Raw genomic sequence first — 72089 nt, 5'->3', positions numbered from 1 at the left:
AGTTTTCTTTTCGTTACGTTACCAGCCATTAAGTATGCAAAGCCATTTTTAGCATTAAATCAAATTCTGAGGGCCTCGACAGCATCCCGATTTCATTTATCAAACTAATCCTACCAGCTATTCTGCCAGTGATTACGACCATTTTTAATGCAGCATTAACTAAATCTGTATTTCCGAAGTCATGGAAGCTGTCTAAGGTCTTGCCGAGGCATAAGAATACGCGTGATAAATAGTTGCGAGACTACCGCCCGATTAGTATACTTCCGGCGTTGTCTAAGGCTTTAGAGAAGCTTATGAAGGGTCAAATGAATGAGTACATAGCTGAATTTGGACTGTTACATAGATTTCAGTCTGGGTTTCGCTCACACCATGGTACTGCTACGGCCTTACTGAAGATTATGGATGATATAAGGTTGGATCTTGACGGTGGATTAGCCACGGTCCTCTTGTTACTCGACTTTTCTAAGGCCTTCGATCTCGCACGGTCTTTTGCTTAATAAACTTGACCAAAATTTAACGTTCTCCTCTTCTGCACTTAATTTCATTAGGTAATAGGCAGCTAAAGGTAATGATTAATGGATGCAGCTCCAGCTTCTCGGACATACTGGTCGGGCTCCCGCAAGGCTCGGTTCTCGGTCCGTTACTTTTTTCAGTGTTTATAAATGATCTTCCAGCGACTGTTAAGTTTTCCCGTGTGCACCTTTTCACCGATGATGTACACCTCTACTTGTCTGTGCGTAAGGAAAATGTCAGGGTAGACGTGAATAATCTCAACGCTGATCTTAGGGATATTTCGTTCTGGGCGGGAGCGAACGGTCTGGTACTTAATGCTAGTAAAACGCAGGCAATCAGGATCTGCACTGGGAATTGGTCGTCAACTATCCCTCAGGTGGAGCTGAATGGGACTCTCATCGGCTATAGTGACACGGTCAAGGATCTAGCGATTCTGATTGATAATCTGATGAACTGGCGAGCTCATGCCCTTTCGGTCTCGTCGAAAGTCTTTGCTGGACTCCGATGCTTATGGCCTCATGCTGGCTACCTCCCTGGATCCGTCAAGGTGATTCTAGTCAAGTCTGTTCTGATGCCTCATTTCACGTACTGCTCGCAAGTCATGAAAAGGTTGCAGCCTTCGACGAAGAAGGTTCTAGAGAAGGCATTTAAGGGTTGCATTAGGTTCGTTTGTGACTTGGGCCGTTATGACTCCACCGCAGCAGCCAGCAATGTGCTTCGTGGCTGCGAATTGTTCTCATATTTCGATTTCTTGTCATGCGTGCTAATGCATAAGACATTACTCCTTAAGAGCCCTGTTACCTGTATGAACGCATAACCCCCACCTCAAATACGCGAACTTTTAATATGGTTATGCCGAGAGTGAGAGAAGACTGCGAAGAAGAAGAAGAATGTCAACGTTTTGTTTTTTTGCTACTGAGAAAATCGAATTTAACTAATGTTTTCGTCAAAATTGATTTTCTGAACTGCCTTAGTAGTGTTAATAAGCCTCTGTTGTGGTATAATTTGTTGAAGTGCATATCATTAAGTTTCGAACTGCATTTAAATTGCAGTTTTTGAATATAAATCTTAACATAACCTCAAAGTGATTCATCTGCACTTTTTTCAATGGTCGGTCATACATCGTTGGCTGTTCAGTTGTTGATTGTAAGTTTCGTATTTAGAATTATTTAATTCGAATTTACTTCTTTTATTCTAGGCTTAAAGAAATACCGAGAAACAAAATACTAAGCGTAAGGATCAAAAATTTGTATTTAATAGCAAGATCAATCTGTAAGACCAATCTGTAACCGAATATTTCAATTTGTGAAGGTAAATGCATTTTCTGTAAGACCAAAACGTAAGATCGCCAAATAATTGCATTTACTGAATCATTCAGAATTGATACAGTCAAGACCAGTATTTTTAATCGATTATTTCAGATCGTGAAGGTAAATGCATTTTCTGTAAGACCAAAACGTAAGTCCTCTAATCAATTGCATTTACTGAATCGTTCAGAAGTTTCATGATCGTATGCGAAATGAATTCGACAAAGAATTCGGAATTGAAGCTTTACTATCAGAATTTACGTGGAATGAGAACAAAAAGTAAAGCATTCTTCGATGAGCTCATTGCCAATTCTTATGATGTGATCCTGTTATGTGAGACTTGGCTAAACGAGGACTTTTATGACTCAGAGTTTTTCGACAATCGCTATGTAGTGTTTAGGGCTGATCGTAGCGCTGAGCGAACCGGTTTATCTAGAGGTGGTGGTTGTCTTGTTGCGATTAAGAGCGAACTGTCTTCAATGAGAATGCGGGAATGGGAACTGGAAAAAGAAGACGTCTGGATATCGGTTGCTCACGAGAATGGTTTTAAGACGTATTTCAATGTGCGCTATGTAGAAGATGACAGTAAGTTACCTGATTATGATGTCCATTTCACGAGGATCTGCGACATTGTCACGTCGTCAAACAGCAACGACCGCTTCGTGCTTTTGGGTGACTATAATCTGAGCGATGGTGTTGAATGGTATACGGAAGGTGGAGTATACGACCCGAGAGTGAATTTAAAAAGCAAATTCGACAAGCGAGTTTCTCATGAACTGTTCAATTTGAATGCTTTGTGTAACTTAAACCAGCTGAGCCGTGTGACAAACGAACTGAAAAGGACGTTGGACCTAGTGCTAACTGATATCGAATCGAATAGGGTTGAAATCAGCAGGTGTGTCAAGCCGCTGGTTCGTGAAGATCCTCATCATCCGGCGTTAGAAATTAGGTTAGATTTGAGTGTAGTTAAGTATCTGCCTGAGAGGCGTCAGCCGAAACCGAATTTTTATAGAGCTGACTATCCAGCCCTGAATGAACAGTTGTCAAACATTGAGTGGGATATTGAGTTGGATGGTCTGGATGCTAATAGTGCAGTGAACAGGTTTTATGAAATTCTGGATCCTTTTATTGATAGTATGCCAAAAGTTTATTACTCGAAAAGGGACTATCCTGTATATTTTACGCCAAAGTTGATAAAGCTCATAAAGAGGAAGGCGAATGCTAAGGTAAGACTAAATAGAGATGACAGTGAGACTAATTGTAATTTGTTCGTGAGGTTACGGAAGCAAGTCAAAAAAGAGGTAAAGATCTGCTTTGTGAACTATGTCGAAGATTGTGAGTCTAAGCTGAAGTCGAACACCAAGTGTTTTTTCTCGTTTACTAAATCGTTGAGGAAGACTAATTCTATGATGAACAGCATGAGATACGGTAATCGAGTCGGTAACGATAGAACGTCAATTTGTGACCTTTTTGCTAATTTCTTCACCACAGTGTACCAAGCCGATGTGGATACGAACGACTCGAATGAAACCGATCTGGATTACGGATCCTCAGCTGATATGGATAGTGGTGTTGACATTGCTTTTTCGGTTGATGATGTTCAGAAAGTGCTTAAGAGGTTTGATGTAAACAAAGCTACAAGCCCAGATGGAATTCCTATCATGTTCTACAAGTACTTAGCTGATTCACTTGCTCTGCCGTTGTCTATCTTGTTCAACAAGTCGCTTAATGAACGAATATTTCCAAATCGTTGGAAATTGAGTTTTATATCTCCTATATTTAAAGATGGCGACAAGCAGGATGTAACCAATTACAGAGCAGTATCTATACTGTGTGCGGTATCTAAAGTTTTTGAGAGGCTGGTTTTTGATGTGTTATTTGAAAGGCTTAAAAGTAAGATCCACAGCTCTCAGCACGGATTTTTCTCACGACGGTCAACGCAATCAAACTTGTTGGAATTTGTCACTTCAGTATCGCAATCAATGGCAAACGGAGGTCAAGTCGACGTACTGTATACCGATTTCTCGAAGGCATTTGACCGCATATTACACGGTCGTCTTCTCAATAAATTGATGAGATTTGGATTGAGCAAGTCATTGACTCAATGGTTCGAATCTTATTTATCGGATCGATCGCAGTTTGTGGCAATTGGTGGTGGAAGATCTCGACGAATTACCCCGACATCAGGAGTACCTCAGGGTTCTATTTTAGGACCGTTTTTATTCTTGCTATACGTAAATGATCTACTTTCAGTTCTTAGCAACACTTTTGCATTCGCTGATGACTTGAAATTGCTTAGGAAAATTGTGTCTAGTGGTGACTGCTATGTGTTTCAATTGGAGATGGATCGTCTGCAAGCTTGGTGTACGGAAAATAAGTTGGGCCTCAACGTTAAGAAATGCGCTGTAATGTCAATCACTCGTAAAGCCGATAAGAACAAACTTGAATACCAGTATAGGATTGGTAATGATACTGTTCCCAGAGTCAACTCAAAACGCGATCTAGGGGTCATCATTGATAGCAAACTTTCATTCGCTGAACACATCAACGTGACGACAAGGAAGGCGTACCAAATGCTTGGATTCATCTTCAGGTGTGGTAAGTTTTTCAAAAAGCCTGAAAGTGTCATTACGTTGTACAATTCCTTGGTGAGAAGCCGGCTTGATTATTGCAATGTGGTATGGAATCCTATGTATAAGAAGTATATCGATGTGGTTGAACGGGTGCAGCGAAAGTACACTAGAATGTTTTTCTATAAATTCAATTTGCCTAAACCTGATTATACTAGACGCCTAGAACATTTGAAAATGATGTCACTGAAGGGAAGACGATTGATAAATGATGAAATCGTTCTTTATAAAATCATTCACCGCCACATGGACACGACCTTGAACCAGTTGATTACGTATCACGATCATGGCAGACTGACGAGAAGGAATCTTGGGATGAATAGACCGATTTTTTACACAACAACATATTCAAGTAATGCCGAACAGAATGAGCCGCTAAATAGAATGCAAGATCATCACGACAAGTACTTTTCCGGTTGTGACATTTTTGATGATTCATTTCGGTCGTTCAAGAATTCGGTCATGAGCATTGGAATGAATATGGTATTGGATCAGTAGTGACTGGAATTGAAAATGGTTATGAGATTTGAATTTTCTTTAAAGATTTCTGTTTAAGATTTGTAAATGATTGATATATTATTGGGTCGAAAGGCCTGTTTATTGATCAATAAACGAATAAATAAATAATGTCGCGGTCTTTTTTCGCGGGTGGGGTCTCGACTTATAACTCATTGCCACCGAATATTAAAAAAATTAAATCGTTAACTGGCTTTAAGGTTGGATGCAGGGACCATTTTTGTGTCTAAGATTCATGTGTTGTACCCATTTCGTTATTTCATCGATTCAGTGACTGAGTTATTTGCCTACGCCCACGGATAATGTGTCGATGCTTGTATGTGATTCTATTGTAGCTCTGTCCCAACTGTTTTTTTATTTGACTTAAGCGGTTTGTTATCGTACTTTGACTAGATTTACTGCTTGTAGTTATGAACTTACAGTCTGAATTTTTCCTTACATTTAATTATTAATCTTGCGTTGATTGACATCCTACTGTAATATGTACTTTAAAAGGCTCGCAATCGCATTCGAATGTTACAATACCCTCGAGGCTCACATATACACCGAGAATTTTTTTAAATATTTTTCGACCAGAGTCATTTAATGGCTTTTATCACATACGCGGTGTGATTCCCCGAAAAAATTATTCACCTATAAACAAACATTATACTTCTGTAAATTGTCAAAGTGTCATTCGCATATCTTGTTGTCTCGTTTTCGCTTATGCGATAAAAAAGAATATGCACGTATGACAAGCCGTCTCGGCAAGCCTCGACCGCTTTGTCATACGTGCATAATATTTATTACATTCGCCTTTCATCGAAAATCACGAAAAACACTAAAAATTATCAATTTAATCCGAAACTAAGCACCAAACAAACACAAAATATGTCGATCACTTCAGGAACACACAAAAATATTGCAACAACACGACAACGATTCTTGACAGCGTTCGTTTTTGAAGAGAAAGAAGTCTCTCAATTTGCTATGGGTAGTACAATATGATCAATTTGTATCATATACACAGCGCTTTTCAGTTGGTTAGCTCTAGGTGAATTTCCAATATTTTAATCCCTTCTTCTCTTCTTCCTTTTTCAGCTTGTTTCTATCCACTGCTAGATGTAGGCCTCTCCAACTTCTTTCCATTTCGTACGATCCATTGCCATTTGCTGCTCGTCTTTTATATGGTCGCCAGTTCATGATCTTTTTGGTCCAACGTTCGTCTGTCCTTCTTGCAATATGTCCCGCCCAGCTCCATTTCAGAGATGCTATTCTTTCCAGGACATCAACGACCCTGGTTTGTTGTCGAATCCATTGATTCGTCATTCTGTCTCTGAGTGTTATTCCAAGCATGGCTCTTTGTGTCACTCTCAATTTATCTTCGGATGCTTTCGTTAAAGTTAACGTTTCCGCTCCATAAGTGAGCACTGGAAGGCCACAAGCGCCGAAACCTTTGCGTTTCAGACTATTATTCATTTTGATTTTGAAAATTAGTCTGAGTTTTCCGAACGCTGCCCATGCAAGACCAATCCTACTTATTTCTGCAGTTTGGTTGTCCAGACCTAACTTCAGTTTATATCCTAGATATACATAGCTGTCGACTCGTTCAATGGCAGTGTCACCAATTTTGATTTCCCTATCGTCCCCGATGTTGGTCATGACTTTTGTTTTCGATAAGTTCATCTTGAGGCCAACTTTGCTTGCCTCTTCACTTAACTGTTGTAGCATAAGCTGAGCCTGACCTAGATTCGCTGCTATCGGTACAATGTCATCAGCGAAGCGGAGATAGCTCAGGTACTCTCCATTTATCTTTGTTCCCATTTTACTCCAGTTTAACTTCTTAAAAATACTCTGCAGAATCGCCGTTTCGGTGAAATGGTGTCACCCTGCCTTACACCTCGGCCAATTCTGAATTTCTCCGTGCTCTTATGAAGTTTTATACATGAAGTACCATTTTTGTACACATATCCCTAGATCCCTAGAGATTACAAATTTGTCTATGTGTTAGCGGGGAACATTTTAGTGGACCTGCTTAGGCTGAAAAAAGGACTTAATCGTGCATCTTACAAAATCGTTATAACGATGATTGTAGGTTGTTCCGTACCGATTCCTGATTCTAAATTGATGTGGGGCCAAGACGGCAACTCAATGGTTCTCTGGTGAGCGGCCGTTGTGTCCCTTTTTTTCTATGATTTTTCATTCGTAAGCGAGAAGAGATATCAATCCACTTCCAAAGGTTAAGTTATAGAGAAAAGTCTTAATTTTTTTTTGTGGGAATTTATTTTTTGACATTGAAATCAAAAATGGCGGAAAAGATTGGTTAAAGTCGAAAAATATTTTTTCCTCAAAGGAAAATCTCTGAAACCCATAGAAAGGCTGTAAATTCGCATAAATTTTCTTCTAAAATTTCTTCTGGAAACCAAGAAAAACTTGACAAATCCTTCAAATTACTCAAATTCTAGAACTGATAGCATGGTATACCATGTAAAGTGGTGGAATTTTAGGAACTAACATAATATAACCTCAATAATCCCTAAAGACCAGAAGGGAACCCAATAAAACCTCAGAAATCCTTCATAATACTTACGTTCTAGAGCTGTGAACATACTGTGCATGTGAAGTGACATAATATTAGGAACTGACCCACTAGCACCTCAACAGTTCAATAAATCCTGAAGAGAATCCAAAAAAAAACTCAGAGATTCTTCAAAATCCTTAAATTCTAGCACAGGGAGCATGTTTCCATGTAAATATGAAACTCGGTTACGCCTTGAGTTACTAAAATTAACAGAAAATACAACTTTAAGTCGATTGTCATGGAAATGCGTGTGATTGCTTACTTTAAATAAATAATAATTTCGATGTATTTTTACATGAAGAACATGTGGTGACTTCACTGTTAATTGTCAGCCCGATTTCAATAAATAAGAAAAAACGAAAACGTAGCTCTGTAAATTCTCTATAAACTTTCCGAAGAAAATATTTGCAAATGGATTGATACCTCTTCTCGCTTACGAATGAAAAATCGTAGAAAAAAAGAACTTAATGGCCGCTCATTAGAGAACCATTGAGCTGCCGTCTTGGCCCCCCAACAATTAAGAATCAGGAATAGATACGGAACAACCTACAATCATCGTTATAACGATTTTGTAAGTTGAACGATTTTTTACCTAAGCAGGTCCACATTTTCTAAATGCGAATTCGAATAAAAGTCGTGTTTTCGATCAAAGGCGAATGTAAATTTAATTTGTGATCAAGTAGCCACAACAAGAGGTGTGCGCCGCCGAGTTTCAGCCGGCTATCCGCTGATTTTTCCAAGGTAAATATACATACTGAAGGTAACGCAAATCCGCAAGACCACACGGATCCAAAGTTTCGGGTGAATATAATCTTTATAATGTTGGACACAAGTCAAATTCACTTTGTTAGGTTGCAACACATGCCAACACTCAATACTAAACAACACAGTTCCAACAACATGGATTTTACAACCTTGGATTTTACGGCTATTTTGCAGCTAGTCACAGCCGAAAAAACTTTTTGCGTACTAGTGATGAAATAAAATTGGTTCATACGATGCTGCACACAGGAAGCGTAAGTAGAGAATTTGCTCACATAATTGCGAAAATGGATTTTGCATCTGAGAAGTTTGCACATTTTTTCAGCCACGAAACAGAAACTCAAATCGATTTTAGGCTTCTAGGTTCGGTACTTATTTATAGCACCTTCGAACGATTGTGCCCATGACTGATAGTAAGGGTCAGAAAATCGCTTGAAATGTAATTCTTTACGGATTTTCATTTTTTATACTTCGGGTTTGATATATAATGAAATTCTTGACGTTGAGTTCGTAGTTCGGCGACAGCTGTAAATATTTTTTAAAGTATATGCGGTGGCTTCAATTAGCTGATCAGATTTTCCCGAAATTCGGAGGCGGCGTACGCCAAAATATTTATGGGCGGCGGCTCAACGGAAGATTGTTTGTAGAGAAAGTTTGTTCTAAAATCTAACGATTATTTTGGTTAAGAGTGTGTTCTTTATAAGCGAGTATAATCATAGCGTAACTTTAGCGTTAGCTGCCTCAAATTGGGAGAGGGTGGCAGCTAACCAAGTAATATATTTCAATTGAATGCGGTGAGAGACATCCATAAGGAGAGCACTCGTTTCCGATATAACCGGGTAATCCGTATAGAATATTGTTATGAGAGAGAACTCTTAATAACGAAGTCTGAGACTACTGTTTCGTCAAACGAAGATTGAAGGATTGTATCTCAGTTGTGCCATGTATGTAGTAGTATGTAATCATACGTTTCGAATAATAGGTTCGCAAGATTTTAGAACAAATTAAGGACACAGGTAAGAAATAGCAAACTAGCATTATCTTATATCACTATGCGAATAAATGGTTGTGTGTAGATTTTCAGAGAAAAACAGAAAATCAACGCACTACAAGCATGAGTGGTACAAGACTGGACAGTGTATCAATCAAATTTTGACACTGTAAAAAAATGTGGAAACATTTTTTAGACAAATAAATAGTACTTTATTTGGCTCTTCTTGGATTTTTTTTTTAAACAAGTCGACGGCGTAGTGTTTTAGCTCTTTAGCTCTTTTTTCGGCTGCGATCGGCGCGGCTGACGCCGGCGCCCACCTCTATTACTTAGTTGTGTCTTCTAAGGTGGACGTACTAATATGAGACTGGCAGTCTCTTGACATGTTACCAGTAATTGTTCTTTCATTGATTAAATTTCGGAACTACTGGGGCTATTAAGAAAAATATTCCGTTTGTATCTCGTGAAATTCGAAGCAGACAGCAGACTCGTCCGAATAACAGACCCAGCACCAGGGGTCGAACAGGTAATATGAGCCTTTCAGGAAACTCTAGCCACGTGAGTGAAGGTCGAGCCAGGCCTCATTTCATTCAGCAGAGTGCAACTGCCACCACAAATACAGATTACCGTTGAGTATCTGAATCAATCTCAGCCCTGTACCGTTCCGAAACTGTAGAGATTGTAGTACTAACATGATAAAGGACTGGGAACCATTGGCGTATCGGGCAGCCTGTACAAAAATTTCCAAGTAGATGCCAATCCATATAAAAATGCAGTCTATCCTTTCAAGGCACGAAATTCGAGCGTCGCCCATTATGGCCAGTTCGGGTCTAATATGATGAGAATACAACTTACAATTAATTATTCGTTCAATCATTGCTGCACTATCGATATCAACGGTTTAAAAGCTGTATTCACGATCCAAGTGTCTCTAGTCTCCTCGCTTTAAATTCGATCGCATCAGATTGGAATGCTGATCCTTATTAGAACCACTAAATGGGGAATAATCCATTTTCTAATACAACAACCAGAACTCATTCGAAAACCATACCACTCCCCTCAAAACCTAAGAATTTCCTATTCAGAAACTAAATCACAATGGAAATGTTTTCGAATAAGAATCAATGAGAATCACATTCACAGCGTCTCCAGCCAATTTGAAAAATTCAAACTCATTTCTCCTCCAATCCAGTTTTTCGTCTATCACCCGTTAGATGGCTGTCGGACAGAATACAAGGAATGTGAAAAACAACGAGCAGCTATCGCAAAAAAAGGAACAAAATTCAGTTTTTGGGGGCGGAGTCAATGCACCTATGATGAAGAACTCATACAAATCGATTGAAATAGATTAGAGAGTAGGGAAATTGTCGGGGTAATAATAACCGAAAAACGGATGCACGCAAGTGCTAAAAGCGTCGAGGCGTACAATAAACATTGAGGGGTGAACATTGGAATCGAAACAGTGCTATGCCATTCAGTTGTCATCGAACTGAAACAGCAACAAAGTCCGTTATTCCCGTTATAATTTCGGCATTGAAAGTCGTCGGGAATTGGAATACAAAATCGCTAAATGGAGGCGGAGTCATGCTACATTTTACAATAAATTTCGGCGGGGGCTTATCCATACAATTGCTATTTTCTCATAGCCAGTTTGTCACTAGTTGTCCTTCCGCACATAAACCGGCGTTTATTATACGTTCCCGAAAAATTGTGTGGTTCAATTGAATAAAAAAATTATACGTGGCCCGTTGTATCTCGGAAGTGTTTTGAACGAGTAGAATTTATTTTAAAAAAATTCTCGAAGAAAATTTCTTTTTTGTTATGCGATTATGCATACGTCGAATCGCATAAACGAGATAAAGGAACGCAAGAAGAAGAATAATAGCGAAAAAAAATATTCATCAAACATTTCGGTGTGATATGTTTGAATGAAAATGTTTGTTGAAAAGCCATATACCGTATGTGCGCTGTGTGGTATACACACATACTATGAACACGAACTCACACATTAAACAAGATGTATAACTTACGATGATTTTTTTCGGTCATTTCGGGTGATAAAAAGAATAACGACTTATAACGGTTTAAGATGTGAGCTGCCTGCTCATGGGGTAGGAGAGAATTTTTTTTGTGTCCTTCGTTCGTTTTTCTTGTTAGATTTGAATTTGTTTTTTTAATTTTTAAATAGAATTAATGAATTGTTAACGAAATTAAATTATTTTTATCGGTGCCAACATAATCGGACGTTTGGAAAATGTAAACAAAATGATACAAAAATTGACTCGGTGGTGGTAAAAATTTGGCTGATTAAATTTTTTTTTTTTTACGGAATCTTAACGATCGTTTTTTGCAAAAGTTTTAAGAAATTTACCGGAATAAGCGCCAGTGATTCAAAACACAGTTAAATAAAAGAACAGACACGCGGAATGGCAGAAAGATTATCATTTCGTGACGGTGCTTTTTTTTAGAAAAATGATATCTTCTTGGAATATATGTTGCCGAATCGTTTGGTCGTGATTTAGGGCCGCTACACAATCAGCAATATTACAAAAAGTAATTTTTTTTTTCTTCTTTGTAAATTATTACTTTACAAATAATATTTTTAGTTTGTTTCTACAAATTGGTTTTGGTAATTATTTATAATTCACAAATTTTTTGTAAAATAAATGCTCTAACTGAATGTTGAATGCCTGGGTAAAGAAATAAAAAAAAACTTTTGTAAAACCTAAAAAGTTTCTCAACAAATTCATGAAAATAACCAAAATAAACGACCAGTGTGAGTGTGCTGAAATAAAAGAAATTTCGTCGAATTGAAAAAAAAAATGCGGAAATGTTCATGATAGCAGTTGATATAAATTGTTATAATTCGCAAGGTGACCGTAATTAGATTAAGATACTTAGCTACAAGGATTCTTTTATTTAAATTTATCGCTTAGTGCCACTGAGTGTTTTTAGGCGGTAATATTATGTGCACTTGATATGCCGCAGGCCGAGTGTAACAATACATGTTGTATGTCGAGAAAAGTTTCTAGTCAGAGACTATTTTGGGAAATCAATTTCTCAAAAAATTCTCAAATTTTCTTAAAATGTCCTAAAATTTGTCAACATTTTGTAAGATTTCTCAAATTTCTTGATTTTTTAATTTCCCAAAAATAGTCTTTCTGCTTTCGTCATCTAGTTGCATACAACGTTTTTCTCGAAAACTTTAATAAATCATTTGTTTTCGAATGCTAGAATACCCTTATGAGGCATGTTTTGTGAATCTAAATTTAGTGCTAATGGTTGTGGTGCACTACGAGATGTACGAGGTGCGTTAGCCCTTTTTATAGCAAGATATATACGTTAGTGCTAGACTCACCATCTCATTGAATATGGACCGATCTTGTTCATCAGGCCTGAAAATTCAGGTTTCGCAAATATTTCTCAAAAAAATGACAAAAATTTCTCAAATTTCCTTATTTTATCAACAATTTCTCAAAATGTTTCACAATATTTAAAATTAGCCACTAATTTGTTGAGGCTTCCTTTCATCATATACGACGATCTTGCCTATTGGGATAAAAATAGCTTTAAACTCATTCCACCAATCGGACAATAATGTCGGTTCAATCAAGTGACAACTTTTATTACAAAAACTGAACTTAAAAAATTTCGATACCAAGACAAAGCTGCAAACACACAATGTATCTGTTGCCCGGCAGCATTATGTTTTGCGAATAAAAATTATTCAATTTATGTCAGTGTTCATTTGAGTTCATTTTCATACAGTGTATTAAGTCCCTTATTTGACATTTTAAAAATGAACCGCTCCTGCTCGGTTTATTAAACTTTGCCGTGATCTGTATCCATAAAAATTGTTATTTGCTTAAAAGACAATTGACAGCTGAAAAATTCAAAATTAATATTTGGCAAGTTCTGAATCACGATATTCTCATATCACAGGGCGTTGAAATTCCTTTCTTCATTTAGTAAATTCATCCAAAATTCAAATTCTGAGGCGCACTTAAATTGAAAATGCCACAAAAAGTTTGGAAGTACGATATTGACGTTCCGAAAACTGTCTATATCGACGGTCGACGTACTACGAAATTTACTCTAATTCGTAAAGTGAATCCACTCATCGATTTTCCTTGCTTTGTTTTTTCTTAGTATTCTTTAAAAATGAATTAGTTTAGAAAATCTGAATTTTTCGGCTATTAAATATAATAATATATAATATAATTAATCTCCGATGCAAAGGTACTGCAATGATGATGGTGATGTGAAAAAATATCATAAACGTGAACGAACGTACACATTCATTTCAAGATACCAATCTGACCTGAAAGTCTAAAAAAAAGATGTAAAAAAATGTTGTTACAATTCTCATGTTTGTTGTCTTGTCAATACAAAAATAAATTTATTAAAATTAATTGATTAAAAAATCGATTCACCAGATATATACCCGACGTAAAGTTCGAAAGCGACTCCACATATAAAATACAAAATCACAATTAATTAAATCACAAAATTAAAAAATAAAATTGAGAAAAAAACTCAAAACTAAAAAAAAATGTATTATTGGACGCATAACCAGTTCTATTAAGTTGATAAATTATTTAGATTAAAAAATTGAAACCCGCGAGGTGTGCTCAAACGATTTACATATTTTTTCTATAAATTTAAAAATAAATTTAAAAGAAAAAAAATTATTTTTTTCTATAAAGTTGATATGTAAAAATAATAAAATAATAAAACGAAACCAGTTAAGAACGTAGCTGATTGCTGCCAAGTTATAGCCCCATGCGTAGTGTAGCTAGGTATGTGTACAGTACACTCCCTGGTTTTTCGTGTGAACTAAGCCACGTACGCTTTAGAATTACGGTCGATTTCCATACATTGGTTAACGTGCACTCTAGGTTTGCGAACGCTACAGGCTTGCGTACGCTTCAGGTTTACATTCATACTTGGTTTACATTCGCACTTGGTTACGATATCATACGATTACCCGATACGATTATGTAAAGAGGGAGAAATAGATCCTCAGAAGATTATTTGTTGTTATTGTTGTCGATCTCAACGCAATCAATTAGTCTGGGAAGACTGTGGTATCAATTTCCAACAGCATGTTAAACCTTACAGGCCCCAGAACGTCGTACGAGACGGAGAACATTTTTGTTGTTTTTTTTTTCTTTGCTTTCAATTTATCCATTTTATGTGTTTGAATGTTGGGATATCTACACACAGAGTAAAACTATTATTTTTCCCTGAGAGTAGAGTGTTATGCTGCTTTTGCATCGGAATAAAAGGTTAATCATAATAAAATTAAAGATTATTCAAATTTCTGAAGATTGGAGGCAGAAATGGATAAAACAAAATTTATTTTTATATTTTTTATGCAAACGATATTCAAATTTTCGAATAAAAAAACCTTTTGTAAGGCATTGTGGCTATGATTTTTTTTTTGATATGCGAACAAACATACGATATTTTCAAAGACTTCGAAAAAAAATATTTAAGAACAAAAAGTTGCGGGAAAGTGGGAACTTTTAAATGTTCTCGATAGATATAAATCACTAAAAGATTAACATAGAAAAACATACAATCAATTTCAGACCAAAAGTATATAAACAGTGAAGGTAATGCAAATGCGCAGTTACGCACACATCACAACTTTCGGGTGAATTTAGTTTCGTTATGTTGCATGCATATTGAATGAGGTTGCGTCAAGGTACAGCTAGTGGTGAAGTGAATTCGATTCCATGCTTGATTTCCACTTACCAAAAAAGTACTCCGTGTGAGAGACAAAATTGAATTTTTGCTTTGTTTACTTGACTTTCACACTGAGTACGTTTTGTTGAGCAGGTGCAACAACATTAGTCACCAGAAAATATGATGATGGCAACAATTTCTCTTATAAATGGGAATAAATAGGATTTGATGATTACAATTTACTGAAGAATTACAGTTCGTTTGATGAATACTGCAGCTACACATAACGGAGCGAAGGAGTCATAATTCAATTTTTTTCCGTTCTACTGTCAAGTGTGACAGCATAACAAAGTAACAGTTTGAATTAGATCTCTTTCGTATCACTGTCTTGATAGTTACAAATAGCTGAAAATTATAATTTGTCGATAATATTATATTAAACGGACTGTTGTATTAAACGGAAATATTCAGACGAATTAAAATTCCATAACAATCCTCAAATCTCCCGCATCGACTCATGGTATTTCTTCGTTTTCTGATGCCAATTCATAAATAAAAAAAAAAATAAAGAAAGCAACGGCCTAAAAATTTACCATAATTAGGCAGATCAACAATAATCTCATCAATAATTTATTTAGCCCGTCGATCTGCTAAAATAAAATGTTTTCGGTTTTTAACAAATAATAACCGAAAATTTATCGTCCATTTCTTATCAAGCCTATCGAATATATTTATTTTTATATAATTTTGAAAAAAAAGAGAAGAAACCGTTCAAAATGTTATAAATTTCAAAATAACCGAAAGACCGGTATAGAAAAAAACAACAACAACCATCTATGGCATGATCGGAATTTTAAATTAAAGCATAAACAGCTTTCGTACAAATCCATAAATTTTTCTACTTTTTTCGTTTTAAATATTTTTATTAGAATGACCCTTCTAAAATAAAAAATAAAAAACCGAACGAACGAACCCATTTCCAAACCATATAATCTAAAAACCTACATAAATAACTATTTTGTCAGCTTAATTCTACCTTTTTCACATCATTTAAAACTCACAAATTAATTTTGTCTATCCCAACCTCTTATGCCTCTCGCATCAATTGTAGACCGTGTTTCTTTCGGAAATATAAAATTTGTTTTCTTTAAAAAAATAATTCAGGTGCAGGTCGTTTTATCCCCTCACAATTTAGTAATGAATGAGACATAAGACGATCTCGTGTCACATATTGTTGGAGTTAGGTCTCTTCTAATCTGGTGCTTTTCTGTGCAACATTGAAGGTCTTGTCACTTCTTTACAACATTTTGCACCCCTAATACAATTGACCAATAATTAGTGAACACAGTCACCCAATTTGTAGTCCAGTGCGGCTATATAAACAAGTGCGGTTTGAGTTTGGCCCAATGAGCGAATATTCTTTTATTAAATTTTTGATGTCGAGTCCAAATCTTCTTAATCACCACTCTCAGTTGATACCGTATTACTCTAGCCGCACATAGTAACGCGAAAGAGACCTAGCTCAATTTATTTTTGTTATACTGCCAAACTTGACCGGAGAACAAAAGAAAATTCAAATTGCACTAGCGGAATTTTGAAAACCAACACATTTTCTGTTTCATGGTTTACTGGTTTTGTGTGAATATTTTTATATGAACCAATCAGAAAATATCGCTAGTGTATCCATTTCGCTTTTCAATGTGAACCTTACCTATACAGTTAAGCTTGTCAGAATTATTTCGACATAGCGAAAATACTGTTGACATCCTAAGTTATGCAATAGAATGAAGGGGTACTACACTCGAATCTACCCTAAATTTAGGTTCCGTGCGTTTTCGCGGTTTTTGATTACCTTCAGTTGTTTATACACTTTTTGCCATAATTAGGACTAAACATTGGGCCTGATTCAGATGCAGCATGCAAAATGGTGAGGGGTATAACGACATGCACTTACCTTCCACCTATCCTTCGTATATCTATATATCCATGAAAGCAATGTTCAAATTAAATAGTTAGGTCCTTTTTAGAGTGAATATATCCATCTATACATATCCACGTTTGCCATCCAAAGCCGAATGTTATACAATATTAGTTTATCTCACAAAACACCTGCCCGGTGAAGAAATATAAGAATGAATAAAGAAAAGACACCTGTATGAAAAGGTACAATCATTATATTATTGTGGATGGGATAACATACAGTAAACAATTTTCTAGAGAGAGAGTATTACATAAACTTTTAAGGCCATCAATGATGTTTATCTTGATGCCCGGTTTAAACTGACATCGTGATTCTGTTATTGTTGGTTGTGTATTTGTACGTGTTTCATTTCTTCTCTCGGTATATTTTTTTCTTTCTTTTTTGAGTTCTCGTTTATTTTCCGAGTGGAAACAAAAATTATTTTTAAGATTAATTGAGTCGTCAATTTTATGTTTCGATTTTTTTTTCGTCACTGAAATAATAATTATTTGAACACGAGACGCTTCTACGGCAATCGATGGTATTTTACGACAATTTTTATGGTAAAGTGTCAATACATCACAGAATATACATAAAATTCTTGTTGAATAAAAATTTAAGTTCTGTTTTTTTTTTCAATATTTCGTGCACATTTTCTAAATTTAGGACAATTTCTCAAAAATGTTTCTGCAAAATCTTAAGACTTTCGGTCAAACCCTTAAAAGTTCAATTTTCAAATATTTCGTGCAAATTGTTTACGTTTCGGACTTAAATTTCCAAATTTCGGACTTTAAAGTCATGTAAGAAAGTAATGGTATCCTGAACATTCTCTAACTTTATTTACATTCATACAAATAAAACTCAGTGTTTATTATATATGTCACCACTCAACGGAATATGCCTATGAATAAATAAAAATAGAAAGAAGAACGTAAATTTTGATTGCTTTTTGAGTTTAAATAGAAAACTACTTGTGGTATAACGAAACAACATATAATTTAGAGTCATATTTCCACTGAAAAAAAACGAACTCAAGTAGCATATTTCAATCAATTGGTTTCGTAATTGCTTTAAAAAATAAATAGAAAAAACCGACACAACACACAACATGGTCTAATGTGTATACTAAACTGTTAAGATCCTCCAAGAAAACGTGACTAATTTAAACACATTTTACCAAGAGATATACAGAGAGGAAAAAATAATGATTTCTTAACCGAAAACGTTTTATTAAATTTAGTTTATTTTTCAATTTTTAATTCATAATTACTCCAATTGTATAATGGAAATTGGTTTGAAATAATAATAATAAAACAAACGAACGTCGGTTCTCTTAACTATTCCGGGCAATATACAATTCCATAATGAAGGCATTTGAAAGTTCAGTTCAAAAGAAAAGTCGTGATATATTAACAATGTGTGATTCTTGAGGAAATAGCGTTATGAAACAGAAAAAAGTTTTTTTTATTTTTCAACAAAAAATCAATTGAAGAAGAAACTTGAAATTGAACTACTATCGGCGAGGACAGTTTCGCTTAAACTAAAAAAAAACGAGCCATCAGAACAGTCGGAGCGTTTTCTGCTACTGAGCCCCATACAAACCCGTATATCTATTGCGTACGTGACCCTCTAGCGTCTGTAACCCTACTTTGACCGTAATAAGCCTATTGCGCCGGTTAATGTAGTTAAAGTAAAATTATTATGTACATCTTAGAAATTGCGCATAGCGCAATTACGAAGCATCGTACGACGTTCCTTTCAAATGAAACAAAAATTTCAAATAGCCCTAAAATTTTAATTTATTCAACAAAATTCTATTCGGCCTTTGATTACCTTCCAAATGAAACAAAAATTAGGAAAAACGGATCAAATTTACTCGACTTATATGCAAAATACACATAGGGCCGAGTAACCTTTCACTTCTAAGGCCCTAACTCACTGTCCACTCACCCGATTTAAAAAAAACTTTTTTCCTGGATTGGTATTGACAATACCTATCATTTGCTGTGACATTTACATTTCCATCGCTACAAACTGACTTTAGCTACAAATAGCGACGCGAAAGAAACCTAAATGATTTTTCTTTTTCTTTTCCTGTCAAGGTGGGCCACTTCAGGCTGTACTGTCAAACTTGATCGGGGAACAAATAAAAATGCAATCTTTCGCGTCGTTAAGTGTAGCTGGGAGACCTTTCCGCCCTTACGAAGTTCAGATCTCTGCCTACTTGAGATCTTGTTGACACGAATGAAGACTCCGGTTTCATAGTTAAAGTGCGTTAGAGCGCGGAGGCCTAAGCTGTAGAGTAGATTCACGTAGTGGTGTGAAGGAGACCAAAATCATGTTTTTTTTTGTTGTATTGTTAAATCTGACAGGAGAACAAAAGAAAAATTGCGCTGCTAAGTGTAGCAACGCAAACTAGACCTAATTTAAAAAAAAATCCTCATGTCAAGTTTGACGGTGCAACAAAAGAAAAGTACGAGTTAGGTCCCTTTGCGTTGCTATTCGTTCCATCAATACCTCTTTGAGATTTCAACTTTTTAGCCCCGTACGAAGTACAAAGGGGCTTATAGGATTACGATGCCGTGTGTAATTGATGGAATTCGAAGCAGACGGTAAGGGCAAAGTGTTTGCCTATGTTCATAGATGACGAATCTGCAATAAAAATTTTGTCTGTCCGTCTGTCCGTCTGTCACGTCGATATCTTGAGTAAATCAAATCCGATTTCAAAATTTTTTTTCCCTGAAAGATAGTCGAAATAGTGAGGCTAAGTTCGAAGATGGGCATATTCGGGTCGGCCCTTCGTGAGTTAGGGCCACCTAAGTGATTTAAGGTCTTTTGGTGATATTTATGGCAAAATAAACGATGGAAATGTAAATGACACGGCAAATGATAGGTATTGTCAATACCAATCCAGGAAAAAAAAGTGAAAAAAAAAGTAAATCGGGTGAGTGGACCGTGAGTTAGGCCTTAGAAGTGAAATGCTACTAGGGCCCTATGTGTATTTTACATAGAACTCGAGTAAATTTCATTCGTTTTTCGTAATTTTTGTTTGATTTGGAAGGTAATCGAATGCCGAATAGAATGTTGTTGAAAAAAAATTAAATTTGGGTCCTTGGCCTAAGGCCGCTACTAGGGCCCTATGTGTATTTCACATATAACTCGAGTAAATTTCATCCGTTTTTCGTAATTTTTGTTTCATTTGGAAGGTAATAAAAGGCCGAATAGAATGTTGTTGAAAAAAAATTAAATTTGGGTCCTCGGACTAAGGCCGCTACTAGGGCCTTATGTGTATTTTACATATAACTCGAGCAAATTTCATCCGTTTTTCGTAATTTTTGTTTCATTTGGAAGGTAATCAAAGGCCGAATAGAATGTAGTTGAAAAAAATTTAAATTTGGGTCCTCGGACTGAGGCCGATACTAGGGCCCTATGTGTATTTTACATATAACTCGAGCAAATTTCATCCTTTTTTCGTAATTTTTGTTCCATTTGGAAGGTAATCAAAGGCCTAATAGGCAAATTTCATCCGTTTTTCGTAATTTTTGTTTCATTTGGGAGGTAATCAAAGGCCGAATAGAATGTAGTTGAAAAAAATTTAAATTTGGGTCCTCGGACTGAGGCCGATACTAGGCCCTTCAAAAAAAATAAAATTTTTGGGCGATTTGAAATTTTTGTTTCATTTGAATGGAACGTCGTACGGGGCTTCGTAATTGCGCTATGCGCAATTTGTAAGATGTACATATTACATAATAATTTTACTTTAGCTACATTAACCGGCGCAATAGGCTTACGGTCAAAGTAGGGTGACAGACGCACTAGGGTCACGTACGCAATAGATATACGGGTTTGTACGGGGCTCAGTCGCAGCAAACGCTCCGACTGTTCTGATGGCTCGTTTAAGATTTATTTAAACGAAAAACTTGAATTAATTTTGTAGGTGGCGCCTTGCGGCCTGATGCCTAGCAAATTACCACACTGTCGTTTCTATGATTATTGAATTACCACACTGTCGTTTCTATGATTATTGTAGGAATAAGCACTGCATATAATATCGATAAAATCTGTTTTCAATTAAAATTGTACATATAGACCATCTGGCTTCTATCGCGAGTTGTCGAAAATTTTAGTTCAGAAAAATTATGATTTTTCTTGCGTGAGGAAATACAGAATTTTGCCTCCGCTTCTGTTTGTCTTAGTTTTTATTGACATGAATATACTTCAGTTAATTGGACAGACTAAATACTTATTTTCTTAACAAATTTCTTTGATTATAGCGATAGAGTAAATTCAGTTTATGGACTTCGTTGAACAATTTACGGTTTTCATTAGCGACCACCCATAAATATTGCTCAGAATCAGGGTCAAATTGTCGTGATTCAAAGCCCCCAGGTCGCCCGAGACTTGATTTGACATGGAGCCTGATTTCATATAAGACTGATTGCACCATGATAGACTTACCAGTAATTCAAAAATCAGGCTTACCCAGGTCAGGGTTCGGGTAACCTGAAACATTTTCATGAAAATTTCAGGTTTCCTAACTAAAATTGGATTCAACTTAAGGAGATCCTCTAGTAACCTGAATCTGTATAGAATGTGTTAGGTCAGCTATTTTCAGGCACAAGTCAGGTATGACCTGTTCCGACCCTAACCCACTCAAAGGGTTTATTTTGAGAAATCTACTTCTTAAAAATGTAAAAAAGTTTGGCAAAATTTCTCACAAGTTGTCTCAAAAGATTCACAAAATTTCTGAAACATAATTCCTGCTTACTTATCCGTCCGAAAACGTTGATGCGAGTCAAATCAATCAGCGCTAAAAAAAAACTCTGACAGGAATGCAGCTAATTGTTAATAAAACGGTAGTTCTGTGAATAGTGAACGAAAATAGGATTAGCTAATATAAATGACATTCGCCCTCCCCCCCAGAAACATTTCTCACCAAAATCATGTCGTCCCCAACACAGATTATGCATCTCCAAAAGCGATTACTTCAATCGATTAAGAGAACATAAAAGATGCGATAAATTCGTCTACCCTAATTGATTCATTGCAACGAAAGCATTTTCTTCTTTAATTTTTCATGTAACCTTCTGTCTCGCCGCTTTTACTTAATTTCACCCTAGACACAAGTCTTTAAAAAAAATCAATTAATTGAACGCAAAACGAGGAAAAATCAATAATCCTCACTCTATATCATTTCCCTACTACTTCAAAATGCATACCGCTAAAGATTCAGTTAAAAGAAGAAGCAGCTAGCGCAACCCCGGTATTATAGAAAACCCCATCCACCCAACAGATTAATTTTAACAGAAGGAAAAAAATGGTTTCTACTCTCATTGAATATTAAAATAACGAGAAGAAGAAGAAGAAGAAAAAACACTAACACACTTTAGCAAATTAACAGCTGTTCGGAATGCCTTATATTTTCCCGCATATCTACCGCCCGTCATTGTATAGTGATGGGATACAAGGACGTATATCTGTGTGCTTATAAACCGAACGTTTTATGAAATTCTACCTAATTATATAACGAAAATATGTTCCTTGTTACCGAGAGCAGCTCCTCTATATGTATCTTAACCGATTATGGAGTCAAAATGCAAACCCATTTCCATGTACAAATATATATATAAATACAAACACGACGAACGAACATTCTGCACGTATATAATTAATCAATAAAATGAGCTTTTGCTTTAACGTTTCTCTTACAAAAAATTAAAGGTCATTCAGAGTTTTCGGAACAGAACAGAATGAGATCAGTGTTGTTGTTGTTTATAATATTATGTACACATTCTATACCGAACTTTTGGTTCGTTATGGTTAAAGATGGTTGTGTGCATGCATTCATTAGTTTTAGTTTCATTCGTAGATAATTTTGGAATTTATTGCGCCCTATTTTTAACCGTATGTTTCTGTTTTTTTGTGTCAGCCAAAGGTCAGCGGTGAGCGCTTTTTTTTGTAGGGTAGGTGTAAGTGATGCACCCGGATTCATCCGAAAGCAGGCTCATCTCGTACGTTTGGTGTATAGTTAAGGGATCATTCATAAATTATCTGTTGATGACAGTGACGACGACAAACCTTCTTAACACAACAAACGAGTGTTATGTATGTTGAAACTATATTGAAATCAAAGATTTTTTTGTAAGTCTGTCGAAAAGACTGCGATCAAAAGAAGTAAATTCTTTCGGTTGATTTGCTCGCGTTCTAAAAAATAGGAACAATGAAACTAAAAAATTGGATTCGCATAACACAGGTAGCCATATGAGTGGTGTAATGTACGATGCGAAACATGAGAACATAATTACATAGTGTGTACGTCCACTCTGGAAAATTAAATATATAAAAATGCGCGTAGCATTCTTGGAACACAACCGAAAAAAGAAAAGCCTAATGAAATTTACAACTTATAATTCGCATGTAAAATGATGTAATTTTCGCTTGTTAGCAATAAAAATATCGTTTAAAAACTGAAAAAAAAATTACAAATTTTGCTCGAGCCGCAAATATGATCTGTGTTATTTGCATAACAACTTAACGTAACAGAAAAAGTCAACCCTGGTCTCATAAAATGACCTGTTGTTTTTTTGTTTTTTTCGTTGTTGTATTTTTTAACAATAATATTTAAAAGTTCGATAGCATTAGTAGTAGGATATCGGTGTGTCCCTCGGAAAATATTTCTATTATAATGGTAGGGAGTAATATCTTCCGGAATAAAATCAGAGCGGTTGGAATGAGATTTATGATTAAACACAAGCACACACACATACGCTATCTCTCTCACTTATCCCAAAAATGTAAACTTGTGCTCAAAGCGATTTAGACTTATCCATTCCTGAGACGTTGCAAGTGTATTTGTAAATTTACCCACAAATTCTATCCCCCCATTTCTTAAAACGATTGGAAAAAGAATTAATGTGGAAGAAATTGTTAGAAACCCACATCAACCAGCCCCCACCAATTTTTCGTTTCTATAATTTAACGCAAGCGCATTCATAGCGTCTTTTCACCGGAAAAATATTTCATATGAAAATGCCAATGCGTTTCAGTTTTGTGTATAAACCGTTTCCAGTTCGTTGTTCGCTGCCAGGGGTGTAACTTAGAACAATTTTTATTGTCGCTGCCCTTAGTACATTTTTGATTTTTGTACCAGCCCTGTTCGAAGTCTAATTCATTCTGCACATGTAAATATTCATTCTGCGACGATAAGAAAGGAATGAACATTTACATGTTAGTAACTTTAATTCGGCAATTGCCTAAGATCTATGGTATTCCTAGGGTATTTGACGACAATTTTTATGGTAAAGTGGTACACATTAAATATTTCTATATTAAGAGAAATATGTACCAGAAATCGCGTTGGTTTCTTTTTTTATAGTCGAATTTTTTCCTGCTTTTTATTATTTCTCTTTCTCTTCTCATCGTTTCTCCAAGTCTCCAAGTACATAACCACGTATCACAAACAACCTCACCATCAAATGAAATGAAAAAAAAAATTATTCATTTCCACATTCACAATTGAAAAATTCTTTTTTTTTATTCGGATCGGGTTGGAGAAGTGTAAGTACATAAACACCGTACATATATTTCCATTGCGTATTCAGATAGAATAATATATAATGTGTGTAAGTGTTGGAGTATTATACCCATCAGCTCTCGTCATATTATTATATATACTCAGAAAATGTGGGGAAAAATTGTGCGAGAATGTATAAGAAAACGTATGAGTGAGATAACACAAAAAAATGTGAAAAAAATTGAATTTTTTTTCTTCTTTTTTATAGAAATGTTCGGTCGGTGTTGGCGGCGGCAGTTGCTACCGATGGGGACTCTACAACCATTCATCGTTCAACGTTCGTGCCGTGTGGCGACAAAACTTATAGATTGTGTTTTCTGAAAGTGAAGAAAATTTGTTCAAACCAACAAAAAAGAAGTTTTTTTTGTCTTATTAGATGTCTAAGAAAAGATGTGAGAGATTTATTCGAAATATTTTTTTTCTGTTGGTTGTTCAACAACGAAATAATTTTTTAACAGTAAGGTGAAGCGAGATGATATGAATGGAAAATTTTTATAATTAATTAATCGAGTGATACATAGTGAGTCTAAATAAAATATTTTTTTTTCGTTGAACGATTAAATGATTAAAACTATGGAACATTTTTTCAATAAATTCTGAACGAATGAATAAACATCGCGCTCATCAACCGAGATAAAAAGTGCTTCGTCAATTTAACGAAAACAAAAAATAAATTTAAAATAAAATTCTTGCATTCGACGACTGTTCCGAGATCTATCTTTAAATAAACAATTTTTTTTTCGTTCAAATAAAAACAGCTCGTATCGAGCAACTGAAACAAATAAAAAAAAAATGTTCGCCTTGTGACACCAATTGGCCACGTGTTCGTTTATTCAAATCTTTGGTTCAATTTTTTTGTAGGTTCGTCGTTCGTTTGTTGTAATTTCGTTTTTTATATACCTAACATGAGTATATAATGCTCTTTGATAAGTCAAAGTTTAACATTCGCACAAAAAAGATTACAAAAAATGATATTTCTGTGCACGAAGACGAAGACTTATAAAAAACTGCGAGCTGTTGTGTATACACTGCACTTTGAATAGTAACTTATTGAACTTTTGGAAGAATTTTTTTTATATTATAATAAATAGGAGAAGAAGAAAAGAAAACGATTTATGTGAAATATAACCGACGTCAAGAGGAGCCAAGAAATCTTCAAAATTCTTTCTTTTAATTCAATTTGTGTGTTTTTTGAAAAGACATGAGACATATTGCTGGCTCGTTTTGGTTTTTTGATTTCGTTCTGTTGAGTGAAAGGTGATTGGCAAAGTCATGCGATAAGTGATCGACTCAACAAAATGCGATAGATGGAAGAAAAAACATAGTCGGTAAGTTTGTCAGATTTTTAAAGAAATAATTCTGTAACCTCTGTAATCTTCGAAATTTTTTTCTTTCGGTAAACGAATTGATAAAATTTGTAAGACTTTGCGAGAAAAAATGTTGCGTCTAGTGAAAAAGTGTTTTTTTTTAATTTGGTGTTGTTAATACTAGTACAAAGGCAAAGTTATGGAACGGTTATCAGTTAGTCGGAACGGAAACTGTATTTGTATCGCCTAACGTTGCGAAAGATCAAAGATCAACGTTGTGTTATTCGGAATTATAAATTCACAAATTCACTTTGTCGCAGTGAAATTAATAAATTTTTGAACCTGCAATTCTGATAAAATTAGACCTTTTCTAAATTTCAAGGTTTTACGCTCTGATAACTATTCCAGGAAATATTAGAATGTGAAATTTTTCACTGAAATTCGGTAGTCGGTGACGTTCACTAAATTCAAAAAGCCATGGTATCTTGAAAATATTTTTTTTTTTTTCAAAAATTTCCCAAAAGCAATTCCGAAAATTCCGCTAAAATATCTGTAACATTTCCTAAATTTCTCACAGATTTCTCTAACATCAAAAATTGTCCATAAGCACCTATTTTACCTGCCAGCGGTAGGGCAAGCAAATAATTTTTTTTTCTGGTAATTTTTCGAAGTTTCAATCAGATCCTCGAAGTATAAAGTTGGAATGCAAACTTTCAGCGGATCACAAAAAAATATGAAACCCAAGTGCAGCATTCGTTTTGTGCAGCGAAAAATTTTCGATAGAACCATTTCTCACTAATTTCCAAAAGTTTCGCAAAAGAAAATATCTCAGATTTCTGAAAAACTTCCTAACTTCCTGCATTTCTCAAAACAATTCTCATAAATAGTCCCTGGTTAAGCCAATCCTTGACTGAAAAAAACTCGAACCGAAGAAAATGCCGTTCCACAGCACGAAGTAATAAAAATATAAATTAAATTACAGCCAACGACACAGTCCATTATTTTAATTTAATTATAAACTCCTAATGTCCTAATAACAACCCGTCGGCAGACTCTCACTCTGTGAGCGCACTTGTTATTACGTTTACACAGAAAAATAAACAAAAACCAACACAAAAAATCATGTTCATCAATTCATTGTTGGTTGATTTTTGCGTAAAACCCCTAAATCCCATTGTCATGTTGACTTTGATGTTTTTACAAACGTTGAAAATTGATTGTTGAAAGTTCAATTTTACAAGAAACTACCCCGAAAATATTTAACAAAACCGAAATAAAATCATCACCCAACAACACACACACAAAACAACTATTGTGAAAATAATTTCGGAACGAAAATCATTTTGCGGTTTTTGGTTTAGCAGAGTGTATGCGTTTTTTGTTTTGTTCGAGATAGAGGTATAACAACAACAACAACGAAAGGTTTAACTATAGATCGGAAGCAGAGATGCTATTTTTATTGCATTTCGGATATTAGTGAACAATAGGTAATTTGTCGAATTATCGGGTTTTCCTTTATGCTTAAGTAGGCTATTGATTTCCTCTGTTCCTTTATTGATTTTTTTTCGGTCTTATTCTATTTATTTTTTTGATTTGAGTGTCTGTAAATCTGTAAATCTTTTGTGTTAAAACACTTTTTTTACAAAAAAAAAAAAATATTGAGTCTACATAGAAAAAAAATTGCGAGACAGTTGATTGAACTTTATAAGCGGTGAGGTTAAATTTTATGAGCTGATATAATTGGGCAATTGGTTAACTTCAGTCATAATATGATTTTGCCAAATTGATGCTTCGCCAGAGATACAAATGCACTGAATGTATTTTGTAAATTCGCAAAATCACACGCAACCCAAGTCTCGGGTCAATTTAAGTGCACGTTCACTTTTCTGTAGCACTTTCCAGCAGAAATTTCATTTTTATTATACATTATAGAAACGACACAGATTGTCATGCCGAAAGTTTTGGTTGTCCCACTCCCCTATATAACTCGGCGGTTCGCTCATGTAAATTTTCAAAATCTGAAAAATCACCTATCAGCGGACGCCAAAGTCTCTATGGCGAACGAATAAAACTCGCTGGAGACGATAGAGCGGGAAAAACTGTGAAACAAATCCGTTTCCGCCCGTTAAAAAAAATGCGACCTCCGCCTCTTGCAATAGTGTTGCATGAACAGTTATCTGAGACCAAATTTTCAACAGTTTGAGGCAATAGAGAAATGATCAATCTAATGCCTGAAACTGTAATTCTTTATTGAAACTAGAGTTTTGAGTCTAAAATCTTGTTACGCAACAGATCGTTATTGGCAGAAAATACCCTTAGCGATATTATTATCACAAAAGCCTCCAAATTGGACATTTGTCAAAGTAGGGTTCATGCTAGGAACCAAGCTGTGGTTGACTGTTTGTCGGTTTGAAAAATGGTCGCATTATGTATTTTATAGAACGAGTCTCAGTTGTCCCTACATTACCCGTAGAAAGCTCAATTAAGTCCAATTTCGTTGAAAAATGTCCGATTTTGTCCGACTTTTTTGTGAAAAATGTCCGATTAATTACACACCGAAAATTAGTGGGACGTCTGAGTTGTACTTTCTACTGTTAAATATGTTTTTTTTGTACGCTAGGTCCTGTAATTGTTACATATGCTATGCAATGCACTCAACCAAAATTACAATAAAAAAACAACGAACATTATGTTACATGCTTCATTTAGCCTACCATATTACGATACTTATCTAATTTCCGTAAAAGCACTTCTGTAATATGTCTAATGTTACACAGTCATAAACGGTCTGGTTGTTTAAAGAATGTTTTCCATCAAAAAAACAACTAATTAAGAGATACACCGATGTAAGTGCATATACCACTCCCTTTCAGGGGTCAATGGATGAAGCCTTCCATGCATTACATTTTGATGCAAAATACTCTGTTTAAAAAATTACAAACAAAAAAAACATCCCAGGCAGAGATGAACGCCACTGAAGGTAATGCAAGTCCACAAAAACACACGGAACCCAAGTTTCGAGTGAATTTCAATGGAATATTCTACCACATTCATTAGCTACACCAAAAGAAATATGGCGCTTAAATTCTCCTGAAAGTCGGGTTCTGTGTGTTTTTTGAAGATTTTAAAGATTTACATTACTTTCGTTGGTTCAAAACCAAAGGTCCTTTGTTCATACAAAAAATATATGACTTCGAGCATTGGCATCCACAGTAGCAGGCCAGGCCTGATATTTATTAATTAGAGTGCTACAACACCCTCACTTCTTCAATACTCCAAGGACCGGTGCTGCGTACGTGAGAGCTGCCACTGCTCCTCCAACATATTTTGCTCAAGTAATTATTGTAGAGAGTATAATGAGACTGTTTGCTGTTTTAATACAAAGTTAAAAGATGAATGATTTAACCAAGTTTAATTATAGGGAAAACAGAAAAAAAAACGAAATCCAAACCCTGACTTCCTGAATGAATAACGCTTGAAACACTCGTAATGCACAAACACACAACCCTTTCTATACGTCCCATTCAGTTGTTCAACGTTTCGAACATAACTCTGAGTGACTTTATTTTCCGATAATTCCCAAAGTGAAAAACAAACAAAATATTTTTGCAGGTATCACAAAAGCGCACAGCACACACATACAATATACCCCCTTTCCCATTGTACTTAACCAAACAACCATTACATTTTGCATAATATTCGTTTATTGATCTGTTATTGAAATGCAAATAATAAATATCCCATTTAACATCGATGGTTAATACACATTGTCGAACGGGTTTTGTGTTCGCCATTCATTGTGCCCTGAAATAAAAGATTTCGCCTTTCAAAGATGAAAATGTTTTGCGAGTCGACATTAATTTATCGTAATCCGTGAATTGAAATCTGAAATCGCTTAATGTGTGAATGTGGTACAATGATAGGATAGGATTGATTTGCAAATTTTGGGGATGGTCTGACAATTTAACATTCACTCTTGGTCAGGGTCAGCCTGTGACTTCTGAATCAAGCCTCGAAGTACGTGAATAGGAAAGTTAGGCTAGGAAATGATCTATACCAACGCACTGCTCCTAGCATGAACATAAGAAATATTTGGAGGCTGATGAAGTCACAGTAGGCAATGCGTTTCTTTCGTAAAGATATATGACTTGTTTTCGCTGTATGAGTTAAAACACACAATACAATCAACCTTAAGCGGTAGCTCTCATCACAAAAGCCTCTAAATTGGACATTTGTCAGAGAAGTGTTCATGCTAGGAGCACTTTTTGTTTTCGGGCCTTTTCCAATTGCTTAGACATTTCAAACTTGCGAGAGCTACTCAATTTTGAGGAGCAGCGTATCATCGCGCATCTAATAAAATAGCGTGGCGGCCGCACCCTTCATTTCAGTCGTGATAATTCCTGTCGCCAAGAGCATCTTAAATGCGTGCCAAATGTAAACTCTTGGCACCGAATGTAAACCCTTGGCACTAAATGTAAATGCTCTACATGTAAATGCTCCTCTCTACATTGTTCTTAATTGTCAAAATTAATTTTAAGAAAAATTGGCGGCATTTCTGCGGTAATTGGTTGATCACTGGGTTTTTCAAATAAATTTCTGGTAAGCTCGTTAAGTCTATTCGCACTTCCGAGTCTTTTCGCAGTCAATATTATACACATTCTAGCGTTCATATGTAGGATATAATAGTGAAACCGAATTTGGAAAATAAATATTCAAATGTTGACTCTTGATTATTGTGTGTTGAAAAAAATATGATAAAATAAATGCCGATTCAAAAACGTATATTTCGTATACTTATAATTCCCGATAATACTTTCTCACGCATTCTACACTCGTAACAAATATTTGATTTTACAACACACAGGTACTATGTGATTATTATAATGAATTAACCCTTTTTTCGGGGTCCCGATCAAACACACATTGAATATTTTTTCTCTCGCATAATATAGAGTAGAGACTCGGTATACGCATTCAACTTTATAAGCGTATACGAATATATTCAGATGCATAATGTCCTTTTACCTTTTGGGAAACCAAAATAGAAAAAAACTACCGTGCGCGGTAGAAAAAAAATCTAAGAATAATTTACTTCCTGCATTAATATTTGCATTTGAATTAGAAAAAAAAATTCTCCATAATAATTGATGATTTATGATAAGGGACGAGTGAAGGAAGAGAATTACGTTGCATATATTTATTTATCGGGTGAATGGAAATCCATGGTAAACACTTTTTTTAAACGTAACACGATGTGTATGAATGATATGGTTGTTATACACATAGAATTATATTTTCTGGTGATATCGATATTTAAGCCCGCATTATTATAATATGATAATGAGATAAAGATACACACATTTACATATTGGCTTCAAATATTTAGGATTTGTTAATGGTAAATTTTCGCACTGGTTAACATTCTGTGTGTATAGGATTTCAGAGGCATCTTAAAATTATGATTAAATTTAAATTTGATCAAAGTAAAAAAAAAACGACAACCGTGAAGGCTACGCAAGGCTCGCACGAATCCGTATTAAAGTTCATCTAGAGATATGCAGCATTTTCCTAGAAATTGCACACATCCAATAGAGAGCAAGGAATATTTTTGAGAATGTTAACATTTTCAAGAATTTTAATTTTCAACATTTTTTAGAAAACTTAAGAAACTTTAGAAAGAATATTTTCTGTAAACTTGTTTTGAAACACACATTTTGTGCACACCTAAATGTTAAACACATTAGCCCAGTACTTTGTCCGGGTCTGAATTTCAGACTCTGAAAAATAAGACACCGAAAGATTTATAGGATTTAAAACTTTTTTTGGAATGAAATGCAAATTCATGCAAATATGTTAAAATTCCCAAAAGCAAGATGGCTCGGAATTTCAGAGAATTTCAAGCTGCTCGTTTTTAATATTGATTCAATTATGTAACAATTTTTTTTATGTCCGATGAAGCTATCGACAAATTGTGTGCGTATGAGCCATTGGTTTTCTGAACTTATAAATCGCGGTGTAAGTTGAGGCCATGCCGCTCGAAGATGCATATTGTAGGCTCACCCAAAGAATTAGCGATTCTCAGACCTAAAGAGTTTATTGTAGTACTAACGATTTCCATAGAGATGGAATATGATGGTATAGGATAGCATGTATGTTGGAAACATATTTTAACACAGCGAAATCTTTGAAATCTTTGAATACTATCTATTTCTATACTCGAATTCACCTGAAACTTGGGTTTCGTGTGTTTTTGCAGTGGCAGAGGTTGCATAGTAGCGACCAGAACCGATTTCTAATAATAACTTTGGTTAGATAAAGTTCCAAAAAATAGACTTGCTCTCCCACCTTCGTTAAAAAAAAACCAAAGACGACGCCTCTGTTTGTAGTTGATTTTATTTTTTGTGCTGCTAAGCATAAATGTGTATATATACACATTTATGCTTAGCACATATATGTGTCATAGAAGATTGATTCAATTAATACATTCCAAAACTGAATAGTGCAAATGTTCAGTGATTCATAGTAAGTATAATATAAAGAAGTGATTCATATATGGAACGCCTACACATACGAAATTATTTTATGTTTATTAGTTTTAGGCTGGGTATAATAATAATTTTAAAGTGCATAATGAAACACAATCCCATTCATTGTGTTGCAATTTAATTGTAAATTTTTTATTATTATCATCCACTCATTTTCTTGTTGTACCAGAAAACGTATAGGCAAAGAGTGTTATTAAACACACAAACGCATACAGACATGTCACAGTGTAATCACTTCATCAAAATGTTTTTTTTTTCTTTTTTCTTCTTCTAAAAACAAAACAATAGAGCAGCACACCGACTATAGTACAACAACAGAAAATACGAGAAAATATTGTGCTACAAGTAATTTGATAGTTATCTTATCATCTTGTTATACCACTTGAATTTTCGTATATATGTGACATTAACAAGAAACGATTATTTAGTTTTATCTTATCTGATTACACCCATGTTTAATAATAAATTTTTTGTTTTGCTTTCTGATAAGATAGCGTATACGCAGGACATTGAGGAACCACACGCGCTATCTAATTTGATTATTGTGTGTAGTGAGAAGTAAAGAGGGAAATAGAGAGGAAAAAGAAAGAGAACGAGAAAGAGAGAGAACAATATATAGAAATAGATAGAGAAAGGGAGAGAGAGAAAGTGAGAAAGAGATAGAGAGAAAGAAGTGAGAAAGAGATAGAGAGAGAACAGTGAGAAAGAGATAGAGAAAAAAAATGAGAAAGAGATAGAAAAAAGAAAAAATAAAGAAAAAGAGAGAGAGCAAAAAAGAGAGGAAGAAAGAGAGAAAGAAAGAGAGAAAGAAAGAGAGAAAGAGAGAAAGAAAGAGAGAAAGAAAGAGAGAAAGAAAGAGAGAGAAAGAAATATAGAGAAAGAACAAGAGAAATAAAGAAAGAACAAGAGAAATATAGAGAAAGAAATCGAGAGAAATAGAGAGAAAGGAAGCAAAAAAGAGAAACTGGTAATTGACCATTTTAAACACGGTAAACCTGAAATGCTGTTCAATAACACAATCATCTATAAATCTCGTTTATTTTGTTATGACATCCATGTAAGTTTTTGTAACATCATTGCGGGCGGGTGGCCCAGCAGTTAATTACTATCCACCAAAATGACGTAGGTTCGATTCTACATTTGATTTTTCTGTCGAGAGTGGATGAACACTGAACGAGACTCGTGTGACGTAACCAAAATACGATAAGTTTGTGTACATAATGTCCGGCCTACAATTAGGGAGAGAGTATCTACATACTTTGAGGCGACAGTGAAGTCTCAACATTAACAAAACTAAAATAAGATAAGGGAACCGATCTTTCTGAAAAACGGGGATAGATTTAGCAGTGATCCCGTTTTTGTCGATAAGAGGTTGTCATCTTTGTTGAAAATGGAAAAGTTTGGCATTTCGACGTCCGCGGTTTTTCTGGAATTTTAGACCCCCCTCTTCCCTTTTCCACTAAACAAATGTACAGCGGTCACACTTTGGCGGTAGTGCGGACGTCCTTTATGGATAGCCCCTTACGACTTACCCGCAATTGTTCGAGAAAGACTTCATGTTAATTTGTCTAAAATTCTAATTTTAACATTATTCTACTTAACACGAAAAAAAAACTCTACAGCGTAGTACATTGCGCCAAAATGTCATCGTACATGTTCTGTAAATTATGTTAAGTGCATATCATCGTTTAATTAGCATGAACACCTGTTCACTTGATGTCATCGATCTATTTTTCCCATTTGACTGACAAATTTTCTTGCTGAAATCACCAAAATTTTAATTGAAAATACCAACGATAATCTAGAATATCGCAAAACAATTTGCTTTGAAGTTAAATCAACTAAAATGAACGTTGAGCAATGTAGATTCTGTTTACGATATATCAAACCGAAATAGAAGCTACATAAGGCGATGGATTTTCTGGATTTAATAACCTAGCCACTATTATTATTATTATTATTATTTCGTATGGTATTATGAAACAGCTGATTATCACATCGCAAACATCAAAATAAAAAGTTCAAGAAAAGTTAACAAAAAAAAAAGAAATGAAAAGAGAAATTTCAACAAAGCAACAAAAAAATCGACAATCGTCACACTCGAACATCCAATTGATTGAGCCATTGAATAGCGTCAGGCGACAGTTCGTATAATTCGACTAGGCCACCAGTAAAATTTTTTGCTGGGCAGAAGTCGACGATATGATTGGTGATTCGTACTTTTGAGCTGCAGTCTCAGTTCGGTGATGTGATCGCATTCCACTTGTAAAGCAAATGTCGGCGCAACGGCCGTGTCCAGTTCTTTTCTGTCGGGTCATAATTTTCGTCTATACACTATAATTTGCTTTCAGGATGGGCACATTAGATTTTTTTGCATGGAGGAGCTTGCAAAAATTAGTAACGAGCTAATCTTTTCGGGATTCGGTGGTCCTCAGGGACCTATACAATATCCCAAAAGTCCCACTCGATCACACTTGAGCATTTTGAGAAAAGTGATAAAAGCCGAAAAAATGTAACCTCAATTTTTTCGGTTTTTTTCGGTGCAAGCATTTTTTGGTTGTGTTTCGAAATTTTTTGTTTCAAATTTATTTTTACCTCATTCTAGATACTCCAAATTATCCAAAACCACTTAAACACAAGAAAAAAAATCCCGCCAGAAATGACTCTTCAAAGTCAAAATTTCATGAAAAAATCGACCTCCGCGAAAATATTTTTTGACTTTAAACCGTCATATCGAAAGTCCGTATGACCAAATTTTTGCGGAAAGTGGCTTCAAAACATCTTTGGACTATTCTGAACAATTTATAAGCAGCATGTCATAACTTTTTTCACAAACAAAAATTTTTGTCGCATGTCGAAAATTTGCTTGCACACCGAAAAATGGCCGACTAGAAGAAAATTTCATACAAAATTTTCGGATGTTTTGTTCTACAATATTGCTGAAAATGAACTGAAATTGGCTATAAATGAGATTTTATTGGTTTATACCCAAGAATTATTTATTTTAATTGGTTTTTGTGGAAAAGAAGTCTCTACATTTTCCTAAATTGCAAGCTCAAAAGCTAATGTACCCATACAAACGTGTTAAATTTGTTAAACTACCCTTAACATGTTTGCTGGTGCATTTGTCCAATGAAAGTAGATAAGTAGGTATGGCCAGTCCATACAAGTCGGAGCACATACGGATTTGGATGGCGCCACAAGGGATGGGAGGCGTTCAAAATTATCGATAATATCAATCGAAAGAAATTATCGATAATCGATTAATCATATCGTTATCGATAATTTAATAATTATCGATAATTATCAAAATATCGAAATTCGATAATTATCAAAATATCGATATTTTGATATTTATCCGAAAATTCATGATGATATACCGATATATCGGAATATATCGATAAATATCGGATTTTTAGACCGAAATATCGATATATCGAATTATTGATATCTTGATAATTATCAAAACATCAATTGACAATTATCGATAATCATTATCATTATCGCCCATGCCTAGGCGCCACCTCAAACGAACTCATTTCTAGTGGAAATTTGCACTAGAAATGAGTTCGTTTGAGGTGGCGTCTTGCAAATTTGTATGTGCTCCCGCTAGAACAAATTTGAACGTTTGGCCATACCTATCCATTTACTTTCATTGCATTTGTCAGAGAAATGGTTTCCGTTCTATTTAGCAACCTCCATTGGTATATAGAACAGGGTTCTGAGGAAACAAAGTATATTCCACCACATTCAATCAATTCTATAGAAATAGTTAGTGCCACACCAAACGAACTGTGACGCTGCACTCAAATTCAACCGAAAGTTGGTTCCGTATTTTTTGTGATCCGCTGAAGATTTGCATTACCTTCAGTATAAAGACTTTGTATAGGACAAATCATCATCATTATTCTGTAAGGTATATACAGCGCCACCTGTTATGATTTTACGGTTTAAAATGTCTCTTAGTCTTACAACTGCGTCTTTAGTGTTCATCTTCACGTTACCTGCTCAAAGTAAGTGTGAGTATGGTCAGCATACAAATGGACCAGAAAGCATACACGAGGCAAAGTGTAATTTATTTAGCGGAAAACATGTATCGATGTCTTTGGTATGATGACTCTACTATAACAACAACAACAACGAAAAAAAAAAACATAAACAAAATTTATTGGTATTTTTAAACGTCTTGTATGATCGTTAAAAAATACCTGACACACCCAACCGATTCAACAAGTTTTTTTCTTTTCTTCTCTTCATTCTTTCCTTTCTGAAGTATTTGTTTTCAACATTGACACCTTTGACAAAAACTTAATTGGTAAGCAAATAAAGTATTTGAATTTCATTGGTTTTCGTGAAACCAGTTGTTGTTGTTCACCGTTTCATGTAGATTTGACCGAATACCTTGAAGGCAATATCAAACTACAGTTTTCTATAGAAAATTGTTCCAGTTAGAATAGTTTAGCACAGTTGAGGCTGCGAACAACAATTGTGTTATAACGAACTAAAACATTCTCTAGAGCTTAAAGAGTCCGCTGTGTGGTTTTCTGTTCAAACAACTTTTGTTTCAGCTGCTGCGTAAGTCACAAGTTTCAATCCCTGGCTGCACAGAGATCGGCGAGGCGTTCATTAATATATTTAATGTTATACAATTTTCTCGAGGATCTTGTAACCAAAGTCTAAGTTCGTCGTAAGACTTCATTTAATTTCGATGACCTCCCCATGTCATTAAGCACAGCTGTCTCTAATTGATGGTCCACTTACCAATTTTATTATTTGTCAAATATTTCTTTTGTTTTCGTGTTAATCGAAATTTTGTATTTGGAAAAGAGAATTCAATCATTCATCCAACAGATAATTCAAATTCATACATATTTTCTCACGTGAAATCTACCCTAATTAGGTGTAAATCGAAAATGCAAAGAAGAAGAAAATATAAAAAATCGCAAAGAGATTTGTATTCGAACGTAAAGTGTTTATTTTAATATAGTGGCATGATCAAACAGATGTATATTTTCGAGGAGAAAAATACGAAAAAAGTTATACACGGAGAGCCTATGCGCACTTTTATGTCCCCTATCAGTGGACTTTGCGATACACTAATATTTCGACGAATTAAATGTCAATTTGAACCATTTTTACTAAATCAATTTTTCTATTTATTTTTTACAGACCTGCTGATGATATTCTGTCAAGGTTCGAGTATACGAAAAACGCTCCTAAATCAAGGTACACAAAATTTAATTTCTCGGTTTATTTAACATAATTAAACGCACTTCATAAATGGGTGTGAATCTTATCCGAGTACATCTGTCTGGTAGAAATTTCGTCCTAATTTAAAATTTCATTCTACTTCGTGGTACATATGAAACCTAATCTTGTCTATTGTCCCGTGACTAACGAAACTTCAAACTTCCTATAGATGAAATTTTGAAAAGCATCCTATAAATGTCGAGCAGTTTCAAAAGGAAATTGTGTTCGTCACTGGATAGGTTATGTAATTGACCACATTGCTCGCAACGAGCGTAAATAAGCATAGGGCGTGTAAAGAAGGGGTGTGAGGCTGAAGAAGCATCGGGCTTATAAAGAGGTAGTCCGAGTCTGAATAAGCATGGGTCGTATAGAAAAGAGACTGAAAACCACATCGGCTCTCAACCTAAAACGTTTCTCTAACCACTGGCTAAGCCATTTCCTCCATAAATATCATATATTCCCATAGTATCTTGTATAACATCCGCACATAATATTAATGTGTCTTGATGAAATTTTTCGTTTTCTTTTAAATTTTTTTATTTGCTTGCATGGCTATGTTACGTCTTGTTTGTGTCTAACAACACCTCGAAAAATATTTAGTGAATATGTAAATTATGATACGTAAAAAAAGAAGAAGAAGAATGGGAAACCTAAAATTTGCTTATGGCAATTCTGTATTATATTCAAAGGTAAAATGTATTCATTTACTTCGGTTTATAATATCTTCTTCGTCTGTTCATTTTGTGTTTTTTTTTATTATTATTATTTTTTATTGTTGGGTTTTTCAAAAGCTAACACTCTCTTGGTACGAACTCAAAAGGTGTGTCTACTTGGTTCGTTTTGATTATTATCTTGATTTTACTTGATGTATTATAAGGTGTAGAGATATAATACTTTATCACATTTAAGTGGTCATAGACTAACTACAACATTGTATGATGATTTCGTGTATTGTTTAGTTAGTAGATATAACGGTATATTATGTCAAACAAATTGTAGCTAGATCTGTGTTCTGATGAAGTTTCTATATCCACGCCCATTAACAACTTGAGTTGTACGACTAGACTGGCGGAAGTAATGGCTGAGACCAAGTTGTCCGAAATCCGTGCCAGCCAAGCCGACTAATGTTAGGGCTACGACATCTCTTAATTGTTCAACAATACATCAGACAACAATGTATACCACTCCTCTTCATGTTTTATTGCGAATCTGCGAAAAAAATTCTGACGATCTTACAGATTTAGACCATTTCGTAAGATATGTGTACGAAAGTACCGTATAATATGAAGGAATTAGTGCGATGATAACAGATGGCGCTCGCAACAACATCTGTTGACGTATTTCTAGAACAAGGATTTTTAGAGATTGTTTCTAAAGTCTGAAGGCTTCCAAAAACGTGGGCTCACATATTAAAAGTCAATTTGAGATCGTGAGTATACGTTCTTCAAACTTTTCAAGACAATAATCCGCCTTACAGTGACTTTATTTATAACAAAAGTTCTGAACATCAAATTGTCTCAAATTAATAGAGTGAACACATAAAATATCACGAATATTCGAATCTGTCCTATAGATTATACTTCTGCTATTTATCAAAAATTTCTCAAAAACTCTCACAAATCCTCAAACTTTCTCAAAATCTCTAAGAGTTCAATTTCTTAATCTGCACAACTTCTATGTGACATCGTATAAGAAACAAAAATCAAAACCCGGCATAAAAACAACTGGCGCACGGGTCTACTCCTAGCTCTTCCTCTTTGTTGCTTTTAATTAACAAAACAACGAATTTTAGTGGACGAAGACATATTTTTGAAGATAAATTAATGAATCGTTAAATAATTTATCAAAAAAACACGTTGTATATGTGAGAATATAAAGTTTAAAAAAAAACGTTTTGTTTGTCATTTTACAATGTCAGAGGAATGTTGAATACACAAATGAAAATACAGCAAAAAACACGAACAAAATGTGTTTTCAAATTAAAAAAACCCGCGGACATCATAAAAATAAAACCTGAAAGTTAATAACATTTTTTTCGTTTTTATATAATGCAATTTATGCAACGAAAATTCGTTTAAAATAATCATTGGAATTTAATTAGCATTTAGAAACTGATAAACATTGTAATTATGTGTTCGATGCCCAAGGGTTACCAAAATTTTAAAAGTCAGTTAGAGTGACGCTTTACAGATGTTGTATAAGAGCTTGGTTTTTGAGTAGTGTTTTTTTACAGAAAATGTGGAAAATAATGACCTTTGCATTATATAAAAATGAGATCCTTAATATCAATTAGAGGATCTATTCAGCTCCGTAGGATCTTTTCCTTATAATCGATTCAGTTCCTTACCATCTATAGTCAGGGTATAGCCGGGACCTTAGGGTCAGCTTCATTTAATCGATTCAGTTCAAGATCACTAGTATTAGTGACTTAAGTCTTTTTAACTCTGTATTTTGTCTGTGTTTTTTGCCACAATGTGCCCATCTTTCTTTAAGTAAAGAAGCGTAGACTTAACCAGTGAGTCACCTAAAGGTGTGTCTGTGACAAAATATGTGGTCTGCAACGTGCATGCCTAAAGCTTGTTTTAAAATATCTTCCTATAGGTTTTCAATTCTCTTTTTGTTTAGATTTTCACAGAGTGTAGACATTACATTTGATGCTCAACCCGTCATCTTAATTATATTTCCTAAAAACATTATCAACAAAAAATGAAGAAGAAAAATCCGACGAAAAGTTCATTGCTTGCGATGATATCAACGAAAACGTTTTAAAATTACATCGAGTTCTCACATTACATGTAAACTCGAAACCCTTTCATTATAATTTTACCACTGAGAATTATACCAGACCTAAAATAAAAGAACCAGCAAGAAGAAAAAAAAAACACACACACCACACACCACTACCATCCATTCATTTTCATATTATAATGAAATAGCTGCCAAAACTACAGGATTCGCTTTCCTGATTAATTTCCAAAATAAACCATCTGCACACTCAGCAGTCACTAAAATTTGTTTTGAATAACAAATAAAAAACAAAACAAAAAAAAACCAACAACAAAAAATGATAATCCAAAAGCTATCGAAAGGCAACTGGTGAAGAAAAAAGAAAGAAATTTTCTTGCCCATCGATAACGATATGGTAACGAAACTAATCTTAATAATGCAAGTTAGGCATACAAACAATTCAATGTTGAATGCATGTTTTATATTATGAATCAATTTTGCAATGGTTTTATAATACCTTTTCGAAAATTAAGACAATAATAATATGCATTTAGGTTCGCATTATGGTGGAGAGAGGTTTTATCGATAAAAATCATCTTTCGGTTGTATGATGGTTTTTTTCTGTGAAGGCTTGTACGAAGTGACGGGTATACCACTTTACCATAAAAATTGTCGTAAAATACCATCGATTTTAGGCAATTGCCGAAGACAATTAAAAGTTACTATAACAGAAAATCGTTGTTGCCGAAAACTATAACATTCAGAAAATTAAAAAACGAGTCGAAAATTTTGAACGACATTCAACAGGGCTGGTACAAAAATCAAAAATGTCCTAAGCAGCGGCAATGAAAATTGTTCTAAGTTATCTTCTTCTTCTTCTTTTTCAGCCTGTTTCTATCCACTGCTGGATGTAGGCCTCTCCAACTTCTTTCCATTTCGTACGATCCATTGCCATTTGCTGCCAGTTTGTACCTGCAATATTCTTAATTCCGTTTGTCCATCTCTCTGGTGGTCTACCTATAGCTCGTCTTTTATATGGTCGCCAGTTCATGATCTTTTTGGTCCAACGTTCGTCTGTCCTTCTTGCAATATGTCCCGCCCAGCTCCATTTCAGAGATGCTATTCTTTCCATGACATCAACGACCCTGGTTTGTTGTCGAATCCATTGATTCGTCATTCTGTCTCTGAGTGTTATTCCAAGCATACTCCGTTCCATGGCTCTTTGTGTCACTCTCAATTTTTCTTCGGATGCTTTCGTTAAAGTTAACGTTTCCGCTCCATAAGTGAGCACTGGAAGGACACAAGTGTCGAAAACTTTGCGTTTCAGACTATTATTCATTTTGCTTTTGAAAATTAGTCTGAGTTTTCCGAACGCTGCCCATGCAAGACCAATCCTACGTCTTATTTCTGCAGTTTGGTTGTCCAGACCTAACTTCAGCTTATGTCCTAGATATACGTAGCTGTCGACTCGTTCAATGACAGTGTCACCAATTTTGATTTCTCTATCGTCCCCGATGTTGGTCATGACTTTTGTTTTCGATAAGTTCATCTTGAGGCCAACTTTGTTTGCCTCTTCACTTAACTGTTGTAGCATAAGCTGAGCCTGACCTAGATTCGCTGCTATCGGTACAATGTCATCAGCGAAGCGGAGATTGCTCAGGTACTCTCCATTTATCTTTATTCCCATTTTACTCCAGTTTAACTTCCTAAAAACACTCTGCAGAATCGCCGTGAATAATTTCGGTGAAATGGTGTCACCCTGCCTTACACCTCGGCCAATTCTGAATTTCTCCGTGCTCTTATGAAGTTATACACCCCTGTAATATTTTTATAGAGTCTGTGACTCAATTCGTTAGGTTTCGCATAAGATGGCCGACAATCAGTCTTTTTATGCCCACATTAAAACATCAGAACTTCAGAATTTTACATTGTTTTATCGCCAGTTAATCACGATTAAATTCTTAGAGGTAAATTTTTAGAAATAAAGAAATTATAACAGATGGTGCTCCTTCCGCCGCATTGGAAGCAACGTCATCTATTATGATTTCTTTGCTTACAGAATGTTTATGATGCTAATGAGTGGATCCGGTGCGGTGTTAGTTATTGGTCACTGCAACCAGAGCCCTTTATAATAGATTCGAACCTCCGATTTGTTCTCTTTCAAGCACATACCACCGCAAATTACAATATCCGCAACACAGCTGACAATTCAAAGTGAACACAGGCACTCAATTTGTAGTGTGGAGTTATTAAGAGTGGCGCTGTGAACAGAGAAATGATAACAGATAACTTTTCATACAACGGGTGAAATGTCAAATTGGTGAAAAATTTTCGGATCGGTCAGTTTGACATGGACAAAAAAAGAAATACACTTTGTTTGGCTTGAATCCGTCGAGTCGAAAATTAATTATTTTTTATTATTTCATACATGATGACATAACCACATTTTTTTGACAGCCGGTGACTGTGTTCACTTTTGACAAAAATTCTTCTAGTTTCAATATTTGAAGGCGTGGTACTGGATTCACATTAAGCATGTGGACCTCGTGCAGTCCTTCTGCATTAGCTGGCAGTTTTACTATAGTTGTAACAAAAAACAATCTGAACCAGTCACTTAACAGTACTGGTCCCGGCTCAATGTGACATTAGACATTATTATCAGATTTTCTATTATACATTCTGACTTCTGGCTCGTGTGGGTCCTCCTGTAGTCGTCTGGTTTTCTGTACATTGTTGTTGCTTCAAAATATGCTTGATTGGTAATAAAATATATGTGGAATACAGATTGTATGTTAGCCCATTAACCACTTCAGTAGAAAACTGGAGGCAATAAAAGTTTTTTTTCTCGATATATTTAATCCTTCTTCGCTTTACGTTTTTTTTTATGAATTTATGATAAACAATAATGTGTTATTTATAATACTACAGTTGGTCCGGCCGTATTCTAGCTACTTTTACTCTGAATGTAAGTTAGAAAATAATTGAGATATACGAAGAAGTAGACTTATAATCACCACAGTGCAAATGGAGTGGTACCGCGTTCACTTTTGATTGTCCATTGTATTGTGGTAAATGACAATCAAACACCGAAGCTGACTTTATGATTTTGTTTTAACCTCAGTAGCCTCATCGTATCTTTTATCACGACTGACAATTTTCGGCTGATTATCGGCGGCTCTTATGTCTTTTTCTCAGTTTTTTTCTCGATAGAATAGAGCAGAATATTGTATATTAACAAACGATAAGTAAATTTGTGTGCTTAACTTCTAGACTTTCGAATTTAATGTGCCAGTCGTTTTATAACAGAAAAACACACACTCTTCAGTTATATTATGTGAGTGGATATAACTTACACATTTGCTCTATTCGGTATGATATGAAATATACTCGTTTCAAAAGTGCTACGGGTCTATTTACATAAAACCGAATAAAAAAAAAAAAGAAACGTATACGTGTACGTGTACATAAAGTGAAGAATTTACTATAAAACTGTTTGTATATTGAATGAAGGTTTTTTTTAACTCAACTCAAGAAAACTCAAGATTCAGGCCGAAAACACTTAAAAAAAGTTTTCTATTTAAAGTTAAGGTTTTTTATAAACTTTGTCGCAGAGAAATATCTTTTATGGAAATATTTGACTGAAAGTGGCTGATTTAAATAGCTTTCAACGCAGCAATTTAGTTGTCTATGTCAGCTATTTCGATTGCAGTTACGTTTTCAACTTTAAAAAAGCTGAAAGTCAGCAGGTCAGTAAAATAAATTATGTTATTCTTTTGAGGACTGATCGGACTGAGAATCGCGGACAAGGCTCTCTCACGGCTGGATACTTTATTGCAATAGTTGGGGCTATTTTTGGAGGTTCGGTCATTCAGGTTACACCTTAGAAATTCATATTATCAATGATTTGAGACCCGTATGGCAACAATGAATTGCGGACGTCCTTTGTGAATGTCACTGTCACCTGACCTGAACCATGTCATTCTCTCAATTTTTCCAAATCTAAATACATTTTTGACACATTGGTCACATATAAACCAAATGTGTTATTAGATGACACGCATTCTGGTCCGGTCAGCCGCCGCATATCATTTCTCTGGTGTTTTCAATTGATTTAATTGATGGAATAACAAGTAACAGTGACTTAGTCACTATACCGAGCACTATACAGTGTTAACGGATAGATGTTTCGGCTTATATAGAAGTTCATGCTTCGAAACTTCGAATTAAATTTCATTCATAAATTTTTAACTTTGACCCTGAGCGAGACAATTAAATTTAATTGGTCTTCGCTCTCCGCTAACACTGTATCGAATTGATAGAGATGAGGAAAGAGAAGTATAGAGAAACGTACTTAAAAGGGTAGGAAAGGAGGAAATGACAGGTAGAGATACACAAAAGGGCTGACAGATTCTGTACCCCTCACTTGACTCGACAACCTTTAATACAACCATGTCAGTTGAAATCCATTTTCCGCTATCATTTTATCATCCGTCAATTCACAGTTTTCCCATTCAGCGGTGGCGATGAAAAACACTCTTAGGGAAAACCATAATACTTTTGGAAACTGGTTTACCCCTGTCATAATCGAGAGTATCGAATTACACTAACAACCCCTTCAAATTATGAAGGCAACCTAATATTACACACAAATTAAATTCAACTTCTACTTAACTCCAAACTGTAATCCGATACATAGTCTAGATATAGATATTTATATCCGTCCAATCATTATCAAAAACGCTTTTTCTATTACCTCATCAAAATGTTCATTTTTATTTCTCGTCTAACATTTTTTTTTTCTTTTTCCTTACGCTATTTAAGCAAAGAACTAACGAAGCCAAAAAACACATTTTATGTATTACACATCTACCACTAGCCTCAAACATATCAAATTATTTGTCTCGCGTGAGGTATAGCTATTATACTGCTTCAAGAACTTATGCGAGAACACGATAAAAAAATGTCGAAAATAACTCCTCATGCAACGTTAAAATGACTCTTCTTCCGTAGGTGTAACGTAGACTTTTAAGACGAACAGCAATAATAAAACATAAGAAGGGGCCTGTAGGAATAGTGTAAGCAATATAGCTAGTTGTCCATAAGAGTCGTGTATCTTGATCTTGAAACTGCACTGCAACATGGCGCCTTTAAAACTCTCTATTTAAACTTGTCTCTCCCACTCTAGCTATATACCTCAGTGCAGATATTCAAAAACGGCATGCCTCAAAACACATCCAATATTGAGAAATTGTGGTGCTTTCCCATCTGTCCGCGCTTTTTCAATACCTACATGGCCTACATGGCTGGTCACACTATGCCAGACCCCCTCCCCCCTTTAGTGCGGACGACTCCTAAGTAAAAATGGTCGAATGTCAGTAAAGTTTGCAAAAACAAACAGGCACCTACTGCGCTCACTTGAATGGACATGCTTTCAAACTTCGTTTTTACAATTCTCATTACCTGGTTAACACCATGGGGTCTAACTCACGATTCGGTCAACCGTTTTCCATAAACTTTTTCTTCGCCGATTTATATTGTAAATGCCATTCATTTGACGTATCATTCGATACAGTAGTAAATGCCTAAAAATATCTTCGAAAAACTCTAATGCGCGTATGGGGTCCCAGCTTGAAAGGGGTCGACCCAAAATTGCCTATCTTCGAACCAATTGTGATATTGACGAAAAAACAAAAAATCAACTTAAAAGCCTCCAAACGACCTCCGCTATCAACATATTTTAACAGGCGGAAACGAATTTGTTCCACAGTTTCTTATGCTCTATCCATCGCCGAAAGTTTTGGTTGTCCTCCTATATAACTCGGCGGTTTGCTCATGGTAAATTTTCAAAATCTGAAAAATCACTTATCAGCGGACGCCAGAGTTTCTTTGGCAAACGAATAAAACTTTCTGGAGGCGATAGAGCGTGAAAAACTGTGGAACAAATCCGTTATTAGAGGAGAAAAAATTTTGATATCGGAAATCGTTTTAGTAAATGCGTTTAAAAATGCAGACCTCCGTCTCTTGCAATAGTGTTGTATGACCAGTTAACTGACATCAAATTTTCAACAGTTTGAGGCAATAGAGGAAGGATCAATCTAATGCCTGAAACTGCAATTATTTCTTGAAACTAAAGTTTTGAGTCTTAAATCTTGTTCCTCATCAGATCGTTATTGTCGGAAATTACCCATAACAGATTTCCCCTTACTCAGCGAATCGAACTCAACGTGTTACGATGCGATGGCGTAAACATATAAGAGCACAGTCTTCGCACAGTACTTCGTATGGGTCTGAAAATTGTTGGACTTTTTGAAAGCAGATCTTGTGACTTGTTACATTGTATACAATATTTTAGTGGTGATGATAATGCGAACTATGAAGTATCGCAACATTGTTGCAAAATTGTGCAATGTGCATGCTATTTGAACATTCGGTTTTTTCACCATTACCTTATAAAGTTTCAAAAATGCACTTCGAAATCAATCAAACATAAGTAATTTGACCATTTACTTCCACATACTACCACATACTTCCATGTGAATGCACATTTTTGATATCAAATTTCAGTTTTATTTTAAAAAAACAGTGTAGACAAGCTATTCGTATCGAAACAAGTCGAAATATTCCTTATATGAATAGCGTAAACAGCAATATTTTTGTACATCCTTGTGCAAATAGCATCGACCTCGACCATATTAGCATATTCAAGACGAATCATATGCTGAAAACAAACGAGACATTAAAAACGTGTTTTGGTCCTAGTTTTCATTGACAAATGCAGCAATCGTAATTTTCGATAGAGAAATTTCTAATTTTATTTGACAGTTGCGACTATTTTGTCATGAAAACAAGGACCAAAACATGTTTTGAATGCCTCGTTTGTTTTCAGCAATAGCCCTACAATACAAGGCTGTGCGCTTAATGGATAATGCAAGTTGGTGGAGCTGGTTGTAGTATATTTTGAGTCTAAAGTGAATAATTATAATTATAGATATTTACATGATATCTTAGATTTGCTGGGTGCCATTCATTATGCATAGCACTACATACTTCAAACAATTGATAAAAAGTCATTAAACTCACTTATTCATCGTGTTTAACTAATAATATACTCAGCCTAGCCTACATACAAAAAATTGTAATTTCTAATTAATTTTTTTTTTGTTTCAGACTCTGTGCCATTATGTCAACGATCAAGTACGCACACAATCAAGTACGTGCACACACACACTTACAAAACGTTCATTAAATGAAGGTAAACAAATGTTCTTTTCCCGTTGTGTTAAAGTCGTTAAACGTACTCAATAAATTAATGAACAGAAAACACGTCATTACTGGCTTCAATAATTGAAATAAATTAATCCTTTCTAACTCATTACATTAACCTATCCCATTTGGAATGTAGTGTTATTAATTGGAGCATGATGTACACACACACGATTCTAAATAGATTCATTATAACCATTTCAAACATTAAAATAATTAAAAACACTATATATTAATTGCTCAGCCTATCGTATGAAAGAATAGTAGATTGTGTTCGAAGTTAGTGGCACATGACACCTCACATATGACATTTGCGATGTTTTGCGGAAAACTTTTACAAATAAGTAGGTTGAGACGACAATAGTGAAAAGCTTTTCCGTTGAATCTGTCATATTTTTCGAGAAATTTCACGTCTTATATCATTGTATCTATATTTGAAATGGTCCGACGAAACTGTTCTTTAATATCATGGGGGAAGGGATTTATGGATACTTCAATCGTATGTAAGCCCTGAAACTTTCAATAAGCCACTTTTTTTTCCTGGTATTGTAACATCACGAGTGAACCTTGCAGCCCAGATGCACTTGAAGAGCTTTGTGAATCTTTGTGTGAATAAAGAACTTTTCACAAATTTTCGTGAATATCCGAAGGGTTATTTGGTTCCGCTCAAGAAAAGAATACTAAGTTTGCTGATTCTGGTGGTATGTTGATATTGAATGACGTATTACATCTGCATGTATCACAAACGTCCGATTATTATTATTATTTCGTATGGTTTGATACATGAGCATAAACATAAATCACATTTAAGAAGTCCACCAGCAAATTTTCTCGTGTCGCAATCATTCACTGTGTCATCTTCACAATCAGAGTTTGGTGAGCTGTTCATATTCCATTTATAGAGAGTATCGGCACAGCGACCATGACTGGTACGAAAGCGATTGACTTGGGCCCAAACTTTCCGGTCTTTGTCCATCCCGTTGAGTTTAATTGTCGGATCGTCTATGTAATTTACTCTTACAAGTTTCTCAAGTCTCCCTATAGTTGAAGTTAACTCTGCGAAAATGATACACGTTAACACTCTCTGGAGATATTCGTGTTACGTAATTTCTAAACTTTATTCCATGGGTGACTCTTCATAATGCTATTTTTTCTGCTCATGGTCTAGAGATGTGCGGGCCACCCGAAAATATTGGGCCGCCCGAGTTTTGATCCGTCTCGGGCCGGCGCCAGATGGGCTTTCAAAAAAGAAATTTCCGGAAATCTGGATCGGGATTAGAACAAAAAGTTTCGGGCCATCCGAAATATGCTCAATTCACGCCGTAAGTGTGCCTAAAATTTGAATTTCAAGTGAACGAGTCGATGAAAAACTGAACCAAAAAATACATTTCAACGCTTCCTTGTATGAAAATGACGCTGCAGTAGAAAGACTTGCGTTAGAAAGTTTTGAATTGTGACCGCACTTACGGCGTGAATTGATAAATATTGACAATACTTAATAATGTCAGGTTCTTTAGAGCAAGTAAGGTTGTTCGATGGATGCTCGCTCTTCCAACTTCGGAAGCATTAGTCGATAGATACATACTATGAAGCATATTTATCGAATCAATATTTTTTACACGAAAATCGAAATACAAATCGCAAAGGAAATTACTTCTTCAGGCGGTCCGGAAAAAGTCCTACCCGATTTGGGTCATTAATTTGGACTAGTTTTGACCGGGCTTCAAAATTGAAATTCGGACCGGGCTTCGGAAAAACCTCAGCCCGCACATCTCTATCATGGTCCCGCTATTTGTTGTAAAAAAATTTGATGTTCTGAGCATGATTTAACTTCGCCACTTACTTGTAAGGTAAAATTCATTTTACCTACCGCTTTCAAGTGAAGAATAAAGTGATCATCACTTCCACGTTTAGAATATTTCATTTTCCCTTTGGTATATTTATTGATGATCGCATAAATTTTGAATATCGGGGTTATATTTCCATTTTTCACCTTTCTCTATTTCTCTGGAGGCCTATTATAGTTACCTAGATATATATTCCTCGTTGTGCTGGTTTGGCAATTATGTAATATGCGTGTTATTTAACTATAACTATCATTAAGAAAAGTATATTCCTCCATCTGTTTGATAAATTATTGTTGTATTTTGATGGATTAGAACATCATAATTATGTTTTTGTGGATGTCTCCATTTTTTTTGTCGTATTATTGTCATAGTGTTCTTTAGTGTTCTTCCATTCCGCTGAATAGGTAGTTTTTCATAGAAATTTTTATAATGAAAACTATTACTTTCACCTTTCAGCAGTTCAATTAGTAAAAAATTTCTTACCAAAAATTTTGATTTGACATTTCAGGGGATCTCTGTGTAAAAATAGTAGATTATATATTGGATGCCATGAAAGCAATTCATTACGTAGTGTATCAATTTTGTGGAACTGTCTTTTCGAAAAGTATCGAAAATACCCTTCCTGGTAATGCAAGGGGAAACAGCTATATGTAATGGTGAACTTTTGCATGGGTAAAATGATTTTGCCCAAGTAGTCTGAAGCGCACACTTCGATTCACAATACTTTTCTGATTACCACGACGCTGCTTTATTTAGTTCTAAAATGTTGGATACAGTGTGTAGCCTGCTATCAGAAATCCGATTTCGTCGATGTCGATCTAGTACCTCACCTCTTACATAACACTAAATTTTCAACTTGACGCCAGTCTGTCGCTGCCCTGCCTCCACATTAGCATAAACAGATATTTAACATAAATTTTCTCAGTCTGAAATACACACCGCAGCATCTGGTCCGAATCTCAAGATAGAAAACTTGCATGCACTAAACAAAGGACCAATCAAGTACATAAATTGTTACCAAAAATAGGAAAACTTTGAGAAAACTCATTTCAATTCTCCTAGAGTCACATCTTTCGTTCAAAGTTGTCTCCCATCCTATTAAAAAAGTACCTTTTCTCCACACAACGAGATGTACCTCTGCCATCAGACATATTTGCAACAATATTCTTCACTCAAATGAAAGCCTGTCACAAATCCTGTCCGCAATCTTTGGCCACAAGGCCATATCGATTTAATCGATTTAAAAACATCTTGCAAAAAGCCATAAGCCGCATTACACTACACATCTTATGAATTTTATTTAAATATGACATTAAATAATGTTCGCTCAACAATCACAACCAATTCCGACTACTTAATAATTGTCTGCTGACAAACTAATATTACTCTGGATAAATCCAGCTAAAGCTTTCAAGTATACTAAATAATTCCAGGGGGTATTATATCGTCAAATGTGTGTATATCGTATCACATGTTCACATTAAAATGGTTTTTTATTTTCTCTCTTCTGAAATATGTGGTGTGGTGAGTGGTGTGTACACAACATATTCTGGATGAATGTACATTGTACAATCGAAAACGTACGCGTACAGAGGAAAATCTGGACTCAAATCTTTCCATGTCAAACACTCGAGATATGAAAACACTAGTACTAGTAGCAAAATTTGTAGTCGAAATTCGACTGTCGAATACCGGCAGTTTAACCCGTCAGGTTTTGACCTTTTGAGCGGACGGGTTGTGAGTCCGTCCAGTTGGCTTTCTGTCGGGTTTCAAAAAATGATTTTCGCGCTGGATCTGGATGAGTTTTGAAGCAACTTCAGAAATTAGTATTTCGTTTATGCTCATGTTGTCTAAAAACTCGAAGAACATAAAGAGCATAGCAACCTGCCACCTAGACACCCGAACCCGATTAGCGCTATCGCAAATGTTGTTCGTATCTGAAAAAGTCCTTTTAGGACGGGGTAGACGCTAAAAATGGTGGGCCGGTTGAGGCGGGTTTTCATAAACAGACAACGGTCGGTAAGGGCGGTCTGTAAGGGAGGGGGGTTGGTAATATGACACAGCGTGACAAGGGATGAAGGGGGTGTCGAAAATTCGATATAATAGCGTGTCAACGGAACCAAAGTAGATAAATCATTAAATGTAACGCCAATCCTTGAAAACACATAGAACCAGAGTTTCTGTAGAATTCGAATGTAGCGCACGTGAACTTCATTGCAGTACTTACGATTTCAAGATAATTTTTCGCAGTGTTGAAATACATTTCCTGCATTTATGGCATCATATTCCCGCACATTCCAACAATTCTATAAAAATCCGAACGAAATATGACGCTGCACTGTAATTCACCTAAAACTTGAATTCCGTATTTTTTGTGCATATAGACGTTAGTTATAGCGACTGGACGTCGCTTCGACGGATAGAGGTAACGGTGACATATCTGAATTCAATTGAGATTTGCTGAAGATTTACATTACTTTGAATATTCGTATAATTTGAGCGCAGCGACTACTGTTACCACTTCTCGGTTTGAAAACGTATAGTGCCAACCTTGAGTGAGTGCTCAGATTTGCGTCGGTGAACGAACATACTCAATTTATATATTAGTTTACTTCGTTTATATATAACATGATATCAATATGAATAAAAAAAAATTGAGTAAAAAAGCAAAACTCTATATCTGTTGTGTATATTGCATGATGGCACACTAAAAACATCGTTTTATTATGTTATTTTCAAATGAACTTAACATAACATTTTGTATGTTTCGATGTTGGAGGTCGTGGTTTTCGTATTATTCGATTTTCTTTGTAAAGAAAACTTAAAAAAATATCTATACAAACAGCACACACACACTCACACAAAATGTCATGGATATAATGTACACGAAATTGGAACGATAAAATTATTTTTCTCTTATAGTTCATATTGGATATGAGGTGTATTTTAGTGGATGGGTTTTCTGTATTATAATTTATAGATAGGAAAGTGTACGTATCATTCATGGCTTCAATTTGGGGTTTCGAACTTTATTTCGGAGCCAGAAATACATTACTTAATCTGGCCAGTGGGCTCAGTGGGACACTATTACTTATTCACTTATGTGGGCCCTATAACAGGAACTATCTTTGTGAATTCCTTTTCTTGAATATTCTTGATTTCAGGAAATAAGAGAGTTTTCAAGAATTCACTTCTTGAAAATTGTGGAAATTCTCGAATTTTCTTGAAAAATATTGAAAATTATTGAAAATATGCCATGTTCTACAACCTGTTTTTGCTTTCTTCGTACCAGCGATCTGTGCAAATGTTCTGAAGACTCGTATTACCAAGCGTTGCTCAAGGTAGCTGTCAATAGTCTCGAATTTTGTTATAGTCACCTTTAGCGTATGATTCGTTGGTCTGTCATCAAACAATGAATTTGTCCTGTACTTGGTCTTTTTCGCATTGATCTTAGACCAAGCTTAGAAGGAATTTTTTCTAGAAATTTCAAGAAGTGATAGGGAATTTTCAAGCAGCAATTGCTCGTAAATAGGAACTGTTCTGCCCAGTCGTAGACAGCAAGCGCTTTCAAGATATGAATGTAAAATCTAGTACTTCATTTGTTTTAACATAAGTTTTATGTTGTTTACTGTTGTCGTCGTTATCGATTTATTATTATTATTATTGTTATTATTACCAAAAATGCTGTCATCAGTGGTTAAGATTCTACATAATGTCTTGTGACCTTGAAAACTTCACCAATCTCGTGAATCATGACTTAATGTTTTAAATTTGAGTGACAACAAAACTTTCAACTGGTAAAGCATCTAAAGTTTCTAATGTTGCAAAAGTGGTTGACTAGCCTAAAAGCAAAACTAAGGTTGGGTCGAAGAACTGAATTTTTTTACGCTGCAACAAAATGACTCATTTCTTCGAAGTGATTTTTTGATACGTTGAAACCTGCACCTCAGTTTATGTTTTATTATCTTTTAATGTCCGATATAAAGAAACCGAACCACGAATTTAACTAAATTGTAAAATGAAGAATTTAAAACTGTTTTTATACGACAAGTTAACAACCAAAAAAAATGTTCGGAAACATGCTACAAACACATCATTAACATATGTTCACACTGACAATAAAAACGAAATGAGAAATAAATTTAATAAGAAATGGAAATACCATTGGTTAGGGGAATATTGACATGATGTTCCTCTAAAAGAAAATGCGAAGGCCAGTAAGAGTATTTGTCCGTTTATAAACTATATTAACTCTTCATACAAATTAGTAAACACCCATTAGAGCTGAGCAATCGTGCCGATTTGGTATTATTATTTCGAAATGTTTTGTCCTACAACGCTTTTTTTAGTAACTGATGATCAATGCGAGTTTGTTAGCAAATTTTACTTTACTAGTGAGCTAATGTGGCTATTCCCTCACCAGAGAAACCCTATTCCCTCGCTCGTAAAGTAAAACGTTATACTTTACACGTGAAATAATTTGATATCTCGTATCATCTGACGATATAATCAAATTACTTCACTACTATTAATCTAGTTAAACACGCGAACAAGCAAAAATGTTGTCGCGCCGAATTCAAACTTGTAGGGGAAAAGTTGTATCAAAATAAAGTTCACTCAATAGACCATTTAAGTTGGGAAAAGTAAAATTGTGACCTAAATAATCCAGAAGAGGATTCAAAAAAACCTCAGAAATCCTTCAAAATTTTAAAGTTGTAGAATTGGGAAGATGGTGGAAAATGAGTACTGCTCCTGGAGTAATGGTACACTCTTGGGAACTAACATACCATCTCAATAATTCCTAAAGCTGAATTTCATTCTACGGCCGAGTAACACCGTTTACGCCCACTCTGAGGGCTCATGATCCAGTAAACCGACTTTTTTCTCGATTGGTGAGATCCCTCGAGTGCACGTGTACTCTATATTTCCGTAAAAATATGCGTTTCCCACAGTATAGGTACTACTAAACGGTAAAAACTCTTCTGGTCATCCCAAAAAATTGAACAATTTTTATCTGTGTTACACCGACCAGCAGAAACATTATCCACTTGTTTTGCTGTATAATTATGCCACGAAAGCTATCACACAAAAATGAAATATAAATAACCGGTTCCCGCCCATTTACAAAAAAGTAAAGAGAGAAATGTGAGGAAAAGAAACACAGACCTTCCACAGCACAAATTTGTGTATAATCAGAATGTAATCATCTTTCATTTCCTTTATACATCAACTCATCGTTTTTCTTTTAAATATCTTTTCCCCAAAAAACTTGACACGTTGATGACGATGATCTGTAGTCGTGATAATGGCGCAGTGGACACTTTTAGCTTGATTTTTTTCGTTCCTTTCATTTTTGATTATAACTTGACCGAACAGATCGTTTCATACTACATCGAAACATTAAATTCTATCATATATAGAGGAACAGTTCATTTCGTCCAGAAATTAGTTTTTGTTTTTCGGGTTGATGTGATCTTACTACACGGTTTATGTCAAGTTCATAAATGCACACAATTTGTGATGAGTGAACGAGAGAGATAGAGTAACAAACTGAGACAGAGAAAGATAGTGTGTGTAGTATATCGATCGGGTCAACAAACCGTAAACGCGATTTCATTCAAGGTGATAAATATAATTGATTTCCTTTTGGACCCAGTTGTCTGCGATGCGCATGTGTAGTTTAACATTTGTGGTAATTGTAGATTTTATTCTTCACAGTAATTGACTGTCGTAGCGCGATCGAAGCGACTTGTATGACTTGTTCATTAAGTTCATTTTCTGGTCACTAAAAAAGAAGAAAATAAGAGGACAGAACAACCATGGTTTCGATCATTGAAGGAAAAATAATCTTGCCCAGCCGCGGATTTTAACACGGGACATCTCGATTATGAGTTGAGAGATTTTGCACCAAAGCTACGGGTTCAGACAAAATTATATTTAATTCGAAGTATGCTCTCTGAAGAGCTTATATTCATCGTGTAACTGATATAACGCCTGAATTTAGGTTATTCTTCGATCTATTACTTCATTTGATCTGTGCTTCTATAAAACTTTTAATTTGTTTGAATACTATACATCTGCGTGCAGTCTAGTCTATAATTTATGAATAAAAGTTACGATAGCCGCTCACTTTCACTAATTTTCAGAAAGTATTATAAATTGTACGTCGTTCGCTGTCAACGTAAAATTATTTTCAGTTTTTGTTTTTCATTTAATACCAAATGAATAGGTCAATTGTGTCATCTTGGCTATTACAATAATGGTATTGTAATCGAGAAAATACATTTTTTGAAAGCAAGCCAAAATAATGGGCTGTATGTAGCGTTGCTTGTATGTTCAAAATCAGCTCAATATAGAGGTCATCCGAAATATATGGTTATGTAATTACAAAACAAAATCCGACAACAGGACAACAACAATAAACATAAGCTAACGCCGACCCGTACAAAACACATATCAATATCGACAACCCCGTACGAAGTCAAATTTCATAAATTCTTATTTAAGGGATCATCCATATAGGATCGTCCGCGTTTTTTGAGAAATTTTCAAAGTATATACCTATCCCCTATTTAAAATATTTTATCTATCTAGAACGATAATCTCGAGCTTATCTCCCTAGGGAGTTTTTACTTATCTCGATATATCTGTTCTCGACAGATAAAATATGGTATGCACCTATTGCCAGACTGTTATTTTGACGTGTAGGCATTACTGCCTACGCCTTCGGCTCTGGCAATAATGTCCTACACGTCAAAATAACAATCTTGGCAACAGGTACATAATATATAGTATGAAGCTACAAACCTACATCTTTTACGGACATCCTTTATGGATGCTACCTAAACTAGAGGTGAGCGGGCCCCCGTTTTTTCAAAGTCCAACCCGACCCGAATCGATTTTAAAAACCCGAAAAACCCAAAACCCGACAGATACTGAAACCTGGCCCAACCCGAACCCGACCCGATTTAAATTTTTAGGACCCGATAACCCGAAACCCGACAAATACTGAGACCCGTTAACCCGATAGATATTGAAACACGCTAAAATCGAAAATATTTAGAAAACGCAAAAATATCATTTCATTTTGAAACGGTTTCTTGAATTTCCCAAGAAAAACGAAATTGTTTAAGCTAGTTCCACTTATAAGAATCTCTAAATGCAGAAAGGGGACATGTCCAAATCTAAAAATAGAATCAATAGATTTTTCTATTCATTCTATTTTTAGATTTGGACATGTTCCCTTTCTGCATTTAGAGATTCGTTCGACGCGGTGACTTTACATAGAAAATTTTAATTCGGGTCGGGTTTGTATTTTAAATTTAAAACCCGGCCCGAACCGAACCCGATCCGAATTATATTTTTGAAACCCGATAACCCGAAGTCCGTTAAAATTGAATCTGGTTCGGGTTCGGGTTCGGGCCGGATCGGGTTCGGGTCGGGCCGGGTTTTTGGCTAACTTCGGGTAGCCCGCTCACCTCTAACCTAAACTACTATATACCGCTATATTTACATTGTAAATAAACATTTTTCAGATAAATATGTTATATACAGCTGAAAATTTCTATATATATTATATATGCCTGTATATGGGTCAATATAGCTGTATATATGTGTACGTATGGGATGCCTAAAACCTGCCACACATAACCAATTACTTCTTCTCTATTAACAGAAACTCTCTTAAGTACCATTTTCCCCAAGATATTTCATTTTTAATATAATCAAATATGGCCGCAGGAAACCATTTTGTTAGGAGACCGAAAATAGTACTGACTCTTCACATTTGTCAATACCAAACAAAAAAAATTCATGAAATTCGGTCAAAATTTACTCGAGATATTAACAGAATACTCCACGTTCACTGTACGGTCGAGCAGCCGGATATGAGCTCACTTCAAGAGACCTAGCTCACGCTCCAGTGAACCGAATTTCATAAACCTTTTTTTTTCAATACATATTTAATAAATTAGTCGAAATCCGTTCAAATTTAGGTGACTTACAAGCAAAAACTGCTTGGCGCCTTGTGCCTAGAACTTATTGGGCCCCAGCTCGGGAGGTGTCTGTCCGAAATCAACCATGTGCGAACTTAGCTTGTCTTTTGACATTGTCAAACGGGAAAAAAAGAATGTTTTTAAATCGGATGCGTTTTACTCAAGTTAGAAAACCCACAGACAGACGGACAAACCGAGATTTTTTTCCGCTGATTTTGCATCTCTGGACAACTACAATAGGTTTCCCCTTGCTCAGGGAGTCCCATTCACCGTGTTACTAACGTATGCGTAAACCTATAGGGCCCCAGTACGTCGTACGGGTCTGAAAAGAGCGTTAGCCCCATACGAAATCTACAGACAACGCTTCAGTGAACTTACTTAAATTCATCCGGAATTTGGCCGACAACACATAAGCAACGAGATCGACAATTACGTAGCGTTTTCCATTGTTATGCTAGAAATCGGAAATGCTACAATGGAAAATGCAGCACAATTGTCAGGAATGCAAAATGACTCGCGAGATTCAGGCCTTACTTACTTTATGTACTCATATCATACATTGTCAGTTTGGTCCAAGGACTATCACTGAGAAATTTTGAGAAGACTTGGAAAGCTTTAAGAAATTTGGATAAATTTCTAGGAAATTAGTTTTTGAGATACTTTTAGAAATGGATTTCTCAAAACAGTCCCCAGATAAGACTATCTATGTGAATCACTGATTAGTATTTTTCATTTTTTTATTAACAAAATATTTTTACAAAGAAATTATTCTAATTAGTTTTTAGATTGGTATTATCAGAACTGTTCACTTTCAGCTACGGCTACAGAAAACGAAGACCAGGACACAGGAACTCATTTATCTTTGAAACTATCAAACAGATGAATGTTCAACATGAAAAAAAACACATCATAAGAAAAACAATCCACTTCTCCTATTCACAATGAAAATCTTTATTATTTTTTATTTATTCTCTTGCTGTATAATAAAAATGAAGCGTAAAATCTATTTTCAAAATTAACAAAAGACTTTCGACAAATTTATGGGGGACTTAGTAACAAAATATAAGAAATGAATATACAAACAACAACAACAACGAAAACGTTCGGTTCTCAAATTTCTTACGCTTACATGAATTATTATTTGTATAGGATTGGATGTATACCCCGTTCAAAACAAAACATTTCTTTATTAATAAACGAGGTCTTTTATTCTCTCTCTCTAAAAAAACCATCAACTTTAAATAATCAGTCTCCGATGTCGTTTGAATGAGATGCGGGAGCAAAATTTAAGAATTTTTCTTTTGACAAATATTCGGTATAATCTTAAGAACAAATGGAAAAATTTTTAATGGAATTTTTTTGGTTGAAAGGTATAACAGTTAACAGGGGAAGTTAGTAATCTTAAAGACGATGTAACCAATCTGTATTCAAATAATTTCTAATAAACATGTGAAACTTAAGTTTCAAAATTGGATACAATTCACTTGAGTTTCTCACGTCGAAAAGAGACAAAATGAGAGATACCGAATATTCATACGATTAAGAGCAAAGTTGTAGCCCAGGCGGGATGATTTATCTGCACCCAATTTTTTCTTTAAGTAAAACCCTGCAAAACGTTTAAAGGAAAATTTGGTTTTTTGGGGTGATATCCCACTTGGAAAAACCTTCGCAGATTCTGTAAATTTATGTAATCTGTTCAGATTTCTCCAAGTGTAAGTTATGACGTAGAAACCAATTATAACTTCAGAATAACACATTTTTGCTTGTTATTAATGGTTTTCCTTAAAAAAAAAAGATTTTTGTTCAGAGATATAATAAAAAAAAAACTAATATTTTCCGCCTACATTGTAGGCTACAAATTTGCAAAGGGTCCATTGCTCTTAATTGTATTTAAATATTTTATTTACTATTGCGATCTTCTCAAATTATATCTTTGCAATACAATTAAAACATTCAATTTGTATAATAGTGAGGGACTTACAAAGAACTTAAATAACTGATAGAAGGAGGATCGAACAAAAACTGCGAGTACCCTTCCGTCTGTTTTGGCTACCTAAGTTGCCACTGAAGGTAATGTAAATCATCAGCGGATCACAAATAAAATACGGAACCCAAGTTTCGCATGGTTTTCGTGCAGCGTCACAGTTCGTTCGGTGTAGCGCTAACGATTTCTATACAATAGAATGGATTGTAATTATATGAATGTTGCGAAAAATTCTAATAAAATCGTAGGCGCTACAGCGAAGTTAACTTGCGCTGCACTAGAATTCAACGAAAACTTGGGTTCCGTGTGTTTTTGTCGATTTGCGTCACCTTCAGTCGTTTATATATTATGATGGCGCAACCTTCATTACATTCTCAGATTGATGTTGTAACGATTGATGTGAATGAATCACTTCAATTTTTGGCATCATATGTGCCGAGTATGAATCATTTGACTATAAGTGCTTTGTGTTTTCACCTTCTAACCTGTTTTTCATTTTGTTGTTTCAGAATACTTAGTCCAACTGGAGATCCAGCACCTCTGGATAAACAAAGTGTCCATGCTGCTTAAATAGCCAATGACCCAACAATACTATTTCATTACATGGAACATACTTTTGTTTTCGGTGAGAAAATTCTTTTGTTGCTGCTGTAAGAAACTACGTATACGAGCGCTTGGTAGAGTATTAGTACGAGTCGCCTTTATCAATAAGGCTCTAGGGAAACAATAAAACTGGTGATATAATTTCGCTTTCAAATTCTTTAGTAAAGCCTAGTTTATACGAGCGAGAATATACATTTTTCGGTGAAGGTATGGCTATGATACTTGCCATAATGACACTATGTTCATAAGATTTTTGTCAAATTTTTATTTTCGCTCGATGTATAGACTATGCCTAAATGAAAAAAGGGGTCAGACGAACGAAATCAGCCGAACCTATTTTTTGACCGGCTAACATTCCCGATCAAGACAATCGAATGAAACCGTTTCGTTTACTTAACGTCTAATTGTCGACAAATTAACTCCAATTGCCCGACTAACCGTCGTATCAATAATTGATCAATCTGAAACTCTTCATTAAAACTGGAAAACTACAAACTTATTACAACAAACCTCAAAGTAACTCAGAATGCTAAGGAGCTCGGCACCACTCTATACTTAAAACGAAATTACAATAATCGAGACCGATTACATTCAATGATTAGCCGGGGAGGGAAAATTAGGTGCCAATTAACTTTTCGATCAGAAAACTATACTGTAATATCCACACTCTTACTTTTCCCTTTTTTATTATTATTATCCGACCAACTCAGCCAACCAACATTGTACTAACCCCGGTCCGTGTATACACATTTTATAATTAGCTTATTTATTACAAATTACGTGGAAGCCCCTACGTTTAAACAGCAAAAAAGAAAGAAAAATGCTCCGTGTACAACAACCGATTAATAAATTAAATACCAAAAAGCACATATTTATCCCCACATCATATTCCACATGTACAGTAGATAATCATACCGAATAATAATAATAAAATGAATAACTCATTCATTTACTTACTTTGCTCGGTTATGAGTAGGGGGCCGTTCATAAAGGACGTCCGCGTTGTCTACTAGATTTTCGGCACACCATCTCCCCTTGTCACACTATGTCCCCCCGGGGGATGTCCACTTTTAGTTAAAAACGAATTTTCTTAAAATTCGAAAAATATTATGAGAACTTAACGTAATTGCGCTCGAATAAAAATTAGTTATTTTTATTACTGTGCCATGTATTTCTTATGGCACAATTATTATCGCACTCCAATTTTAGAGCGAATATATAATCGATTAACAAAATGTTTTCTTCAACCTAACAATTGCTTCTGAAAATGAATATAATTGTAATTATGCAAAAATATGGCTGGAAACTAGGCGCGGACGATAATAATTTTGATTATCGATAATTATCAACACCATGCCATACACTTCAATCCTGGACAAAAGAAGGTATTGCCTCGCTCGTAATCATCAAACCTCCCACGAGGAGCACGACTTTCATAATAATTTGTCATTTGTCCCATAGATGTCTACCGCATACACTCCAAGTATTACAATTTCGTTTCAACTGGTTTGATACATCTTTAGTCGCGATTGTGAAAAGTAGAGATAAATTACAGCGGTGTACCGGAGCCGCAACGATGTTGGAAAAACGGACGGTTTCTCACACAAAGTTGCTCCTCGTCACATCGAAAACACCTTTGCTGAACTTATTTACTTGCACAGATGCGTTGAACCGAATTTTTTTAAGGTAATGAAGCTATGTAGAAATAATGAAATAAAGTGGACGTCCGAATTTCGTTCTATCCCCCTCCACCCAAGCGCGGACGTCCTTTATAGACGGCCCCTTAGTTGGTGTGTTAGTTTCCATAATATAGCATTATTATTATCAGTGTTGGACCCTCTCTCCGAAAAATGAACCGATCCAAAGAGTTGTGTGTTTTGTATGTGTGTGACGTTCAATATTTATAATATTTATAATACAGAAATTACGTTCCACTTGATACAAAAACTAATAAAATGTAATAATAACTTGATCGCGGTAATTATTTATATTTGGAGCGTCACCGGAGGTGTATAATAGTCCCCGTCATTAATATTTAGTTATGATAAAATATCATTTCCATCCCCGTTCAATTGCAATTCATTCTGAATAAAATGGGGGTTAATGTGTGGGAGGCTCCCGATGTACAAATATGTGGAGTGGCAATTTGATTGGAATGAAATTTAATCGGTCTGTTGGGTATACGATTTCAGTCCGTATTTTACCTATTTGGTGGCATGGGTATTTTAAAAAGTAAATACATTTTTGTTCTTGAGGATTTGAGTGCCAGTCATCAGTCTTTTTTTCGGGCGTAACAAGAATAAAGCTTAGAAATCGTTTGTATTTGTATTTGGAGAAGTTTCTCAAAAATTCTCCCAAATTTTCAAAACTTCTCGAAGATTGTCTTTAATGTCACAAACGTTGTCCCCGCACATGACGATAGGTGATTTTTTTGTATACAAATCCACACAATTACCATAAAATTGTGTGTGTCACGTTCGTCAAAAAAGCATACAGATTTGGTTGCTCTCTATTTCGTGGCTAATTTCCAATGTATATAACATCCGTCGGTATTTCTTCGCCGTTCACTTATAAGTAGGGTAGATGAGGTTCCATTTTGTTATGAATTTTTAAAAACTCAAATAACGCTTAACTTAACAAGATCAATTATACATGATATAACCGACCTAAAATTCGGGACAATAAATTTGAGGGGAGGGGTTGTTGTTTGTTAACTTAAATTATTTATTCTTTAACCGAAAAATGTGTTTCCTTCGGTTTTCGTATTAAATTTTAACTCTGACTTATTCATTTTGAGTGGCGTTAAATGTTTCATTAAATAAATTTTGTTGAAAACAAAAAATGATTCTATTAAACACACCCGCAGTAAAACAACTAATATTTATTTCATTAACGGTAGGTCTTATTATTATTCACTGAGAGAGTTAAGGGAAGGGAAATAGTGCATAATAGTTATTTATACAACCGAGTGATAAATGCTTTTTTAGGCACTAGATGTGTTCACATCGTGGGCCTAAAAAAGCATTTATCATCGAGTTGTATACAACGTTTTTCGCAATAAAGGCAACGAAAAGTCCTACTTTTCGTCACTTGTTGCGAAAAATATATGAATAGTCTGACTTAAATGCTTGCTGAACATTCACTGCATTTGAAACCAGAAAAATCCAGTGCTTGTGACTGTAAGGCCGAAAACCCCTCAGTGTTTATTTATACTTTGATACAATTTTATACAATTTCATGATTAAGTTATCGAATTCAATTTCCTTTTAATTCCTTATGTTTCACTAGACATTTGCATAGCTTTTTCAACTATAAATTCTTTTCGTGCATTTTCATTGCCAATTTGTTTTTGATATAAAATTTATATTAGTAGTCGGTTGGAGCTATTTTTAATTTTTTGTTCTCTGTTTTTTTTTTTAAACATTTTATTGAAGAATTTTCAAAACCACATTCCTGATTAAAAGAAAAAAAAAACAGAAAAACAAAACAAGTGACTGCAAAGAATGGTTATATTAAAAGATACCGTTTTTCACTCATTCCGTTCGCATTTATTGTAAAAGTTTAAAAATATTTTGTTTTCGCTCTTTCGCTGTTGTTGGCTTTTTCTCCACTCTTGTTGTATTTATCGTCAAACTTAATGATGATGAACCGCATGATGAGATGTGAAACTCGTTAAACGTGTATCTATTAAAATCAGACATTTGCCACAAAATAAATGATTTATTACATTTCACCGCACAAATTTAGTATATTTGAACGAAAAACAAAAAATTTCAAGTGAATGAATAAATACGAACGAGAAAGAAGAAGAAGAAGAAATCCATCGAAATACCTTCACGTAAATAAAACACATTTAACGTTAAAAACGTCCAACCTTTTAAACCATAGAAACTTTTTTCTTTCTGTTTTCTTTGTTTAAAAATAATTTTAAAATAACATTGCGGTTAAAAATGCATTCGATGTGTACATATACTTATCTACAGCTTGTTTTTCCGAACTATAGTCTTCGTTTCTTGTACATTTAATGCTATACTCAGTACCCTCCAATGTAGGGGCGAATTGAGGCAGTTTTACCAAAGTGCTGGAAAACGAAGAAGACGGAGATCGTCAATTTCATTTAAGCGCTTTCCCAGGTGTTACATCCTAATTATTTCACAATAACAGAAGGTGCAAAGCCTGACGTTGGTGTAAAAAGACACTCCCTAAGGATATTATGTACACGCCAGTCTCTAACGAACCACACCAGAACAATCAGATCGAATGGACCGATCTTTTCTGGTGGAAGGTATTCGTTAAGTTTAAGGTGTTGTTCGTAAAATCATCACCCCAACTAAACTATTCCCCTAAATTACGATCTCTGGAGAGTCTTAGAAGCTCGTTACTCCAGGCTTTCGACGCTATTGCTTGGAAGAGTTTCGTATGCAATGCATGCCGTTCATGACTGTTTTTTTTGTCTACCTTGCAGAGTCTACACGTCACCATTTCGCTGATCATGAATTCTATTATCCTTAGCTTCGTATGTCCCTTCTTCTTCGAGAGACAATTGCTAAGGGCGTTGCATGGCTAAGGACGACCCTGCCTGGTTTCATTTCATCTTTTCGTTAAATTTATGAAGTTCCAATTTTTAATGTCATACACATGTCATTTCAAATTATTAGCTAAGCTCTCTCGGCTTGTTTTTTTTTCTCGTATATCCATCCATCGTCTACATCTTATTACTGTTATTATTTACGTTTTATGTGTACAATGAATGTAACGTACGGTGTATAGTATATGTTTAACATGGTATTTTATTCCTATAAATATTACTCAACATTATTATTATGATTATTAGCTCTTTTTGTGCCGATGCTCTTTTGTATAATAAATTGTATTTCCATTCAAAAATTGTAATTTTTGTTCAATTTACATTGACTTTGAAATGTCATCTCCTGTTTAACAGACAATGGGCATACTATTTATGTATAGAGAGAACGTGGAACCACTAACTATGCAGAAAATATTTTTTTCGATTTTATTATCGTTATTGAAATGTACATACAATTTAATGGTATGACTACCGTGCATGTAATTTGCTTAAACGTATTTGGATCTTATTTTTATTTGAGACATGTGTCCCGCATAAATCTTGTTTTGTGATTACACTAGATGAATGCTGCAGTTCGTTTATGATTCGCCAGATTAGTACATGTACAAGGGTATCATTAATCTCCTATAAATTTACAAATTATGAATATCTAAATGTAGAAAAAGACAAGTGGCTACTCAACGAATTATAAGAAAAATTAAATTGTATTGATTTGGCTTGACTTTCAATAGGCTGACAGCTGACTATGTTTTTCTTCTTCTAGTGTCAAGTTGAAAATTAGTGTCAAATATTTTGTTAGTTTTTGGATTAAAATCAATTTTTCACACTTGGCTGCGTTCTTTGTTCAAAATTTTAAGATCAGATTAGGCAGCCTGGAGTCAAGGTACTTAGCAATTGAGTTTTGATGTAAAGAGCTTCTGTTGGCTACGTCAAACTTTTTGTCTCTTCTGGATTTTGTACAGAAAATATGCCGATAGGTGAACTGGAGATGGGAAGCAACATTTTCTCTGTTCGTTTTAATATTAATTTTATGGTTGCGATATCATCGAATAATCAAAGAATTAAAACTAAAATCGAATCGGAATGCCTGGTGAATGTGCGTGTGAAACATAAGTGGAATTTGAGAAATTTTGTGACCAATTTCAATGGATTTTTTTCTAGATATTTTTTCGTGATTAAAATCCTCCACATAAAACCAATAAAATTATTTATTCAAAAGAAATGAAAAAAATAAAAATCCACTTCATTATCAAACAGCCATATTATCTCTCACTCGGCAGTATAATAATATTCGGCCGTATAGAACACACCGAAAACATGAACCAACCGAAATAAAAACTATCACACAAAACACATAAATATATTTCCAGAATACAAAATTAGTTTTAATATGTAAAGCAATACCAACCGGAGAGACTATAACCCGAACATAGAATTTGAGATTAACATACCAAATCTAATAGCATTTTTTATTCCATTCTGTGATATTTTCTTTGTATATTTACATATATCCGTACATATTTCACTATTATAAGCCGTGTATACAAGTCAGTGCGGTGGAAGATTAAAAAAAAAAATAGTTGTGAACGTATCCACGATTGCTGCGATGTTAGACCCGTACGATTATTTAAATATCTAAATGCAAAGGGACATAGTCAATCCGCGAATTATAAGAAAAATGATATTTTATTGATTAAGGTTGATTTCTAATAGGCTGACGATGTCTTTCTACTGAGGTATCAGAAAGCTTCTGACTATTCTAAACGAATCCATGAAATGCCATTTTTCTTTTACATGCAATTTGACATGCCTTTTCTTTGTCACTCAGTCTTGTTTTGAGACCTCAGACACACTAGATTTCAAGTCAAACTATGCTTGATTTCAGTTTATTAGAACTACTGAGTACGCACTCCGACATGAGGTCAAGGTGAAGGGGCCATACATAATCACTGCGCCATTTTGTCTATAATTAGGTCACATAGACTTGAGCCTTATTCTAATTACTTACATTAAAGTCTAAAAAATGAGATGTTGCTCAACGCCTTCGAAGTTGATATGAAAACGTATAGAAACGCTGCGCATAGCTACGCATCGCAACGCTTAGCTACGCATCGCAACGTTTAGCTACGCATCGCAACGCTTAGCTACGCATCGCAACGCTTAGCTACGCATCGCAACGCTTAGCTACGAATCACAACGCTTAGCTACGCATCTCAACGCTTAGCTACGCATCGCTAAAAGCTCTGAGACGTATTTTGTTGCGCAAGTCTGTACTACTGTCTGTCCCATTCACTTAATTATAATTAGTTGTGTAAAATAAAAATAAAAATTAAAAGAATAATCGAGCTCTATTACAAGAACTATACTCTTGTAAAAAAATGTAACATTTGGTACAATTGTAAACCTAAGAGTTTCACTAAGCTTGCACGGGACCAGCACACTAAAATTCCAACTTGAAAATAAACTAAAATATATAATCTGACTGTTAAAGTAACGCCATAAAGAGAATACAAATATCATGGAATAAATTAAGAATTTATTTACCTACATTTTTTTATACATTGGAGTTTTTTTTCCTTCGTCTTCTCTCTCAATCATATAAATTGTATGGTTATATCTATCGCTATCCAGTCATATATGTATAATAATATATACTTTGTATGTAGTAGAGGTTTTAGTTGTGCTTGAGGAATATTTCTCATTCTTTTCATTTAACTTAACCTTACGATTTTGTACACATTTTTTTTCATTCCTCGGCCGTAGTTTCATGTGTCTGGCTGAACTTTGCTTTGTGATTAGTTTTTTTTTGTTCGGTAGAAATCTACAACTTCTACTCATTTCTGATCAGGCCATGGCGACAGTGGTACTTGATAACATACATACTCTAAGAACACTATACCAATTCGCTCGCGAACAAGTCTAGCGAATCATAGTTGAAATGAAATTTCAACTCATAACTCAACTTCCAACTATGTTGGTCGACAATTCAACAAATGTAAATACATTACACTTGGTATCTATAGAAGACTCACAAACTCGCATGGTTGTATGGGTATGTTTGGCTTATGAAGGTTTAAAGGTACGTCCACATACGACGTATGTCATACGTATATAAAAATTGATTTTGTTCAGCAAAGAAACTTGAACTAAATGCCATTGCAAGTGATTTCATTGCTTCGTTAAAAGTGTATCGCACACCACGTTGGCTCCCCCACCTTTTCTGATGTTAGGTAAAACTGTAGGCTATAAAAGAATAGACCCCCGCACAGCGTCGCACCACCATACGAAAATTTATCTATCAATTTCGATCATAAATTCAGACGAGTGGAGACCACCTGCACATAACCATACACCCACACGACCACCACCCCACCAACTGAAAGTGAAACTGAAAATTTATCTACCCTACCCCCACTCCAAACGAAAACACATAATTTGATTTTCCCGCTCTGAATCGATGCAATCAAATTAGACCATTATAACATGCCATTACGTAAAATTTATAACATTTTCCAGTGATGAAATAACATCCATAAAAATTGCTACTTACGACAATAACTTGTGCGTTTCTATATCGCCACAACCAGATAAAACGAAAAAAGAATGAGAAAAAATTGTGAAATCATTTTGCCGAAAATATGATTTGTATGTCACTGTGTGTGGTGAAAACCACACCTAAAATTTTATTTGAACTTTTTTTTCGGCAATAGCATCATTCATCCTTCTGCTACTGCTACCCTGTAATCGTTCAATTTAGAATAAAATAAAAAAAATTATTAAATTCTGAAGAAAGAGGTACTTAGTAGGAAAAAATACTTTAACAGTAACACGAGAGTGAGCACAAATTCAATTTCATTTCACATCCCTTTTGACTTCAACCCTCTTCTTCTTCGCCGATTCATCCTTTTACTATGTTGTGTAACATATACAATTCAGAAATTTATTCACAATTTTTTAGGTCTTTTTACTTCGTCGTGCCTCTCCCCACGTTTATAAAGAAACGTATGTATATATACACGGGCACACCCTCATATCGTATAAATGTCGCAATATTTATCAATAAGCAAAATTGATGCGATTTCAAATATCAACCTCCAACCCATATTTCTTTCTCTCTTCGTGTAGTACACACAACACATTTTTTTCCATATAATTCTACCCCGCGACTTCAATTTTTTTATATTTTATTTCCATAACCTCAATAACTCCAGTTCAGTGTACAACAGAGAGAACGGTTGTAATTCTATAACATTAAATGAAGCAATGGCTGTTTTATACAAAAAAAATCTTTTTTATTGTATGTAATGTCGAGTGAAAAGACATTAGCATAAGGCTGTATGTTACGTAATCATATTGACCCCTTTTATGTGAGTAGTATATTCCCCCATTCCATTCCATTTTTTTCTGTTACTGCTGCTTTCGTTTGCTTTCATATTATAGAATTTGAACTTCATTTTGCATATGAACGAAATTCCCGTTTTCTGTTTTGGTTGTGGCTAAGCAAAAGCCCTATTAATGTACCATAAATGATATTGAACGAAGTGAGTGTGTGTTCACTGTGAGCCGTATTTTTGTTTTCGGTGTTCTGTAAATTCGTTTGGACTGTTTAAGGGTTGTAATAACATATTACGCGACGTTATACGTAACTTTTGATTGTATAGTATATAAGTGTGTGTACCACACAGTGTGGTAATGAAATCGAGAATTTTGTTTGTAAGCATTTTGAAATGATGTTCTCGGGGGTTGTTTCGTTTTATTGTTGGACTTTGTTGTGTACATTAAATTTGAGTATGAAGAATTTACGAAATTTTATTGAATTCTATAACAATATGTGCAATACGTGCAAGCATACACACATTCCAAAATAGAATGCAACGTATAGTATTGCAATGAGGTCGGGGTGATATATCTGCCTTTTATTAAATTGGCCACTCGTTTGATTTTTTTAAAACTTTGGTTAAAAGAGAGGGCGGAACAATTTTAATGCGTGGATGGGATTTCGGGTGATACACCATTTTTTTTACAAATAAAGGAAAGTGTTGTCGATTGGAATGGCACGATGATATTGATTGATTTTTTAGATCAGGTGAATTTGGAGAGGGAATCCATATTTTGAGTGGAAGGAATTTTGAGTAGATATGAAATAAATAGACACACTTTACATTCGTCTTCGGCTCGGATATGCAAACTATTATACACTTGTCGAAAAAACAGGTACCGAAGCATTAAAAACACACATGAGTTACACTTTGCGACTATCACAAGGTTCTTTCCGTATACTCACGTATTCTGGTTTATTACCAGCTCCATGCGAACCAGTTGATTATAACAATAAAATTCAGGGACTGTCCACAAATTCCGTCCTCATTCCGTCCCCCGAGGTAAAGCACTAAATTTTAATAATTAATGGGATTATACAATGAACATGCACAGATTCGGTTTCCCAATTCATATTATAGTGTTTCGAATAGCTCCTTTTTTGCTGAACATATGTTAAACTATGAATCATTAAAATCAAACGAAAACAAAAAAACAAAAGATGCATTCATCAACTTGTTGACCTTAAAACCAAATTATTTTCAGATATTTCGCATATTTTTCAAATAACCTCTATCATAATATTGGGACATGATCTGATAGTTTTTGCTATCCAGTCCATACTAATTTCAATGTAAAGATTAGCCAAGATAAATTACAGCGCGCACTAGCTCATAAGACCGTTGTGGTTATATTCAGGATCTAAAACAATAATATCGTCAATCTCATCGAAACATGTGAGTTGCATCACTGCTTCTAAGATCCATTCCAAGATTAACTTAAGTTTCAGCAGTTTTTGACCCTCTTTCCGAATTCTCTGCATTGTTCAATGTATGCAACAGCGTGACGTGTCACCCTTGTCGTAACTCCCTCCTCCTTTGTTTTGATTTTCTATATGGAATCTGGAAAAGACAACCAAAAAAAGTTCCCGGTTTCCCGGGGAAACAGTTTTGGACATAGGGCGATGTTCGCGGGATAGGATGAAGTATTAAAAAAGGGACCAGGAATCAGTGCTATGAAAAAACATCTAAATAGTGCGAAAGTCTTCAGTCCAAGTTAGCACGACACACTTTTGAATATGTCAATATGAACAAACAACGAACTATAACAACAAGATCCAATGGCACTAATCAAATTTATATGTTGGTGTGTGAAGGTCAACTAAAAATATAAACAATGAAGAAAAAACGGTAGTTCTGTTCTTCTTCTTCTTTTTTTATTTGTTCATTCGTATCAAATTTGAATATTTTACGTGTTTTTTTTTTCTGCGAGTTTAGTCATGATTTGTAGTTTTGTTGTTATTGAGCATAAAAATTTCAGTTGTTCGTTGGTCATCGATGCCAACGGAATGAAAATGTTGTATCGTCTGGTGATTTTATTAAAAAATTATCTCTGGTTATTAGTCAAGTTTTTGTTGGAAAATTTATTATTTTTTTGTATCAAATAAGCTTTGTGTGAATATGGGAGAGAATGTCGTTCCCGTAACAACCATAGCAAATGGTAGTGACTAAAAATTTAAAAGTATTCAACTTTCTGACAGTGGGAAAGCTCAAGTTGTTCTGATGTCAACGTTTTATTGGTGTTATACGAGAAGTAATCGTCAATCGCTTGGTCGACCATATTAGACATCTTCTCTATAGCTCATCATTAGCTAACGTAGCCTCGATTCGTTTTTCTAATTACGAACTGTAAGCTGTTAGCACTTTGCTAAAAATTGAATTTTTCTACTTTTCCATTTTCAGTTTGAATGTCATTCAAGTGCGAAATTAGCAAAATTACTGCTGATGATACACATAGCAACGCGAGTTTGACATAGAATTATTTTGTTAACAATTGTTTTGAAACTCCAAACTTGCGAAATCTACTCTAGGGCTAGGTTTGGCTAAAGACGAATCGAGACAACGCTAATTGTAGCCTAAAGTGCGAAAAAAATAATATATTTGCGATGATAAATTCGTATCAGCATCCTTGCTGGAAGTCGACAATATGTGAAAAATCTAAAAATTACGGGAAAAGCTCGAGGATTCGTGAAAACATTCTAGAAATAATGAAACCTTTCAAAAATTCGTGAAAAAATAAGGTGAATATTCTGCGAAAATTCCCGGATATTTTATGAAACTCATCAAAAATTTGTGAAAAATGTGAAAATATCGAAAATTTCGTGAAAATATCAAAAATTGTGAAATTATGAAAATTCTGAAAAATTTGTGAAAATGTATTGAAAAGTTTCGAAAATTCAATTATCAAAAATTTTCGAAGAATTTCGAGAAATTTATTTCTCCAAAATAGTCCCAGCGCTTATTCTCACCTACTTACACCTACACGCTACAGGTATGTGGCGCCAGTTTGCCAATCAATGTTCGGTTAATTACAATCAACTTCTGGTAGTCTCAAATGTGTGGTGATCAATCGATATAAAAGTCTTCTCCAACTTCGCTTAT

The 72089-nt window shown here is 35.0% G+C and overlaps 2 long non-coding RNA genes across 3 annotated transcripts in view; one reads left to right on the top strand and one right to left on the bottom strand.

The window, feature by feature from the left end:
• The window catches only part of LOC119079768, a 15691-nt gene extending 13492 nt beyond the window's left edge, over window positions 1-2199 (bottom strand). The window contains exon 1 of the long non-coding RNA XR_005088217.1: window positions 2186-2199. This is a non-coding gene — a long non-coding RNA (uncharacterized LOC119079768). The remainder of the gene's footprint in view (window positions 1-2185) is intronic.
• Window positions 2200-11607: 9408 nt separating this feature from the next.
• LOC119079774 lies at window positions 11608-61233 on the top strand. Of its 2 annotated transcripts, XR_005088223.1 has the most exons (6): window positions 23965-24019; window positions 24235-24487; window positions 24712-25831; window positions 37525-37581; window positions 47500-47584; window positions 59930-61233. It is a non-coding gene; the product is annotated as an uncharacterized LOC119079774 (long non-coding RNA). The 2 variants fall into 2 exon arrangements; XR_005088224.1 differs by lacking the exons at window positions 23965-24019; window positions 24235-24487 and adding an exon at window positions 11608-11832.
• Window positions 61234-72089: the final 10856 nt, after the last annotated feature.

The sequence above is a fragment of the Bradysia coprophila genome, unplaced genomic scaffold, assembly GCF_014529535.1.
Source record: "Bradysia coprophila strain Holo2 unplaced genomic scaffold, BU_Bcop_v1 contig_333, whole genome shotgun sequence".
NCBI lineage: Eukaryota > Metazoa > Arthropoda > Insecta > Diptera > Sciaridae > Bradysia > Bradysia coprophila.
Note: the sequence above shows the minus strand (reverse complement) of the source record. Positions and strands in the feature narration are given on the sequence as shown.